Source organism: Sander vitreus, chromosome 15 (assembly GCF_031162955.1).
Source record: "Sander vitreus isolate 19-12246 chromosome 15, sanVit1, whole genome shotgun sequence".
Lineage (NCBI taxonomy): Eukaryota > Metazoa > Chordata > Actinopteri > Perciformes > Percidae > Sander > Sander vitreus.
This window is the reverse complement of record NC_135869.1, coordinates 27,891,285-27,943,784: the sequence shown is the minus strand read 5'-3', so window position 1 is coordinate 27,943,784 and position 52,500 is coordinate 27,891,285. Positions and strand designations below refer to the sequence as shown.

The 52,500-nt window shown below is 43.4% G+C and overlaps 2 protein-coding genes and 1 long non-coding RNA gene across 4 annotated transcripts; 2 read left to right on the top strand and 1 right to left on the bottom strand.

Annotated features, from left to right (window-relative positions):
* Positions 1–1,679: 1,679 nt before the first annotated feature.
* On the top strand, positions 1,680–8,284 carry LOC144530612 (uncharacterized). The gene is made up of 3 exons (XR_013503126.1): positions 1,680–1,806; positions 3,242–3,345; positions 7,985–8,284. It is a non-coding gene; the product is annotated as an uncharacterized LOC144530612 (long non-coding RNA).
* A 2,006-nt stretch (positions 8,285–10,290) lies between these two features.
* On the bottom strand, positions 10,291–19,427 carry LOC144530097 (uncharacterized). Of its 2 annotated transcripts, none has more exons than XM_078269512.1 (6): positions 19,028–19,427; positions 17,935–18,219; positions 17,124–17,293; positions 13,633–13,773; positions 11,784–11,949; positions 10,291–10,621 (listed from the first exon to the last, which is right to left on the bottom strand). In XM_078269512.1, the coding sequence occupies exons 1-6, from the start codon at positions 19,119–19,121 to the stop codon at positions 10,413–10,415; spliced, it is 1,065 nt and encodes a 354-aa protein (XP_078125638.1). In that variant the 5' UTR covers positions 19,122–19,427; the 3' UTR covers positions 10,291–10,412. The 2 variants fall into 2 exon arrangements, with proteins under 2 accessions (XP_078125638.1, XP_078125639.1); XM_078269513.1 differs by having other exon boundaries at positions 17,935–18,255; positions 19,028–19,111.
* Positions 19,428–42,206: 22,779 nt separating this feature from the next.
* Positions 42,207–49,854, top strand: LOC144530015 (volume-regulated anion channel subunit LRRC8D). Its single transcript, XM_078269416.1, has 5 exons — positions 42,207–42,539; positions 43,943–44,521; positions 44,817–45,067; positions 45,737–46,114; positions 47,358–49,854. Exons 1-5 carry the CDS (start codon positions 42,207–42,209, stop codon positions 48,478–48,480), a joined length of 2,664 nt encoding a protein of 887 aa, XP_078125542.1. The 3' UTR covers positions 48,481–49,854.
* The last annotated feature ends 2,646 nt before the right edge of the window (positions 49,855–52,500 follow it).

Below are 52,500 nucleotides of genomic sequence, written 5' to 3'. Positions count from 1 at the left end.
CCTTCCTTCCTTCCTTCCTACCTTCCTTCCTACCTTCCTTCCTACCATCCTTCTTTCCTTCCTTCCTACATTCATTGCTTTCCTACCTTCCTTCCTTCCTTCCTACCGTCCTTCCTTCCTACCGTCCTTCCTACCTTCCTTCCTTCATTCCTTCCTACCTTCCTTCCTTTCCTTTCCTTCCATCCTACCGTCCTTCTTTCCTTCCTTCCTACATTCATTCCTTTCCTACCTTCCTTCCTACCTTCCTTCCTTTCCTTCCTTCCTTCCTTCCTTCCTTCCTTCCTTCCTTCCTTCCTTCCTACATTCATTCTTTTCCTTCCTACCTTCCTTCCTACCGTCCTTCCTACCTAATGCTGTTCAGTTCTTTTTTGGTGCAAGAAATTATATCCTTCAAAGATCCATTTAAAAAAAATAAGAAAATACATTTCCCACACACACTTTTCACCTCTGCATTTGGTTTATTGGTCGGTCGACATTTCTATCCTAGGTCCCTGGGAATTTTCTTTTTTTTATTTCTTGTTTAAATGGATCTTAGGGTGATTTTGTTTTCTTTCTTTGTTCCCAGCTAACACCAGCAAACTTCAACGTGTGGTTTTAGTAGCTAAGACTGGCTACGATTTAGTGTTTTGACCATTTGTAAACTGTGTTCCCCTATCATCACTATTTATATCTAGGCCTATACAACCAATGTGTTTATGATTAAGTTGTTAACAAGATTTCAATGTTCTTCATATATCAGATTCATTTTTGCTCTCAAAATGCACCAGATTAATGCATTTAAAGTGCTCATATTATGCTAATTTTCAGGTTCATAATTGCTTTTCGAGGTTGTAACAGAATAGGGTTATGTGGTTTTTCAGAAAACACTATATCTGTCTTACTGCCCATTGCTGCAGCTCCTCTTTTCACCCTGTGTGTTGAGCTCTCTGTTTTGGCTACAGAGTGAGACCTCTCACTGCTGGAACATCTTTGTTGGGAGTCGCACATGCTCAGTAGCTAGGTAAGGACTACTAGCCAGTCAGAAGCAGAGTATGAGGGCCCTGACAGTAGCTAGGTAAGGACTACTAGCCAGTCAGAAGCAGAGTATGAGGGCGTGCCCTGACAGTAGCTAGGTAAGGACTACTAGCCAGTCAGAAGCAGAGTATGAGGGCGTGCCCTGACAGTACCTAGGTAAGGACTACTAGCCAGTCAGAAGCAGAGTATGAGGGCGTGCCATGCTAGCAGCTAGGCGAGCATTATAACGTGTGTTCCAAAGTGACCACGTTTGTCTCTGAAGTAAAGGCTGGACTACAATAGAGCTGTTTGGAGCAGTTGGTGAACAGTGTTTTCTGTTGGAGATGGTAAGTCCCTTTGGGGGGGACTTTGGACTTTTTCACTTTGTAAACCTATAACGTGCACAAAAAAGATATATAACACAATAAAAGAAAGGGAAAAGCCAAAAAGCATAATATGAGCACTTTAAAATGTACAAAATTCCCCCGGCCGAGCATGCCCCCTGATTTTAGGGTTCCCCGCCTGCCAAATCCCACTTTAACTCCTGATAACAACCACCAGTATCAAAGATGTAACCAACATTAAAAAAAATAAAAAATAACCGAGGATTTGCAGGATTACCACACTTGATGTTTTTTTCCATCCGTGGTCGTGTGGAGACATTTTAAATGATTCATAATTCTATCTTTTTGAAGGGCCACGTACAGCGACACTTGGAGGAGAAAGTCATTTAACAGACACGCACAACCATGATGGCGGGAACATCTGGAATCGACTGTCACCGTCGGATCAGTCGTCCAGCTCGGTGTAGAGGTAAGCTCAGATGAGGACAGCTCTTTAAAGGGAGACTCCACTCATTTTACACTCAAACAGAGTATGTTAATAGGTGTTGGAAACATTTGTATAAAGTATTTCATCCTGTAAATGTACTTCCGTTGATCCAGACTACATTTATATCATGCACACAGAGAATGGACCCACAAATGCACAACTCAGGTACGTAAAATACAATTAGTAAGCGAATAAAGCAAGGCAACAGTGTCCAGTAACGGCAGGCAAAAGGGAAATCCAGGAAAACAGGAAATGGTCAAAATCCAAAGGAATACAGGAACTCAGGAAAACAGGACACAGGGAAAAACGCTTGAAGGCTGAACACATAGAAGCAGACGATCTCGCTCTGGGGTAAGGGGAAGACAGGGGAGACAATGAGACACAGGTGCAACACATTAGGGCGGGGACAGGTAATCACAATAATAGAAAAATAAAAGACAGGAAGTAAAACAAGACAACACATGGGAGAACAGATAATCTACAAAGTAAAACAGGAAATGGAAAAACTAACAGAAGACATGAAAAATACTACAAACAAAAACTCGACACAGGGACGAGACATGACAATTTACCGTATTTTCCGGACTTGTGAGGACTATATGCTGCTCCTAAAGACAACTGAGAAAGAAAAGAAGCTGCAGGAGACTGCAGGTAGTAAAACACGCAGCCGGAAAACGGTCATCGAGCAGCAGAAGGAGAGTTTGGAGTGAGAGAGAAACTTGTGAGGGACTGGAGAAAAGGTTAGTCTTACTGCAATGAAGAAAACAAAGAAAGCTAGTCGCGCTGAAATCCAGATGGCCAGAGCTGGAGGAAGGAGTCCACAGATGGGTGCTTGAACAACGTGCTGCTGGGAGAGGCTCGTCAACAGAGCAGCTACGTTACGTTAACATAGAGGACACCTACCGTATTCAGCCCCTTGTTCTGGGGGCTGTTGGGTAGTTTAATAACTGTTACTGTGTTACGTTAACATAGAGGACACCTACCGTATTCAGCCCCTTGTTCTGGGGGCTGTTGGGTAGTTTAATAACTGTTAATGTGTTACGTTAACATAGAGGACACCTACCGTATTCAGCCCCTTGTTCTGGGGGCTGTTGGGTAGTTTAATAACTCTCCTTTCCAGATTAAATGTCTGTTCTTGGTCTTGGATTTGTGAAATAAATGTCTAAATAAATGCGACTTATACTCCGGAGCGACTTATAGTCCGGAAAATACGGTATACAAAATAACTGTACAAGTTACTCCAGCTGGGCGGCACAGAGTGAACCAAATGCCAAGGTGGTGTATAAAATAAACTGTAGTGGTTAGAAACACCAGCAGTTCCAGATAAAATACCAGCATTAGGCAAGCACCTGCAGATTTCAACTCTGATATGCTAGATCAGGTCTGAACAGTTTTTACTCTTTTATCTCTTTCTCAGGATTTCCTGCAAATCAGAGGAAGGAGAAGTGGGACAGCTTGTGTGTGTGCAGAGCCAATCATTGTGCACGTCTCCTCCATTGTTCATCGCTGTGTTGCAGAAATGTGAGGGGACTGAAACCATGTGAACACAGAACAGCACATTGCTGCATTGTGAAACATTGTTTGTTTGGTCCTGCGAGCAATTCTTCATCAAAGGCATCTCAAAAGTAGCAGCGATCGTTGTCACATGTATAGGGTGACCAGATTTCCCGGAACTAAAACCGGGACACTTTGCGCGTGACTGTAGTGCTCGTGCACGCACACGCTTTTTAACGTGAACATGTGCCAGCCCAGGTCAGACATAGACAGACAGCACACGTAGGCCTACTGCTTACAACATAATGGGGTATCTCAGTTAATATTCATGAATGTTCTTGGTATGTAGCCTACATATCTAAGAAATAATATTAAAAGACATTGAGTGAGTTTAGTGTGGCACCAAGTTTATTTTTCAGAATTAAAGCGTTATTTTGGAAAATGCACCAACTGAACTTGTGAAAAACGTTGTGAAAAGATATTGTTCATTGCATGGCACTAAATGAATTACTTGGAACCAGAGATGGGGACTCGAGTCTCACTTAAGTCGCACAAACAGCTGACTTCAGACTTGACTCGGACTCGAGCTTCGAGACTCGTCAACAACCTGTTTTCATGCAATTATTGCTTTTTAAATCAAAATGTATTCATGTATTTCTATTTTCTTTTATTGGCGCATATACGGGGAAACGTATGACGAGCTGCATGTCCCCTGCCCTTTGCCATAATATGCAACGTAACGCATGCGCCTATGTGCGCGCACTTACATAAAAAAATGCATTGCCGATGGCGACACCAAATCCTCCTGGAGTTGGGCCTTTTCTCATTAGTTTAGCTTTCAATAACTTGGTAAACAGTGGCAGTAAGAGAACAGCTACATGCAAGGTGAGTGGCACCAAGATAAATGATGCCGGATCAACAACGTCGGACTTCATCAGGCATCTCAAAACGCACCCAGATAGGTCAGTCACTCACGCACTAATGTGAAAGAGACGTTACATTTAGCATATATCGTCACAGGTAACAAGCTAACCATCGCTAAGTGTTGTGCTAATGCTGGGAACAGGCACATTGTATCTTATAGTTAGTGGTTGCTGAGGCTCAGACATCCATGGCCCACAGGAGGCGGGACGCACGGATCCATCTCCATAGGAACAAACGCTGTGTCGGGGGGGGGGCAAACTCATGTGATGCGTAATTGATCCCGTGGATGATTTATAGGCTATTAAGTGAACAAGGTGTACCCGGTCCACCAAACACTGGGCCGTCTTGACTGTCTTAATTCTGCACATATTTCTGTTACTGTAGTCCTGTTTACTATTTCATTATTTCATCCATGCGTGGCGCAGCAGATCCGTGCGCACTGTCACCTGCCGTGGAGACGCTGGCCTCACTAACCTCTCCTCCTCTGAGTCGGATCTCCCCTCGCGCTGGACTCAGTTTCACTGAGCCTACTAACACTTAGAAAATAAATAAATGGCATTACATCAGTGAGTTCATACTGCTTATTGTGCGTAATTTGGACTGACACTGAGATGCATGTTGTTCTGTAACTGGTGTGGCGCTGCCACTATTCTCTTGATTTCCACTTCGACATTAGACATTTCTTTGAGTGAAAGAGACGTTACATTTAGCATATATCACCACAGGTAACAAGCTAACCATCGCTAAGTGTTGTGTTAATGCTGGTAACAGGCAAATTGTATCTTTATAGTTATCCATATGATGTGACAGACTTAGGTTAATATTTCACCAGGTCCGAGGTCTAGAGGGATGTGTTCAGTAGACCCCATAAAGTTATCATACAGCTGATGTTGATACTGGACTGTCTGGATGGAGCTACAGGACATGCTATGATACTCCCCTAGCTAGTCCTAGCTACAGGACATGTTTTGAATTCATAAGATTTAACAATACAGTGTTAGGGACAGATCAGATGGACAGAGACTTGAGACTTGAGACTTGGACTTGCAACAAATGACTTGTGAACATCTCTGCTTGGAACTGCTGCCACAGGCTCGAACTACAGTTATGGTAACACTTAACTACGGTAAGGGTACATGAATTATGAACTCATGCATGAATTAATTCATGATTTGTACATTACTTCAGTCCTTTATATCTTATTAATCATCAGGATTTTTGTGTTCAAATCACAATTTGCGCAGTGAAGACCACATTTATTTGCAGAAAAATAAATAATCATGATCATGCTTAATAATTCATAATTCCTAAAGATGTGCCCACGTACCTAATGCTTTATAGTTGTGTTGTTCATGTATGAGGTCACGTCAATTCCTAATGATTCATGGGATATGAAGGACTGCAGTAACACACATCATTAATTACATAATGCATAATAATTAGGGCAGCAAAGGGTAAAAATAGTAGCCTGTTGGGCACCACGCGACGTCGAATGGAGTGTAAAATAAATGAATAAATGGCAGCATGCGAGTAAAAAAAATGAACGCGTTAATGCTGACAGCCCTAATAATAACACGTAGGCCTACATCAGTTAATTCATGCATGAAATCATGATAATTCCTGTACCCTTACCGTAAAGTGTTACCAGTGTTATTCTAACCAACAACACACACACACACACACACACACACACGCACAAACATGTAATCTCATTTGATAGAACAGATAGCTTCCCTATTGGATACATTCATTTCGTATACAGTATTTGTTAGAGGAATGAAAGCCTACTGTGAAATTAGGTAGGCGCAGGTTTCAGCAAAATTGGCCCGTGTGACGAGTAGCGCCTTAAAGGTGGGAATGGTCATGCAGTTCCTCTCGTCAGTCCGTGTGTTGTTCATGAGCGAAAAGATCCGCTCAATGGGAGCATTTGTGCCCGGTAGACACATGGCGAACTGACAAAGGAGACCTACATTTCTGAATGTAGGTCACATTTCCACCCAGCGTCGCTGTGTCCATTTCTGTCACTCTCTATGGTGTAAACGAGACAGATAAGAAGAGGCATTGCGACAATGTTTACGAATATACATCGTAACGCTGGCTGCACAGATTATGCAGACGCAGACCGCTAGGATTGACTGACACACACACGCATTGTTAAAATCATACGCTGGACACTTTATTAGTCTTTCTACATGGGTTTAGTTAATGATCGGGCTATAATAGACCACGTCAGCTATGTAAGCACTGACAACCGGGACAATTTCATAGTGGTTGGTGTAAACTGGGACATTTTAGCGGCCCGACAGGCTTTTGTCTGGGACGTCTGGTCTAGAGCCCTGCGCGGGACTGTTTTCTTCATCCCGCTCCCGCCGAATTTCTGACTATTACAGCCTGCTAGCAGAGGATGACGGAGAGAGGAGGAGAGGGAGAGAGGGGGAGGAAGGAGCATAGGATGAGGGAGCGAGGAGGAGAGGGAGAGAGGGGAGGAAGGAGCAGAGGATGAGGGAGCGAGGAGGAGAGGGAGAGAGGGGGAGGAAGGAGCAGAGGATGAGGGAGCGAGGAGGAGAGGGAGAGGAAGGAGCAGAGGATGAGGGAGCGAGGAGGAGAGGGGGAGGAAGGAGCAGAGGATGAGGGAGCGAGGAGGAGAGGGAGAGAGGGGGAGGAAGGAGCAGAGGATGAGGGAGCGAGGAGGAGAGGGAGAGAGGGGAGGAAGGAGCAGAGGATGAGGGAGCGAGGAGGAGAGGGAGAGAGGGGGAAGAAGGAGCAGAGGATGAGGGAGCGAGGAGGAGAGGGAGAGAGGGAGGAGGAAGGAGCAGAGGATGAGGGAGAGAGGAGGAGAGGGAGAGGGGGGGAGGAAGGAGCAGAGGATGAGGGAGCGAGGAGGCGAGGGAGAGAGGGGGAGGAAGGAGCAGAGGATGAGGGAGCGAGGAGGCGAGGGAGAGAGGGGGAGGAAGGAGCAGAGGATGAGGGAGAGAGGAGGAGAGGGAGAGAGGGGGGAGGAAGGAGCAGAGGATGAGGGAGAGAGGAGGAGAGGGAGAGAGGGGAGGAAGGAGCAGAGGATGAGGGAGAGAGGAGGAGAGGGAGAGGGGGGGAGGAAGGAGCAGAGGATGAGGGAGCGAGGAGGAGAGGGAGAGAGGGGGAGGAAGGAGCAGAGGATGAGGGAGCGAGGAGGAGAGGGAGAGAGGGGGAGGAAGGAGCAGAGGATGAGGGAGAGAGGAGGAGAGGGGGAGGAAGGAGCAGAGGATGAGGGAGCGAGGAGGAGAGGGAGAGAGGGAGAGGAAGGAGCAGAGGATGAGGGAGCGAGGAGGAGAGGGAGAGAGGGAGGAAGGAGCAGAGGATGAGGGAGCGAGGAGGAGAGGGGGAGGAAGGAGCAGAGGATGAGGGAGCGAGGAGGAGAGGGAGAGAGGGGGAGGAAGGAGCAGAGGATGAGGGAGCGAGGAGGAGAGGGAGAGAGGGAGAGGAAGGAGCAGAGGATGAGGGAGTGGGAGAACAGTGGACAGAGCCTTGGAGCTCCCCCTGTCCTGGGAGGCTCAGACATGCTGCTGGTGTCTGCTCATAGATATACAGTATATACTGTCAGTATATATATATATATATATATATATATATATATATATATATATATATATATATATATATATATATATATATAGCCTATCTATGGTGTCTGCTGGCGTGGGGGGATTCCAGGCTACATCTTGATCCCGCAGTGTTTTTTTTTGTCACCCTTTCCCGCCCACAGCAAAGTTCAAACTGCCCGCTCCCTACTCTACTCTGGTCACCCTACACGTGTAGAGACGTTTATCTGGATTCAACAGGATCTAAACTTGGTTGGAGTGACTCAAACAGAAACCACATCATCATCATCATCGCCTTTAGAGACAGAAACACCAGGTCAAAGATGAGTTGAGAGGTGACCGCGTGTTTTAGAGTCAATTTCACTTTGTGTTGTAACTGAATCAGCTGGAAACTGCATTTATCTGTATGTGACTTATGTTGTGTTTTTGTGGCAAATAAGATGTATTAAAGGAGCTGAGATCCATGTTGACTTGCTGTTTTCACTCTCAAATCACATGCAACCCCGATAAAACAGGAAGTGTTGTGAATACGTACACGGTACTAAATCTTTACAGTCATTCCCCGAAAGAACCAAGCACGCCTGCCTTGTTGCACGATCCAGATTTTCTTCAAAACCTGACATTTTTAGTGTGTAGCTCGCTAGCTCAAAGGTTGTTGTTGTTTATTGTAACTAAGGGATTTTGGGAACAGCAACACACAGAGAGCGGTGAGGTGATGTGCAGAGCCTGACATAGGTGCCAATAATCTGTGGTTTGGTCACTATAAGCAACCCAATTCACATTAACGTGAAAATATTGATTTAGTTCAGCTTTAAATCTGAGTATTTTAATGCAACATCTACCATAGGTGCTGTAGAAATAGTACTGAGAATTCACATGTATGTTGCTGTTGTTTTTCTTAACTATTAACCGTGTTAACCGTTAGTAGCCTCTAAAATGCTAACAAGAGACTTCTGTAATGTCTGAAGTAGCCTCCAAGATGCTAACGAGAGACTTCTGTAATGTGTGAAGTAGCTACAAGATGCTAACGAGAGATTTCTGTAATGTCTGAAGTAGCCTCCAAGATGCTAACGAGAGACTTCTGTAATGTCTGAAGTAGCCTACAAGATGCTAACGAGAGACTTCTGTAACGTCTGAAGTAGCCTCAAAGATGCTAACGAGAGACTTCTGTAACGTCTGAAGTAGCCTCCAAGATGCTAACGAGACTTCTGTAATGTCTGAAGTAGCCTCCAAGATGCTAACGAGAGACTTCTGTAATGTCTGAAGTAGCTACAAGATGCTAACGAGAGACTTCTGTAACGTCTGAAGTAGCCTCCAAGATGCTAATGAGAGACTTCTGTAACGTCTGAAGTAGCCTCCAAGATGCTAATGAGAGACTTCTGTAACGTCTGAAGTAGCCTCCAAGATGCTAACGAGAGACTTCTGTAATGTCTGAAGTAGCCTCCAAGATGCTAACGAGAGACTTCTGTAATGTCTGAAGTAGCTACAAGATGCTAACGAGAGACTTCTGTAATGTCTGAAGTAGCTACAAGATGCTAACGAGAGACTTCTGTAATGTCTGAAGTAGCTACAAGATGCTAACGAGAGACTTCCGTAATGTCTGAAGTAGCTACAAGATGCTAACGAGAGACACCTGTAATGTCTGAAGTAGCTACAAGATGCTAACGAGAGACTTCTGTAATGTCTGAAGTAGCCTACAAGATGCTAACGAGAGACTTCTGTAATGTCTGAAGTAGCCTCCAAGATGCTAACGAGAGACTTCTGTAATGTCTGAAGTAGCCTCCAAGATGCTAACGAGAGACTTCTGTAATGTCTGAAGTAGCCTCCAAGATGCTAACGAGAGACTTCTGTAATGTCTGAAGTAGCCTACAAAATGCTAACAAGAGACTTCCGTAATGTCAAGACAATAAAAATGGACCTACATAATGAAGATCGTTCACTGCTGGCTACAAGTTAGCAATCAGACACAACAAAGGCTGTCACTTGAATGGCGTTTTGAGCTAACGTTAGCAATCAAACAATCATTGATAGCTACAGCGTTTTTGAAATGATTTCCATCTTCTGTTATTGTTTGTAATGAGAAAAGTTTATTATTTTATGGATTTCACAATGCAGCCGGATCCGGATCCCTCGGCGTTAAGCTGTAAACCGTTTAAATCTGAGCATGCACAACTCACATCTGTACTCTACTCACATCAGGTAGTGACACCTTTAGCTAACCAACCATTAGCTAACTAGCTCAACTTTTTTTTTCATTTATTCCTTACATTTAGCTAAACTTCTGTGCCTGCTTGCAAGCTAGTTTTCACACACTTGCATCATTGCAACATGTAATGTTTAGGTGTTATATTTGACTGCTAATATGTATATTCTTTTAATCAAATCTGATTTTGTTAGTCAGGCTACTAGTATCCCTAATTGGCAATAAGTGATCTACAACACAAACCAAGGAGATAAAATAACATTCATACACAATCAATTAAGTTTTATTGATATTTACGTTGCACTTCTAAGTATCAGAGACGTCATTATATGCATATTCTTCTGACTTTTACAAGTATGAATGATTGAACATTATTTACAAAAATGCCATCACTTCATTGCTTCATGGACTGTGTACATGTCGTCATAGCTGCACTGCATCTGCTGGTGGCGCTGTAGGTCAACCCTGCGCTGGAAGCTGTGCTTGCAGTGAGGGCAGCTGAACGGCCGGTAGCTGCTGTGCTTTCGGCTGTGGGTGATGAGGTTGGAGCTTTGGCTGAATCCTTTACCGCACACCTTGCACACGTGTGGTTTCTCACCTGAGGGAGGAAGTAGACAATGTTTCACAGGTGGGTGTTAGAGCATTTCACAGTATGGTTTTACGTTGCATTCAGTTAGGGTTAGGGCCGGGACGATACGCGTTGTCCCATTTGTGTTGAGAGACATTTCTGAACACTAATTGTTTTCTAAGAAGAATGCACATCACATGTCAGTCAGTCAGTCTGACATTTATTTCATTTTTCATTTGTCTATATCCTTGACGTTCCACTTCCGGGATTGCTCCAGTGCTGCAGGAAATCCACCGGATGCATGTCTTTTCGCCGATGTCCTTTACCCTCCTGTTTCTCTGTGTTGGCGTTCTAACCTCCGGTGGATGTGTGAGGACTATGGTTAACTGCTCCTCAGATCTCTGCAGGGTAAATCCAGACAGCTAGCTAGACTATCTGTCCAATCTGAGTTTTCTGTTGCACGACTAAAACTACTATTAAACGTACACATGTTCCACCAAAATAAGTTCCTTCCTGAGACTATTTAGCAGAGGCACTGTGGCTCCGTCCGGAGCTTAGCCCCGCCCACGACGATTGTGATTGGTTTAAAGAAATGCCAATAAACCAGAGCATGTTTTACTCCCATCCAGGAATGCTGTGTGGACTAGCCAGACCTTCCTCCACAGAGCTGTGGAGGAAATTCTGGCAGGTTGGCTCAGTTTGTTTTTGTTGCTGTTTGTGGAGCCTGGGCTGTCTACAGAGACCGTGTTTTTTACAGTGTGTTCAGGGGACAGGCAGCTAGCAGATAGTGAGGAGATGTTTTTTACAGTGTGTTCAGGGGTCAGGCAGCTAGCAGATAGTGAGGAGATGTTTTTTACAGTGTGTTCAGGGGACAGGCAGCTAGCAGATAGTGAGGAGATGTTTTTTACAGTGTGTTCAGGGGACAGGCAGCTAGCAGATAGTGAGGAGATGTTTTTTACAGTGTGTTCAGGGGACAGGCAGCTAGCAGATAGTGAGGAGATGTTTTTTACAGTGTGTTCAGGGGACAGGCAGCTAGCAGATAGTGAGGAGATGTTTGCTGTATGTGACAAAAAATGTTGTAGCCTAAAAAATGCATGACATCGCTTAGAGCACCTTTAAACTGATTAATCGATTAATGATAGATTCATGTGAAGTTACCCAGTCTGACTCTCGTACCTTTGTGTTCACTCACCTGTGTGTATGAAGGTGTGTTTCTTCATGTCTGACTTCTGGTGGAACCTTTTCCCGCAGTACTGGCAGGGGTAAGGCCGCGTGTCTGAGTGGATGAGGAGGTGTGTGGACAGGGTGGACGAGCGCTTGAACACCTTTCCACACACCTTGCAGCCAAAGCTACGGTCCTGGACACACAAACACAGGTTCACTCGGACACAGACATGAGGACAAACCAATGTTTCCTTCACAAGTCATGACGATATATTTAAGAGACATTAAATAAAAAAGGACATGCAAAGGGAACCCAGAAAACGCTCTGGGGGCCTTGCATGTTGGGTTCCTTACAATTATTCAACAATACATAACATGAAGAGAAAAAAAACAAACATTTAGTCTATGAAATGAAAATGGGACAGAAGAAAGAAGTAAACAAACAAAGAGAAAAGTTAGGTGTAAAGAAACAGAGGAAAGAAAAACGCATTTAAAAAAAGAACAATATTCAATCACGGTGCAGGCTCGTAGCCAGCCTACTGGAAGGGGAGGTTCTTTCTTCAAAAAGTGGACCTTTTTTCAGTTTTTCCCTCATTTAGTATTCAATTATGAGGTTCAGATACTTCGTTTTGGTGATGTTATATGCACAAATTTGAACACACTTTTTGATGCACCGGAAATATTTACTACACAGTTGTCATATTGCTTACCAAGATCATGTACCACCTTTTTCAGACCACACACACACACACACACACACACACACACACACACACACACACACACACACACACACACACGATAGTTCACAAGTTTAAAGACCGCACAAAAAAAGGTCCCATGGCATGAAAATGTCACTTTATGGAGGTTTTTTAACATTAATATGAGTTCCCCCAGCCTGCCTATGGTCCCCCAGTGGCTAGAAATGGTGATAGGTGTAAACCGAGCCCTGGGTATCCTGCTCTGCCTTAACAAGCGAAGCATGGCAGTTGGTCAAGGCCACACCCCCACCCTCCACCTTGCCCCCCCCCTCTCTCCTCCTCAATAGCATTTAAAGCTACAGACACAGAAATGGCCCATCCTAAGGAAAGCTCATTGTGGGACTGGCTCTAGTGGCTGTAATTCAGTAGGGGACCACTAAGGTCTATATAAAAGAGACTTCAGATACAGTATTAGGGGACCACTAAGGCCTATATAAAAGAGACTTCAGATACAGTATTAGGGGACCACTAAGGTCTATATAAAAGAGACTTCAGATACAGTATTAGGGGACCACTAAGGCCTATATAAAAGAGACTTCAGATACAGTATTAGGGGACCACTAAGGTCTATATAAAAGAGACTTCAGATACAGCATTAGGGGACCACTAAGGTCTATGTAAAAGAGACTTCAGATACAGTATTAGGGGACCACTAAGGTCTATATAAAAGAGACTTCAGATACAGTATTAGGGGACCACTAAGGTCTATATAAAAGAGACTTCAGATACAGTATTAGGGGGACCACTAAGGTCTATATAAAAGAGACTTCAGATACAGTATTAGGGGACCACTAAGGTCTATATAAAGAGACTTCAGATACAGTATTAGGGGACCACTAAGGTCTATATAAAGAGACTTCAGATACAGTATTAGGGGACCACTAAGGTCTATATAAAGAGACTTCAGATACAGTATTAGGGGACCACTAAGGTCTATATAAAAGCATCCAAAAAGCAGCATGACATAGGACCTTTAAATTATGGACCTTTGGGGGGGTTGTTCGAGCCACCCAACCCCACCCCCCTGCCCCGTCTACGGGCCTGTGATGGGTCATGTTTATGTTCTGAAATTGATCAAACTTTTTCTCATGTAAAGATTCTCACTGTGTACTGTACCTTAGCTGTACCGTAGCTGCCTATCGCCCTGAAGCCAAACGGTACGTTGCTGGCAGTGGGGGATCTGGTCAACGGGACAGAGCGGGTGTTGTGAAGATAAGCCTGCAGGCCACCTCCTGATATTAACACTTCTGAAAGAGACTGAAGAGGTAGACAGAGAGATCAGGGAAAAAAATACGAGAAGAATGATACCACTGTCAAGTTGGTACTTCAAATGTGAAGCCAGCACCAACACTAAGGCTGGGTACCGAATTCAATACTTTTTAGGCACCGACCAATTTGCCTCTAAAGTATGGAGTATCTACTAATGCCTCGTCATTTAATACCCAATTTCAATACCTAAGGAGGTTCTTCAATACCTAAGGTAAATCTCATCAGGGTCAGTGAGCCAATAAGCATGCAGCACGCTTCTACCAAGATCTAATAATGCTGCTGATTGGCTGTCTAACGTTACACGTCGTAGAGACACACAGGAAAAACTACATTACACAGAGATGACTCACGCAGTAGGAGCTGGAAAATAAAAACAAAGATTTGTGCCGTAATGTCTTTCTCATTTAAAAAAATTGTTATTGAAAAAACTATCGTTTAGGAACCGGTATCGGTACCCCGCCCCAGCCAGCACTCCTGAAACCAGTAGCAGTTAGATTTTTAAGTGGCATGTGGCATCCGGAAGTGGCATGTCCTGGCATGTGCCACTTTCCTAAAGCCAAGTGGCATGTTATCACGAAGCTACGTGTTATCGCGAGGCTACGTGTTACGTCACACGTGGGTTGCGCTCAGGAAAAGAAGAACGGGGTTGGGTTGGGTTTAGGAAAAGAAGAACGGGGTTGGGTTGGGTTTAGGAAAAGAAGAACAGGGTTGGGTTGGGTTTAGGAAAAGAAGAACGGGGTTGGGTTGGGTTTAGGAAAAGAAGAACGGGGTTGGGTTGGGTTTAGGAAAAGAAGAACGGGGTTGGGTTGGGTTTAGGAAAAGAAGAACGGGGTTGGGTTTAGGAAAAGAAGAACTGGGTTGGGTTTAGGAAAAGAAGAACGGGGTTGGGTTGGGTTTAGGAAAAGAAGAACAGAGTTGGGTTGGGTTTAGGAAAAGAAGAACAAGGTTGGGTTGGGTTTAGGAAAAGAAGAACAGAGTTGGGTTGGGTTTAGGAAAAGAAGAACGGGGTTGGGTTTAGGAAAAGAAGAATGCTGTTGGGTTTAGGAAAAGAAGAACAGAGTTGGGTTGGGTTTAGGAAAAGAAGAACGGGGTTGGGTTGGGTTTAAGGAAAAGCTTCTGTAATTATGGGGAATGAAACCTCAAAGCCATGCGAAGCATCTGGACCCATAGTGGGTGAGATGGTTAGAAAATATGGACCGGATTGCATGACATGTCTGCCATATTGGTAGTGACATTCTCTTGCAGAAACGGACATATCTCTGATTGTTTCTCTGATGCAGGCATGGAAATAGAGTGCCAGAAGAGACAGACGTTGGGCTGGTCAAAAAGTTAGTCTAAGTAACTAACTAATTTAGGCAGAAGGCCTAAATAGAAAAAAATAAATAATAGTCTATCAACACTCTGAGCGAGTTCTTGACTATTTAGAGACAGACTGCAGAAGAAATAAAATAGTTTGAGAATACGTTCTTGGCTATTAAGAGATTTTTGTCTGCAGGGCTGTACCGGGTTTTACAAGGTTTGCTGAAGAAAAGAACTAAGCTTTGCGGTGACGACCACATTGAAAAAGATAAGAGTATACTCAAGAAAAGCTTCTGTAACTATGGGGAATGAAACCTCAAAGCCGTGCGACGCATCTGGATCCAAAGTGGGTGAGATGGTTAGAAAATATGGACCGGACTGCTGGAGATATCAGTCATATTGGTCAAAAAGAATTGGCTTTCCAAAAAATGGATCACTGAGTCCAGGAAAGGACTTTTGTTGTCTCTTATTTTATCTGTTTTAAATTTTTTAATCTGTTTTCATGTAAAGCACTTTGAATTGCCCTGTTGCTGAAATGTGCTCTACAAATAAAGCTGCCTTGCCTTAGGAAAAGAAGAATGGGGTTGGGTTTAGGAAAAGAAGAATGGGGTTGGGTTGGGTTGGGTTTAGGAAAAGAAGAACAGGGTTGGGTTTAGGAAAAGAAGAATGGGGTTGGGTTTAGGAAAAGAAGAACGGGGTTGGGTTGGGTTTAGGAAAAGAAGAACAAGGTTGGGTTGGGTTTAGGAAAAGAAGAATGAGGTTGGGTTGGGTTTGGGAAAAGAAGAATGGGGTTGGGTTGGGTTTGGGAAAAGAAGAATGGGGTTGGGTTGGGTTTAGGAAAAGAACAAACGTAGAAAGTAAACTTCACACACAAGGTCACACTCTCCTGGGTGAAAGTCCTGTGTTTTGACCCATCTTCCACTCCGACCAATCTCCCTATGTGGATTTTCGCCCTTTAATACTACTCACTACGGCGTCAATTCACACGCAATCACAATTTGCATACGGAAGTACCGGAAGTACATGCCACTGGCACGTGCCACATGCCACTTAAAAATCTAACGCCCTCTCCCTGAAACTCAGTGATTACTATGCTGGGATCAAGGATGAAGAGAACTGGATACAGGTTTGGAGGCAGGGCCCCGTTCAGTCCTATGAGAGTTGCTCATTGGTGCATGAAGCCAAAACAGTTCAACTGCTGCATGTAAAACTACCCGCATGATCGACACAACGATCACAAATGTTTCAATTTGGTTTAGAGACTTTTTTTTAACCCTCCTGTTGTCCTCGGGGGAAATATGACCCATTTTCAAAGTTTCTACGTCAGAAATTTGGGTTTCTTTAAACCAAGTTGCCCAAAAATGACACAGATGGTTCCATACAACGCTCTTTGCAGATAAAAATGTAGGATCAGTTCACTTCTTTCATTGACTTTTGGGTGTTTTATTTAATTTTGATAGCATTTGAAAAAACAAAGACATGGTTTCTAAACATTATCCTGACTAAACTGACAGTGTGTGATTATCCACTAAATCATAACTATTTGTTGAAGTAATTCATAATTTTAGATTGTTTTAACTCAAACATTAGGTATAATTTCATATAAATGAGGTTTATTTATAAATTCCAAAAATAAGGAACTAAAACTAGTGGTAATAAGTTGCATGGTTGACGGGAAGACAACAAAAGGGTTAAACAACTGTTCTTCAAGAGTGCAAATGTGAGTAAAAATAGGGCATTAATAATATTTGCTGTATTTCTGCTCCATAGTTTTCTCTGTGCATTCCTCTGGCAGAAGTGTGCAGACCAGTTATCTTTATAAAATGAGCTTTGTTTGCAACATCCTACTCCTATAAACCAGCACAGACTGCTCTTACACATTGTGTTTTACAGCCTGAACCACTCTGCTGTGTCACACTCTGACAGCCTCTGTGTCATGGCAGTTACTTTTAGCGTTATTCGCTCGGGTTTCCTCTTTTATTATAACAGAAGAGATAGAAAGGACTTTTGATAATTCTCACAATGCATAGGCTTCCTACCTTTTCACAGAGCGGGCACTCGCTGACAGGGGATTTGAGGTCGGTGTGCGACGTGTGGTTGACTAATATGAAGACCAGTCGCTCCAGCTGTCTCTCTCTTTCAGATGCCTGGTGTCTGTCTGCCGTCCAAGGCGAGAATGGAAGAGGAGCGTCTCTGTTCTCCACAGGGGCTTTTGTTAGATTATGAAAAAATAATGATGGGAATGTCTTTAGTTTACAGAGAATGGTTGAGCATTTTTAGGGTCTTTGGTTAGCATTTTCTGGCATTGAGTGTACAAAGATTAATCCTGTATGTTGAGGCTTTTTTCTAAACTAATGTCTCAATTACAGAGATGCTCAAGTCTCTGAGCTAGAGTCCAAATCAAGTCTCAAGTCTCTGAGCTAGAGTCCAAGTCTCAAGTCTCTAAAGCCAAAGCTTTTGAAGAATGACATAGCAACTGCTGGTGTGGTCGACATGTTTGTTGTCTTGTCTCACGTGTGGCCACGCGCAGCAAATACGTTACATAGCTAGGTTGTAACTTACGCAGTGAGTGGAATAACGTTCAGCTCATCAGACGTTTCCTAAAAATAGATTGTTCAGGAGTTCTGCATCCCGAGTCGAGTCTGAAGTCACAATGTGTGCCACTTAATTGTCAAACTTGAGTCAGAGTCTCAAACTCGAGTCCCAATCTCTGCTCAGTTATGACTGAGATCAACAACACTCTCACATGGCATTCAAAGAACACATACTGTATACAAACTGTAGTCTTATACTCATTTCAGAGTGACAACAATTTCGTAAAAAATCCCTGCTAAAGAAAGTGTTGGGTACCTGCAGGCCAAACCTCATCTGTGGGGGCAGAGTGAGACTGGACTGCCATCCCGTCCCACGGTGAGCAGGCTTCAGCAAGACTCTCTTTGACCCCTAACATGGGGTACAAAGGCTGCACAACATCTTCCGGACACCTCCTGTCCTGTCCCATCGCATGCTGCGCAGGCTGGTGGGCGTCTGTTTGGGGCTGGGAATGTCGTCCATAGAAGTCCTTAGATGAGGCGAGTACATGAGTCCTTTTACTCTTGACGAGGAACGATCGCGGCATGGCAGACTGAGGGCTGACTGAGGGAGTTGATGGGAGACGAGGTTAAAAAAATCCTGCAGAATAAACCCGCAGGAATCAGCTATTTCATGTCACTTTTAGAGCCTTTAGATGCCGCACACCTGCTGGTACATGTTCAGTTACAATGCCAAAGCTTGAGGTTTTCTTTGCAAATATAGCCCGCCACCTGCACAAAAGTTTCAGGGTTTTCACTGAAGGATAACCCGGCTGTGGTGTTGTCTGACGACTTCTAAACTGACACTATATGGTTCACTTTTTATACTTCCATTTTAGCGACATGTACCCTTTTATAGACATTTAGAACAGCAGAATGATTTTAAAATTGGGAATATTATCTTTCCACATTACCTAAATTAAACATATAAATAAAGTGTATTTGCAGTTTGCAAATGTATTAATTTATCATGAGATATGTGGCAAATAATATCTCAAAACTGCATTGGTTGATTTTTATATCACATCATATGGTAAACAAGAAAAAGGAAAGCCTGAAAGAAAAACTAAAAAAATACAACTCAAGAGAAGTACGCAGCAGACTAGTAATTTTCCCCAACTTTTTTTTTTTGCCAGTAAATATCCACCAAGATATTATATGAGCCTCTGTAATAAAGATAAAAAAATGTAGTAACCTGCTCATGTAAATCTATAAATAATATCCTTCACAAGTCACAGCCTTGAAGTTGCAAAGAAGTTGAAAGTGTGTCGGTAGATAGCATTTTCCATGTTGTAGGTGCATAAGAAAATGTCTAAAAAATGAATACATTCGTATAAATATATTGATATTATAACAATAAGATTCCAACTTACCTCTGATATTGCACAGCTGAATGTTGTGTGTTTCTTGTGTGTCCTCGTTTGCTGGCAGCGTCCTCTTTTTCTCTTCTTGCTTCCTCACACCCATCAACTGATGATATGACACAAAGAGATTTTATTTGATTTTGAAACACTGCTGAGGATTGTGGGTCTTTAGGCATTGGAGGGGCAGAAAAAAATGCCCCCAAATTAATTGAAATTACAAGATAATAATAAAAAAAAAACATTATTTAAAAACGAATATCTCAAAATATCCTTGTTTTAATCCATTTTGGGGGTGTTACCGCTTTTGCTACCCTTATTCTGACAAGCGAAGTCTATAAAAACAGATGTTGCTCTGTATTCGCTGAAGGTTTAGTCAGCTGTACACTTCAGGTTTGGGACCTATTGTGAATAAAATGGTGGTGAGACCAAAAGTCAAGATGAAACCTTATTTACTGTAAGACCAATACAGATTAAGAAAAGTGTTGTATTTACCACTTTAATGACTGTTCAAGTGGGTTGACTCATAAACACATCAAGCATCCTTTGGAAAGTTTGAATATCTCATCGTTCTCATGTGAACATGTGGACCTTTTACTAGTGAAGTGGCAATTACACATTACACTGTGGTGTGTGTGTGTGTGTGTGTGTGTGGTACCCAGTCATCCCACACAGTTCCTTATGTGATTGGATAGAGCTTAGATTTGGTCTTTCTTTACCAACTTTATCTCAAGAGTTGAACTATAGTCTGAGTAACCTTTGTGTTAGAAGTTGAGAAGATATTTTATTTAAAGTGACAGCTTGGAAAGAAGGAAGATCTGGAGTAAGATTTCAAGGTAAGACTTTACAATAATGACCATTTATAAGTAATTTATAAGCTCGTAATTAATGATAAACTAACCATTAACAAATCATTGTTATAAATGACTGATAATTACAAAGGTATTAGTAGTTATCTGGCAAATAATTTGCAAGCCATGATAAGTAATATATCATTTACATATTCATAATTATGTGCTAAAAACATAAGGAATTGAAATTAGAATATTTACTGTACATGAGTATTACAATATCTGTACTATTTAAGGAATACATGAAAAGGGCTGATTGCACATTGATCATTTAAGAACAGTGTGTAAAGTTTGACCACGGCAAACGTGTTAAAGAGACTGAGTCATCATGCTGCATGTGGTTTGTCAATACAATTCGCAAAGTTCCTCCTTATCCTTCCTAACAACATATGAGGCATCGCCCCCTGAACACATTTACCAAAACATAGCATTAGCAGCAGCTAATGAAGAGTGAAGCAAAAAAAAACAACACATATAAACAGGCATATTACAGTTTTTCTTGATTGCTTTGATGCAGCAGTCATTTCAAACTCCACATTTTTCAGAACAGTTAACACCCAGGCTGTAACAGTGGCCCTCATGGTCTAAATGACACATGGTGTTTGCTAAAGGCTCTAACTGCCTAAAATATGCAACAAAAGAACATGTTGCCTTCAAACAACACAACTTGCAAACAAGTGTCTGAGCTCTTCCAATCAACCGTTACACAGTGGACACCAACATACTAGATACAGCTCTCAGTGGGGATCAGTGCCCCACTGCTTGTCTCTGTCGTCTATTACTGACGTAGCTTTCATACCAGAGACATCTGTTGACATATTTACCTTCTTGCAAAGAAGGATCCAGAATCAGAAATGCTTTGATGCACATTTTATTCATTCCATTGATTATTATTTTCAAACTGTGGCTGAAAACTGAAATACTGTAAATATTACACAAAATATATGTACACCAAACCAAAATAAAATATATTACAGTAAAGTATAAACATCTATTACTGTAGAGTAATAAGAAATAGCTACTATTGATACTCAGTCTCTTCTGTCTTGGCGATGGGGCCACATGGCCTAACCCTGCAGACTGGGGGGGATGTGTCAGTCCAATGAGAAAGGGTTAACACATTTGCAAAAGGTGTCTTCTGCTCTGCTGAGACAGTGATGGTGAAAACTGAGTGGATCCCAGTTTCTTTAAGCAGGTCAAAGCAATCAAGAATTTCTTTCATTTTTTTACTCATGAAAACAGATTGAATAATTATAGTAGTATATAGTAATTGTTTGCATGCTATATATGGATGTATGCAATATACATTTTCTTGTAAGTACTCGCAATTTCGTGGTTTTCACTGTAATATAGTGACAATAAAGGCTTCCACAATGTTATATTAACTTGTTTCAGTTTTGCTCTGATCTATTTAAAAGCTAATTGTGCTTGATGAATATACCTGATGGACTGTAGCTTAAGGATGGTACATGAAGAAATCATTTAATTAAGAAAATTATGGAATTGGAACTTGATCGCTTAATTGATCTGCAAATGTTTCTTGAATTGTGATGATGTTTTTGGGTTATAGGGTTGTATGGTTGTTTATTGAAAAACAATAGATTGAAAAGACTTTGATAAGGGTATGGACATTTCAAAAAGGGTATAGCTTCTTCCTACTGTCACGTCTAGTCCCTGTGTCAAGTTTCTTTGTTTAGTTGGTTTCATGTTTTCTGTTGGTTTTCCCATTTCCTGTTTTAATTTGAAGTCTGTCTTTTCTCCTTTTCGCCAATTTACTTCCTGTCTTTTGGTTTTCCCGCCCTTGTGATTGTCTGATGTGTTTCACCTGTTCCCCAGCCCTAGTGTCACCTGTCCCTTGTTTCCTCATTACCCTGTGTATTTAGTCCTTGTGATTGTCTGATGTGTTTCACCTGTTCCCCAGCCCTAGTGTCACCTGTCCCTTGTTTCCTCATTACCCTGTGTATTTAGTCCTTGTGATTGTCTGATGTGTTTCACCTGTTCCCCAGCCCTAGTGTCACCTGTCCCTTGTTTCCTCATTACCCTGTGTATTTAGTCCTTGTGATTGTCTGATGTGTTTCACCTGTTCCCCAGCCCTAGTGTCACATGTCCCTTGTTTCCTCATTACCCTGTGTATTTAGTCCTTGTGATTGTCTGATGTGTTTCACCTGTTCCCCAGCCCTAGTGTCACATGTCCCTTGTTTCCTCATTATCCTGTGTATTTAGTCCTTGTGATTGTCTGATGTGTTTCACCTGTTCCCCAGCCCTAGTGTCACCTGTCCCTTGTTTCCTCATTATCCTGTGTATTTAGCCCTTGTGATTGTCTGATGTGTTTCACCTGTTCCCCAGCCCTAGTGTCACCTGTCCCTTGTTTCCTCATTACCTGTGTATTTAGCCCTTGTGATTGTCTGATGTGTTTCACCTGTTCCCCAGCCCTAGTGTCACCTGTCCCTTGTTTCTTCATTACCCTGTGTATTTAGTCCTTGTGCTTTCTGTGTCTGTTGTTGGTGGATTGTCATTTGGCTTTCGTTACTTGTCGTCAGTCCTTTGTGCTTTTTGTTCTCCTGGATTTTTCCTCGTTTCTTTCCGTGTTCCTGTGTTTTTGGTTCTGCTCACCTGCCCTGCTTACATTTGTAAGTCTCTTTGTGTTCTTATTAAATTACTATTATTTGAAACTGCTGCACTCTCCTCGTCTTCCTGCATTTGGGTCCAAGCCCACAACCCTGACACCTACTCCTTTTCCTTTCGTATTTTATTTAGCTTATTCTTGCTTTTTCTTAAAGTGAAATACTTTGTGTCTTGTATTTTACGTTTTGTACATTTATTTTTGAATAAAATGAATCATTCATTCATTCTTAAAATCTTAAATATTTTGCATATAACATATCTGTTAAGTAATGTGAATCTGACCACAGATTGAAATCAAATCATCAGAGGCCACATATGAACTGAAACCAAAGCATTTCTCAATCTGGCTGTATTTTTGCAAACATCTTATTTGACTCCAGGTCTCAGCAGCGTGAAAAAAATGGAGCTGAGATTGCCTTGATGTGCACGAAGAGAGGCACGTTAGAGCACTGTGGTTGATGTGGTGGGGGGCATGCAACCTTCTCCCAGGGTCTGTCAGGGAGAGCAGACGAGAGTAGTTCAGGGAGCTGAGACGGGCTGGTGGGTTCGGTGGGTTTCTGCCTCATTTGTTTTGGGGGGTTCAGGGGCTTCTTGTTCCCCTGATGGTGGTAGAAAACTGCCTTTCTAGGAAAGTGAAACTCGGGGAGGGGGAGGGGGAGAAGGGAGAACATCTTTAGTCGAAAGTTCATTTTCCTATTGCTTTGTTTCTGATGTTCACTTACCTTACCATGTACCACATTCCTCCCATGCATAGTCAAACTTGACTAACAGACTATGCATGGGAGGAATGTGGTGTGTGTGCGATATGACTTACCCGATGTGTTGAATAAATACATCAATAATGCTACTTTGGATTTACAATATTTCATTTTTGTTTTAAATTATAACATTTAGGAAATCCTCCTATAAAAATGTATAGTGTGTAAGTGTAGAGGAAAGCTGTCATCTGCCATCCAACCTTACACCAAACGTCATCTCTTTTCACAACTGTTTCCAACACTAACTATATTAACTAGGTATATGGTTAGGTGCAAGGTTTATTTTAAGTATGAACACAAATGAAACAAATACTAGCATGTTCATTTTTTTCACTTTTGCTTTTGATCAGTAATCCAAACAACAGTAAACTGGTGTCTTACATACGTATCTCTTTAAAGAGGCCCATTAAAGTAAAGACTAACTTTTGAAAGAAGAAACAAAACAGTATTTTTCTTAAGGGTTAAGTTAAGGGTTTGTCTTTATATATATAAACGCCCACTTAAATCAAATATCAACAACAGCATTTCTTTCACCTATGTAACATGGCCAAAATTAGGCACATCCTGTCTCAAAACGATGCAGAAAAACTAGTCCATGCATTTGTTACTTCAAGGCTGGAATACTGTAATTCCTTACAATCAGATTGCTCAAATAAGTCCCTTAAGACTCTCCAGCCGATCCAGAATACTGTAGAGAGAGTGCTGACAAGAACTAAGAAAAGAGATCATATTTCTCCTGTATTAGTTTCTTTGCATTGGCTTCCTGTAAATTCCTACCTGCAAAGCTCTAAATGGTCAAGCACAATCATATCTTGAAGAGCTCTTAGTACCTTATTGTCCCACTAGAGCACTGCGCTCCCAGAACTCAGAGCTACTAGTGGTTCCTAGAGTCTCTAAAAGTAGAATAGGAGCCAGAGCCTTCAGCTATCAGGCTCCTCTCCTGTGGAACCAGCTCCCAGTCTGGGTTTGGGGGGGGCAGACACTGTCCCCACATTTAAGAGTAAACTTAAAACTCTCCTCTTTGATAAAGCTTATAGTTAGGAAGCGAAGAGTTGCAGCGTTTGCCTAGACCAGTGGGGGAGGGTGTATTTTCTGCAGACACGGCACCCCTTCTCTTCTCTGCTTCTCTTCATAGTCGTCAGATTCACCTACCAGCCCTCATAGAGCTGGCTCAGGTTTGCCTTGGACCAGTTCTTAGTTATGCTGTTATAGTTTTAGACTGTCGGGGGACTTCCTTTGTCACACTGAGCTCCTCTCTCCTCTCTCTTTCTATCTGTGTGCACTCGTGCCCCAGAAATGCTTGTTACTAACCTAGCTCTGGGGAGATTATTCCCAGGAGTCCTTATGTTTTTTCGCCTCGCAGTTTTCCTTGGATTAGTGTGGCACCTAAAGCATGGTTGCAGCTGCCACCCTGGTCCTGCTCGGTGCCCTGCTACACCCTGTAACGCCCTGCTACGCCATGAAATACTACAACTACTATTTCTAGACATAGTTCCATTATCTTTATTGTGACTATTATTGCCGCTGTTCGTCACCCCCCCAACCGGCACCGTCAGACACCGCCTACCAAGAGCCTGGGTCTGTCCCAGGTTTCTCCCTAAGGGGAAGTTTTTCCTCACCACTGTCGCACCAAATGCTTGCTCTCGGGGGAATTATTGGAACTGTTGGGTCTTTGTAAATTATAGCATGGGCTAGACCTACTCTGTAGAATCTGTAAAGTCTTGAGTCTTGAGATAACTTGATGATGAGATACCATGAATACAATTGAACTGAATTTAAAGAGGCCAGTGTTACACATTAAAGTCAGACTCTCAGTCTGTGGTTTTGGGGGGGCCTGTCATGACTAATATCTTAGGGTGGCAAAAGGAAGCTAATGGTAGTGAACTTTAAATAGATATTAGGGTTTTCCTGCCATTGTACGGCTTAGGCAACAACAAAGCTCTTGCAGTATTGACACACACACACACACACACACACACAATCAGTGGAGATTGAAGAGAAAAATGAACAGATAATGATTTAGTTAGAAGTGATTTTTGTCAAATCAGATATATTGTCGATGCCAAGTTACCAACAAAGGCTGAAATTGTACCCATTCATGTACTTTTTTAATTTGCCACGCATTAAAAAAACAGTGTGGGTGTTTACGTGTTTACGTGAAGTACTTTACATAAATTACATCATTTAGATCAAATGAATTGTCGTTAATGATGACAGAAAGAGAAGCATCAGATTGTCAGGCAGCCTCATTTCAGGCCGCAGTCTCAGTCTTTGTGTTTTGCATATCTGTGTCTCTGCTGTGGTGATAGAGGTTTCACTCAGAGGACACGACTAAGGAAGTGCTGTGCCACTTTTCCACGGACAACAGCTTCTCATATCGCAGTAGTTTGCCCCCACCCACTCATTTCCTCACAACTTTTCAACTTTCTTTCACTTTGGTTGGCATAGAGGCTCTATGAAAAGGAAAAGAAAGTCCTGCACCGTGCATAACCTTCACACTAAGGTTACGCACAGTGCAGGACTTTCTTTTCCTTGTTAGGGGAGGGAAAGGAGACGAAAAAATGTCTGATAGCTTAGTGAGATTGTAATGCTAAATGTGCTAAATGTATTGAGTCAGAATTTACTCAAAATTAGACTTCACAAAAGGAAATAAAATATAGTTTTTGAGAGGCGGTAATAACAGAAAAAAGAGGAATTGCTTTGCAGTACATGATGTATAAACAACAACATTTATATTTATGGCCACCGTGGGAAATGTGGACTCTACCTACTCTCAATATCACACTATATCACAGGGTCATGTTCAAGAGTGAGCCACAACACTGTTAAGTGTTCCTCCCACTGAACAGGAAACAAGTATTATGCAGCTGAGGTATTTCTTCTTTCACAGCTTATCACATCATCCTACTCTTTTCAATCAATCGCTATCAGATTGAAAACTTCACAGATTCAGATTAAATCTTTGAATCTAAGAGGTTACTGAGAAAAAGCATTTTGTGTTCAGATGTAGCACTCCCCCAGCAGTGTCTGTGAAGATAAATCATTTGCATAAATATGTTCCATGCTTGCTAAACTAAACTATCAACACACATGATATTGATGACGACACCTTCTTAAATTCAGTCAACCGATGGGCATTCCCACTCCCACACACGCAGCCAACTCTCTGAGGTTTGCATCATGATTCAGGGTTATAGAGAGGTAAGAGGGTGTGAGAACCTCAAAGTGACATGGTACCCAAGACAGCCACTGCCTACGTCTGCAGAATTGGTGGTGGTAAGAGAGAGAGAGAGAGTGAGAGAGAAAGAGCCTACATGTATTACCACAAGCCTACTGTATATCCACGATGTTCCACTTCCGGGATTGCTCTGGCCCTCTTCTCGACCAGATGTCCGTCCCCTTCCTCTGTCTTTTGTTGGCGTTGTCTCCAATCAGACATGGACAACCTATCCAGACAGCTAGCTAGACTATCTGTCCAATCTGAGTTTTCTGTTGCACGACTAAAACTACTTTTGAACGTCCACATGTTCCACCAAAACAAGTGTCAATGGTCAATTGACAAAATACAAATGTTCCCTCTGTTTGGTTGCCGATGAAAGGATGCAACATCATCACGGCAGAGGATATATTGTCTTATTATCTCATTCATGTTCATGTTGTATGTTGGCTGTGGCTCGGGGGTAGAGCTGTTGGCAGATCAATCCCAGGCTTCTTCCGGCCACATGTCAAAGTGTCCTTGAGCAAGACACTGAACCCCGAGTTGCTCCCCGGATGCTGTATGTATAGCTGTCCACTGCTCCTAATACTTAGGATGGGTTAAATGCAGTAATATAATTTCACTACACTGTACTGTGTGTATGTGACGATTAAGAATAGTTTGACCCTTTGAGCCTATTGTTCTAAATATTAAAAAAAAGACATTTCTTAATTCAATAAACCTCACCTTTAAACCATTTTTTAACTAACTTCCCTGTCCAAAATCCTTACATATAGTAGCTGCAGATTGTTAAGCATAAACCAGTTATAGGAAACAACATAATGTGGTTGTAATGTTGCTCATGTTTAAAGATATCAGTTTTTCAAAGTGCAGAGGTCTGTGGCAAGCTTGTGATGTTTCTTTCATGATATGGACGTGTGAATCCTGCCACATAACACGACCCCACCCAAAACACCCGTGCATAGGGCATATGTCTGTGTGCATACATATTGCAAATGAAGAGGTGTGAAGCCGCAGGCCCTTTTCGTAGCAGAGCTCTGAAACCGAGGGTGTTTATAGGATACTGGCCGCTAATGTTCAGCCCGCCACACCACAGCCCTGCTTTCTAATTGTAATGCCATGTTTCCCTGAAAGAGATGCAAAAAGCTCACACAATCACTTACTTTTTCAGTGAGATCATTGACCCTCAATGCCCTTTTAGAAAACGAAAGACTTCTCAGTAAAGATATACAGTATAAAGAATATTTTTGGAAATGCATTTGTGCACTTTCTTGCAGAGAGTTTGAAAAGAATATTATACAACTGTCACGATTGTGAGTTTCTGTTGTAGTTTTTTCTGTTTATTGTGTTGATGTATCTCCCAGTTCCTTGTTGTTTGTCTCTTGGGTTCTCTGTTGTGTGTTACCTTGTTTTCATCCTTGTGTATGTTTATGCTTCAGTTTCCTGTTTTATTTCGTAGTCTGTTTTCTCCCCTGTCATGTCTTGTTTTACTCCTACCCTGATGTGTTTCACCTGTTCCTGAGCCCTTGTGTCACCTGTCCCTTGTTTTAACCTCGTTACCTTGTGTACAGTGCTTGAAGCGGAAAAAAAGGCATTGGCAAATCATTATGACATTTGAGATTTCTACAGTAAAAAACAAAATGTGGAGATATTGCTGGTACAACAACAATGTATGTATTTATTTAAACAAGTCATGTGTGTGTGTGTGTGTGTGTGTGTGTGTGTGTGTGTGTGTGTGTGTGTGTGATTCTCTTGACAGCTCTTTCAATCAATCAATCAACATGTATTTATATCACACTTTACAGTAACGAAAAGGTATCCAAAGTGCGTCACATCAGAAACCAAGACTAAAACACACACACATATATATATATATATATATATATATATATATATATATATATATATATATATATATAGTTGTCACACCACTACTACGTATTAAAAGCCTTTTTAAACTGATAAGTTTTGAGTTTAGACCTAAAAAGTGCTCCAGCTGTAGTCGTCTGATTATCAGGAGGTAACTTGTTCCAGAGTCTCGGGGCAGCGACTGCAAAAGTCTGATCACCCCCCCGTTTGTACATCTTTGACAGCATGGAGTGAAATACTCAAAGAGTATCAATTGAGGAGAGAAACTGAAAGGTTTAAATGGTTTGCATATGATTCAGATTTTGTACCAAATAACTATGACACAAGGTTCAAAACGTGGACAGAAAATGGTCTTACAGCATATTTCACAATCTTAGATCAGAGTTTCCAGGACCTGAAAGAAACAGTTGGGCTGCAGAACCAGGACCACTTTAGATATTTGCAAATCAGGGATTTTACGAGCAAGAAATTCAGGGAGGGATGACATTTTTAACATTTTTCAAAGAGCCTACGAGAATGCCCCCCTCCAAAAGACAATATCCAAACTATACTTAGCTCTTCAAAACCTTAAAGTGCCCATATTATGAAAAAAATCGCTTTTTCTGGGATTTGGGGAGTTATTTTGTGTCTCTGGTGCTTCCACACGCATACACACTTTGAAAACAACCCTCCATGCTGTTCTGAGTGAGATACGGTTTCTGAATGTGTCCTGTCTTCAGTCTCCTGGTCAGCTGGTCAACATCTGCACGGCTTGTGACGTCACAAGTAGTGCATGTAGTAGGTAGGTAGTTTAATAACTGTTAATGTGTTACGTTAACATAGAGGACACCTACCGTATTCAGCCCCTTGTTCTGGGGGCTGTTGGGTAGTTTAATAACTGTTAATGTGTTACGTTAACATAGAGGACACCTACCGTATTCAGCCCCTTGTTCTGGGGGCTGTTGGGTAGTTTAATAACTGTTAATGTGTTACGTTAACGTAGAGGACACCTACCGTATTCAGCCCCTTGTTCTGGGGGCTGTTGGGTAGTTTAATAACTGTTATGTGTTACGTTAACATAGAGACACTCTACCGTATTCAGCCCCTTGTTCTGGGGGGCTGTTGGGTAGTTTAATAACTGTTAATGTGTTACGTTAACATAGAGGACACTCTACCGTATTCAGCCCCTTGTTCTGGGGGGCTGTTGGAGTAGTTTAATAACTGTTAATGTGTTACGTTAACGTAGAGGACACCTACCGTATTCAGCCCCTTGTTCTGGGGGCTGTTGGGTAGTTTAATAACTGTTAATGTGTTACGTTAACGTAGAGGACACCTACCGTATTCAGCCCCTTGTTCTGGGGGCTGTTGGGGAGTTTAATAACTTGCCTTTCCAGATTAAATGTCTGTTCTTGGTCTTGGATTTTGTGAAATAAATTTCTAAATAAATGCGACTTATAGTCCGGAAAATACGGTACTATCCAAATCAGACTGCCTGTTGGAGGTCCTGTGGGAATACTTTAGCAAATCATTTTCATATTTTTTGGAGCTGCCCCTCAGTGGCTCCATTTTGGAGAGAGGCTCTTGGGGCTCTGGAGGCTGTTTTTAAAAGGAAAATGTTTCTAGATTTCATGTCATGTACCTGTGTGATCTGGATGGTCTTGAATATGCAAAGCAGGACAAATACCTTTTGAGTGTGTTGTTAATTGGGTGTAAAAAGGCTTTGTCCAGAAAATGGCTCAAGAAAGACAAACCAACAATAAATGAGTGGATTGATATCATTTATAATATCTATACGGTGGCCCTGAAGTGCAAATCACGACAGCAAATAGGAAAACACGACAGCAAACAGGAAAACACGACAGCAAATAGGAAAACACGACAGCAAATAGGAAGACACAACAACAAATAGGAAAACACGACAGCAAATAGGAAAACACGACAGCAAACATGAAAACACGACAGCAAATAGGAAAACACGACAGCAAACAGGAAAACACGACAGCAAATAGGAAAACACGACAGCAAATAGGAAAACACGACAGCAAACATGAAAACACGACAACAAATATGAAAACACGACAGCAAACATGAAAACACGACAGCAAATAGGAAAACACGACAGCAAATATGAAAACAAGACAGCAAACATGAAAACACGAAAACACGACAACAAATAGGAAAACACGACAGCAAATAGGAAAACACGACAGCAAACATGAAAACACGACAGCAAATAGGAAAACACGACAACAAATATGAAAACAAGACAGCAAATATGAAAACACGACAACAAATAGGAAAACACGACAGCAAATATGAAAACAAGACAGCAAACATGAAAACAAGACAGCAAATATGAAAACACGAAAACACGACAGCAAATAGGAAAACACGACAGCAAATATGAAAACACGACAGCAAATATGAAAACAAGACAGCAAACATGAAAACACGAAAACACGACAGCAAATAGGAAAACACGACAACAAATAGGAAAACACGACAACAAATAGGAAAACACGACAGCAAACATGAAAACACGAAAACACGACAACAAATAGGAAAACACGACAGCAAATAGGAAAACACGACAACAAATAGGAAAAACACGACAACAAATAGGAAAACACGAAAACAAATAGGAAAACACGACAGCAAATAGGAAAACACGACAACAAATAGGAAAACACGACAGCAAATAGGAAAACACGACAACAAATAGGAAAACACGACAACAAATATGAAAACACGACAGCAAATAGGAAAACACGACAACAAATAGGAAAACACGACAGCAAATAGGAAAACACGACAACAAATATGAAAACAAGACAGCAAACACGAAAACACGACAACAAATAGGAAAACACGACAGCAAATAGGAAAACACGACAACAAACAGGAAAACACGACAACAAACAGGAAAACACAACGGCATAACTTCTACCGTAAAGGTAGGGCCTATCTAGCAGAGGACGGAGCCTCCTGATTGATAAAAGACAGACAGTCCGTCTGTCCAATCAGGAGGCTCCGTCCTCTGCTAGATAGGCCCTACCTTTACGGTAGAAGTTAATGCTGTCGTGTTTTCCTATTTTCTGTCGTGTTTTCCTATTTGCCGTTATGTTTTATGATTTGCTGTTGCGTTTTTTTTTGCTGTTGTGATTTGCACTTCAGGGCCACCGTATTTATATGTTATGGAGAGAATTACATTCAAACTACATATTTTTGAAGAGAACTGGTCAAAATTGCTTAGCTATGTGTCAACTGTAAGACCTGACTTCATATAGATCGCAAAAATAAGGTCAAATCCTCTTAATAAGAAATGTTTTTTCCCTATTTTCGAGCAGCATCTTTGTGCTTATGTTAAATGCCGTTTTATTTAATGCACAAACCCCCCCCCCCTTGTCATGTTATGTTACGTTACGTTGTATGTTTGGTGCCTAGATTAAAGAATTTGGCACTTTAAAGAAAACTAATAAAAAGTAAATAAAAATGTATTTACGTTATTGTTGACGTCGGTGTCATTGACTAAGGTGACATTAAGGTTGGTAGCTGCAGACTCCTCATTAACGCTAGCTGTTCTGCTCACATCGTTAACGTTAGTTTGTCATGAATCGTACCTGATGTTTCTTGGACTTGGACCTCTGTTGACGTGTCTGGCTCTGCACACGCGTTCTTATAGTACCTTTCTGAAGCCAGGCTAACATAACGACTTACAAACTCGACACACTTCTTTTTAGTTTCTAGGTTTTCAGCAGATTTGTTACGGTCAGGCCGCAGGCATCAGACAGCTTTTCCGAACTGAGGTAAGTCACGTAGTGCCCTCTGGGTAGTGTAGTTCAGTGTTTTTCAACCTTTTTTGAGCCACAGCACATTTTTTACATTACAAAAATCCTGCGGCACACCACCAACCAAAAATGTTACAAAATGACACATTATAGCCTCTAATAAGATCATTTTTCCTTTTTTAAAAATGTATCCATCACTGTTGCAGGCTTACGTCGATGATCTCGGCCCTGCTGCTTACATCCCACGATACGTGCGAAAGGTGGCAGTATTTCTATTGTCTTAAAACAACAAGGTCATTATTGCACTATACTGCCACCTACTGACACAGAACAGTATTTCATTTCTCTGCCAGTCATCATATTTCAGGCACAGATGAGCAACAACGCAATGAAAATGAAAATGTTACTGGATCAATTACACACAGGACGATCTCTCACGACACAGTGGTTGAAAATCACTGGTGTAGTTTATGTAACGTTAGGGTCAATCTCTCTGACACTGACGCTTTCTCTGTCAGTGGTAGAGTACCGCCAGCTACATGCGAGAAGTAGCGATACGCAAGAAAAAGTGCAGGTACGCTTAAGAGTAAAATGTAGAAGTGCTGGTACTGCGTACCGGTGAGTACCGGCCCACTTCAAGCACTGCTTGTGTATTAAGGCTGTGTTCCAGGCGTCCCGTAACTCAGTGGTTCCCAACCTGGGGGACCCCTCAGGGGGGCGGCAAAGATCACAGGGCGGGCGCAAGTCTTTATCTGGTTTGAGGTTGAGGTGAAAAAAAAATATTTGCACATGTTAAACAAATTATGATAATACACTAGAATATATAATGTATACAAAAGTCTGTATAAAAACTACATATTTTTGTACTCGCTTAAAATTGTAGGCAGGCTACTTAGTAGGCCAAACCTCCGGGACCTCTTAACCTGGGACCCTTGCTGTCATCAGGTCAGCTGCTAGCTGCTAGCTGCTAGCTGCTGTTATCAGGTCAGCTGCTAGCTGCTAGCTGCTAGCTGCTGTCATCAGGTCAGCTGCTAGCTGCTAGCTGCTAGCTTCTGTCATCAGGTCAGCTGCTAGCTGCTAGCTGCTAGCTGCTGTTATCAGGTCAGCTGCTAGCTGCTAGCTGCTAGCTGCTAGCTGCTAGCTTCTGTCATCAGGTCAGCTGCTAGCTGCTAGCTGCTAGCTGCTGTTATCAGGTCAGCTGCTAGCTGCTAGCTGCTGTCATCAGGTCAGCTGCTAGCTGCTAGCTGCTGTCATCAGGTCAGCTGCTAGCTGCTAGCTGCTGTCATCAGGTCAGCTGCTAGCCCTATTTTAACGATCTAAGCGCATGGCGTGAAGCGCCTGGGGCAGGTGCGTTTAGGGCGTGTCCAAATCCACTTTTGCTAGTTTGACGGCGGAAAAAAGGGTCCGTGCGCTGGCCGCATGCTACAAAGCCAATTCAAGCAACTAGCGACTGCGTGGAGGAGGGGTGGGGAAGTATTTTTTAATGTATTTTAGGGCGTTTTTAAAACAGTTGGAAACTAAGACGCAGTCATATTTTCAAATGTCCTGTTAGCTTTTAGCTCTGACTTAATCTAGGGCCCTTTGGAATCTGTCTTATAGCTTATCACAGAAACTATTGGGCTCTACATTAATACTGCCATCAGTCTGTGACTGGCCCCAGACATGCCTTCGTGAAAAAAAGACACTTGCCACTGGCTTAATACTTTTCTAGGGGAAACCGTGCATATTCAGAGCCTTGCATGTAATATAAAGGCTTCAAAAACAGAATTAAATGTACTGAGGCTGTCAGTGAGACATTGCACTGTGATTGTTTACGCTGTTCAACAGATACTGAGGAGTACGCCCAGTTGCAGCAGGTGTCCTCTGTTGCTGATTTTCTCTTTAATAAGTCTCAAAAAAACACAGTAATCCTTGTACAGTAAAAAGTGGGCTTGACTTTGTACCAGGAGATGGCGATAATACATTATTTAAAGAACTGTCCCTGTCCCTCAAAGTTACATCTTCACACTTTAACAGTTAATGTCAATCTCACTCACTCATATACCACTACTGCTGCAACTACCACACTCCACACACCAACACACATATTGCACATACAGTACGCACACACAGAAAATACACACACCAGCTGTGTAGAGTAGATCCCGTTGTGGTTTGTTGTCAGTTTGAGTCTTTGCTCCAGATTCTTCTTGGCCCAAATACAAAGGAAACAGCACTTGGAGTTACACATGGCCCTCCCGTGAGTTTACACACACACACTCACACTCCTGCAAGAAAATCAATTCACAGTAATGACTTTCTGGGTCATCAGACCTCTGTAACCTTTGGCCTCTTTGGATACAGAAGAGCACATCCATCCATAAAGAGACCGCTCTGCATCGGCCAATCGACTTGCTGCTCCTTCACTGCTAGGGACACCTAGTCACTCAACGAAATCCCGACTGTTTGCTGTCCTGGCTCCTAAATGGTGAAACCAGCTCCCCACTGACATCAGCTGGAAGCAATGGTGTAGGTTTTGTTTCAACATTGGGGGGTGACACATTATAACGTACGCATGTTATATAACATGAGCATCAAATACTTAATTTCCTGCATTCTGGTGAATGTTTATGCAACAGTTTTTGCTTTTTCTGCACAAAACACATCTTTTTTTTTTCTTCTTTTCTCTCGACACCCCTGTTGTGTTCTTTAAAGCTTTAGTGCGTAACTTTTTGATATTAATGAAGGTCTGTTACATTCAAGGTCTGCTCAGTTATCCGTGAGGAGCTCGGAGTAGAGCCGCTGCTCCTTTGCATCGAAAGGAGCCAGTTGAGGTGGTTCGGGCATCTGGTAAGGATGCCCCCTGGGCGCCTCCCTAGGGAGGTGTTCCAGGCACGTCCAGCTGGGAGGAGGCCCCGGGGGAGACCCAGGACTAGGTGGAGGGACGTCCAGCTGGGAGGAGGCCCCGGGGAAGACCCAGAACTAGGTGGAGGGACGTCCAGCTCGGAGGAGGCCTCGGGGAAGACCCAGGACTAGGTGGAGGGACGTCCAGCTGGGAGGAGGCCTCGGGGGAGACCCAGGACTAGGTGGAGGGACGTCCAGCTGGGAGGAGGCCCCGGGGAAGACCCAGGACTAGGTGGAGGGACGTCCAGCTGGGAGGAGGCCTCGGGGAAGACCCAGGACTAGGTGGACGGACGTCCAGCTGGGAGGAGGCCTCGGGGAAAACCCAGGACTAGATGGAGGGACATCCAGCTGGGAGGAGGCCTCGGGGAAGACCCAGGACTAGGTGGAGGGACGTCCAGCTGGGAGGAGGCCTCGGGGAAAACCCAGGACTAGATGGAGGGACATCCAGCTGGGAGGAGGTCTCGGGGAAGACCCAGGACTAGGTGGAGGGATTATATCTCCAACCTGGCTTGGGAACGCCTCGGAATCCCACAGTCGGAGCTGGTTAATGTGGCTCGGGAAAGGGAAGTTTGGGGTCCCCTGCTGGAGCTGCTCCCCCCGCGACCCGACCCCAGATAAGTGGATATACCTGTCAGCTGGGTTGTATTAACAGGGAGAGTCTAACCTGTCAGCTGTGTTGTATTAACAGGGAGAGTCTAACCTGTCAGCTGTGTTGTATTAACAGGGAGAGTCTAACCTGTCAGCTGTGTTGTATTAACAGGGAGAGTCTAACCTGTCAGCTGTGTTGTATTAACAGGGAGTCTAACCTGTCAGCTGTGTTGTATTAACAGGGAGAGACTAACCTGTCAGCTGGGTTGTATTAACAGGGAGAGTCTAACCTGTCAGCTGTGTTGTCGATGCCTCGAGAGAACAAAGGAAGTGACTCAGAGCTTGCCGTAAAGCAGTATCTCTGGCCGTATATGTGTATGACGTCATTGACATTTTAAAAGGCTTTTTAGAACAAAAAAGCCACTTTAAAATAATCTAACACCCAGCAGAGTGTATTTTCTTAGCCTCCCCTTTCAAATGCAACATTCAGATTACTAGACAAAAAATGATATCCTGAGAAAAGTGGATGTTGAGGGGTATAGCTCCATAGAGGCCCATTCATTCTGCACTGGCCTGTGAGCGCCCCCTATATGGAACTCTGGTGGAACTGCAACCAGGTCAGAAGCAGGAAGTAACGAGAGAGGGGACCTTCTTCCCTTATTAGAAATTCTTTGTCTAACCCTAGTGCCTTCCATGCAGCGCTGCCTGGAAGACGACGTTGGGGGCTTTAAACACCAAACACCCAAATCTACCTCTTCTAAATATTGGGGGGTGGGCACACATCCCCTGCATCCCCACCGAAATCTACACCTATGTCTAGAAGTCTACACGTCTTGTGTGGCAGTAGCTCAGTCTGTAGAGAGTTGAGTTCAAGTCCCCATTCGGACCAAAGATTCAAGATTCAAAATCCTTTATTAATCCCACAATGGGGACATTCACACAAAGTATGGTGGTGGACTGGCTTGAGAGGTGCCAGTTCACCTCCTGGGCACTGCCAAGGTGCTCTTGAGCAAGGCACGAACCCCCAACTGCTCGGGGCGCCTATCCATCGATAGCTGCAGCCCCCTCACTCTGACGTGTCTGAGCATGTTAGGTTGAAAACATTGTAGTTTCCCTTGCAGGATTTATAAAGTATAAGTTATTGTTATTATTATCTTCCGCCGCAGGCTAAAATCACATCTCTTTCGACTGCACCTTGGCTAAGAGGATGATTGTTCTAAAAAATAAAATAAAAAATTGAACTTACATGTGGCACTTTGTGGTTTGTAGGCTTACCAGGAGCTGAAACATCAACTGGATTACAGCTGTGGATTCAAATGCTGCTGTTGTGTGTAACTCACACACTTCAGCAGCCCCTGCTGGATGATGCTGGGTGCAATGCTGCAAAACATTTTCTGTAGGGTGCCATGAATATATGTTGAATGAGTTTATGAAATAGGATAAAATGTCAGAGATTAAACTACCCAATAGTCAGCAACAAAAAGTTGGCTCCATCTCAACCTGCTGCAATCCTGAAACTCTGAAAGGAGCTACTCTGCATCCAAAGTATTTTTTTTACTTTACATACTGTATATACACTCACCGACCACTTTATCAGGTACACCTGTTCAACTAGGGCTGCTCAGTTATGGAAAAAGTCATAATCACAATTAATGTTGTTCAATATTTAAAATCACGATTATTTAACACGATTACTTATTGACTTTTGGAAAGATGTTGCATTTATTGAACTTAAAAAACAGTGAAACATTACATTACATTAAATAATTACATTACATGTCATTTAGCTGACGCTTTTATCCAAAGAGACTTCCAATTAAGTGCTTTCAACCCTGGAGGTTCAAACTCCAGACAACAAGTAGTAAGTGCAAGTACATTAGCTTTAAATAAGCAAAGCTACAAAGAGCCATATATATATATATAATATATATATATCTATATATACATTTTTTATATCTCCAACCTGGCCTGGGAACGCCTCGGGATCCCCCAGTCGGAGCTGGTTAATGTGGCTCGGGAAAGGGAAGTTTGGGGTCCCCTGCTGGAGCTGCTCCCCCCGCGACCCGATACCGGATAAGCGGACGAAGATGGATGGATGGATGGATGGATATATATACATTTTATTTTTGAAAAAAATATATATTTCCCCTTAATACTTTTCCCTTTGGACTTTTTTTGTCATTTAGAACCCAAGACAAAGTAAGAGTTTACTTGCAAAACGTAATGTGCATAATAATAGTATTTGTGGATTACATTGTTTTTGTGATCGTTAGGAGCCAAAATTCAAATTGCTCGTTAACGCAACATCTAATCAGCCAATCATAGAGCAGCAACTCAATGCTTTTCAGCATGCAGACGTGGTCAAGATGATCTTCTGAAGTTTAAAGCCAGCATCTGAATGGGAAATAAAGGTGATTTAAGTAGCTATGTGCCAGATGGTCTGGTTTAAGTATTTCAAAAACTGCTGATCTCCTGAGATTTTCATTTACAACCATATCTATGTTGTAAAGTAAAATATCCAGTAAGTGGCAGTTTCTCTGGACAAAAAGGACTTGTTGATGGCAGAGGTCAGAGGAGAATGGCCAGGCTTCTTCGAGCTGAAAGAAACAGCCTTGCATCGCCAGACTTTCGTCCACAGCACTGCAAAGGAAGGTCTGACTAGTCCACACAACAGAAAAAGGTGCTCTGGTTTATTGGCATTTCTTTTAACCAATCACAATCATCGTGGGCGGGGCTAAGCTCCGGACGGAGCCACGGTGACTCTGCTAAATAGTCACAGGAAGGAGCTGGTTTTGGTGGAACGTGTGGACGTTCAAAAGTAGTTTTAGTCGTGCAACAGAAAACTCAGATTGGACAGATAGTCTAGCTAGCTGTCTGGATTTACCCTGCAGAGATCTGAGGAGCAGTTAACCATAGTCCTCACTAATCCACCAGAGGTTAGACAACAACACAGAGACAGAGGAAGGGGACGGACATCCGGCCGAAAAGGGGGACATCTGGCGTAATTTCTCGTTATAACTGAGGTTTTCAGAAGAGCATCTTTGAACACACAAGATGTTAAACTAAAAAGCTGATGGGCTACAGCCGCAAAAGATGCCACCCATGCTACTCCTGTCTAAGAACAGGAAACTGAGGCTACAATTGGCACAAGCTCTCCAAATTAGACAACAGAAGATTGGAAAAGAAGTTGCTTAGTCTCATTACGATGGTCAGGTCAGAATGCAACATGAAAGCATGGATCCACGTTTGTATAAACGCTTCAGGCTCTTGGGAGTGATAATGTGTTAGGACCCCTTAATAACTATTGAGCATTGTTTAAACGCCACAGCCTGCCTGAGTATTGTTGCTGACTGTGTCCATCTCTTTATGACCATGTACCCATCTTCCAATGGCTACTTCCTGCAGGATAACGCACCACGTCATAAAGCTCAAATCACCTCAAACTGGTTTCTTCAACAATAAGTTCACTGTTCTCAAATAGCCTCCAAAGTCACCAGATCTTAATCCAACAGGGTCAGCCCAATGGTCCCACAGCTAAATGGTCCCACAGCCCTATGTTCCCACAGCCCTATGTTCCCACAGCCCTATGTTCCCACAGCCCTATGTTCCCACAGCCCAATGTTCCCACAGCCCTATGTTCCCACAGCCCTGTGTTCCCACAGCCCAATGGTCCCACAGCCCTATGTTCCCACAGCCCTATGTTCCAACAGCCCAATGGTCCCACAGCCCAATGGTCCCACAGCCCTATGTTCCCACAGCCCAATGTTCCCACAGCCCTATGTTCCCACAGCCCTATGTTCCCAGCCCAATGGTCCCTGATCATGTTCCCACAGCCCTATGTTCCCACAGCCCTATGTTCCCACAGCCCTGTGTTCCCACAGCCCTATGTTCCCACAGCCCTATGTTCCCACAGCCCTGTGTTCCCACCTCAAAATTAGGTCTTGTGTTCCTACATTTCCCTTCAAGGGTTAGGGTTAGGGTTAGGGTGGGTTAGGGGTTAGGAACATAGAGCCTAATTTTGGAAAGAAATCTTGGAAATGTGGGAACATAGGCACGCTTCCAATCCAGTCTAACAGAGCACCTTTAGGGTTTCGGTGGAAACGGGAAAACTTGCATTGTAGATGTGAAGCCGAAAATCTGCAGCTGTCATGTCAACAAGAACCCAAATCTTGGAGGAATGTTTCCAGCACCTTGTTGAATCGATGCCGCGAAGAATAAAAGCAGTTCTGAAATGTAAATGGACTGTTCTTATACAACGCTTTCCTAGTCTTAACGACTACTCAAAGTGCTTTAACATAGTACAGGAACCATTCACCAGTCACACATTCATACGCTGTGGCCGAGGCTGCCGTACAAGGTGCTCATCAGATAAACACTCACACACATTTACACTCCGATGGAGCAGCATCGGGGGCAACTTGGGGTTCAGTGTCCTGCCCAAGGATACTTCAACATGGGACTGCAGGGCCAGGGATTGAACCACCGATTGCCGATTGGCAGGCGACCACTCTACCACTGAGCCACAGCCGCCCGAAGGCGAAAGGGGGTCCAACTAGCAGAATGCACTTAATAAAGTGGCCGGTGAGTAATACATTCTTCTAATAATCAGTATATATTTTCTTGTGACTGTGATTTTTGTCTAATATTCCTCTGATGTTTTCCTCAGAGTCAGGGCTGAATGAGTTAAAGGGTAAAGGCATCCCCCCCCCCCCCTCGGTGGGTCTTGAACAGGCTTCTATAGCTGAATTAAATGTTTCAGCCACTCATCCACTGCCATGGCAACTGTTGAAAAGCTGCTTGTCGGCCAGCTAAGGAGGAGTTTGTTGTAAGTTTTTTTTCACAGCAGAACCAGACAGCGCCGGAATAAAGTTTGTGTGAGCTGCTGAGAGCTGATCAGAGGACAGAGAGAGAGAAACAACAAGGTATTTACCGAGGTAGGTGAAAGTTCAATTCTGAGCTGTAAAAATAACATTAATTGTTTGGTTGTGATTTGTGTTTTTGCCAAAAAAGCATACTCTAGAGATTTTGCCTACAATAGAAATGTTGGCAGATGTGTGTAGGCCTTATTTTGATGTGATATGAAAGCTAAAACATGTTTATTTAAATATCTATTGTGTGGAATTTCCATTAAACACTGAAACATTTCCCCTGAAACATGTCTACTTGAAACTCTTGAAGCTCAAAGCCCCTGAAAACATGGTTCATACTCATAACTGAATATCGAAAAACCAAGAGGAAGTTTGGAAAATAAACTGTATTGCTATTATTTATTAAGAGTTGCAGAGGAAAGCGTGACATTACTTTTTTCAAAAGCAAGGAAAGAACACACAAATACAGACATATCTTGTGAAATAAACAACAACAACTCAGACTCTGACAGAAAATATAGTTTTCATGTCGGTCTACATGGTTTACATTAAGAAGCTTATTTAAAAAATGGGTTTTCGGGGGGGGGAAAAGGATCCTCTTATTCTCTAACATGATCAAGATGTTCCTGGATCAGGCCGTGGTCAGATACTGTAGTACAGTATTTAGATAGTTCACACATTTTGGTAAGTGTCATCACATGTGTCGACCCTCTAGTGTCACAGATTTTGACCAGTCACAGATTTTGTAGTTCTGCATTGTCAGCTCTATGTCCACAGCGCTGTGGAGGAAGGTCTGGCTACACCACAGATGCATTGTGGGTTGTTTGCATTTCTATAAACCAATCACAATCATCTTGGGGCGGCTCTAAGCTCTGAACGCAGCGACGGTGCCTCTGCTAAATAGTCTCAGGAAGGAACTGGCTTTGGTGGAACATGTGGACGTTCAACAGAAAACGCCTCATGAAGTTAACTGTTCCCACAATTCAGTGACGTGACGCAGGGGCGTAGCACCAAATGCTGGTCCCTGGTCTATGGGCCCCTCCCCGCATCCACAGCTATTCATTCTAGCATCTTTTTGGGCCCTTCTCACATCAGGGCCCTGGTACTCAGTCCAACTCCCCTCTTTGTGTTTGAACATTGAATAATGAATCATTAGATTGTTTCCAGAAACAAAATGTTGATTCTTAAAAGTACGTTCAGATCGTTTGTTTTTTCGTCTAAATGGGACTACATTTAAAAAACAGTTCAAATGAGTTTTTAATGATATTTAAGAGAGTTTGATTAAGGGTCTGACATCTTCCTATTAGTAGATGTATATGTTTTATATTAATGGAATGAATTATGACGATTAAAGTGTTTGAGATGTTGATCCATTCAGATGGTTGTTGAAGGGACTGAGTGTCTAGAACCAGTCAAGGGTTTGTTGATTGGTTCTGAAATCTTCCTGTTTGAAGTAATAAATAAATCAGTTAGCCTCAAATAGTCCCAGGGAGGAACTGGTTCTGGTGGAACATTTGCATCCTGCAAAAGAAAACACCACATACAATATTAAATGAAGTGAACTGTTGACACAATACAGTAACGTGAGCTATTTAAATGAGCTGATACATGGTTAAACCTCATTGGCTCTTGCCAGTGTATCTCCGTGTGTACAGCCAGACTCATTTTTGTACATCACTACATCAGTTTATGTGCGTAGCTCAGACCTTTCTTCACCTTTTAATCATTTCTTTTACAGTCATCCTTGTCCGAGCCAGAGGTTGCCATGTTTTCCCTGTCGGAGCTGGCGCCTCTGAACCAGCATCAGAGTAGGAGTAAACTGTTAAAGCCTTGGTGGGAGGTCTTCATGGACTACCTGGTGGTCCTGATGCTGATGGCATCTGTCCTGGCATGTACCGAGCAGCTGTCCAGGGACCGAGTGGTGTGCATGCCTTTGGATCCACTTGTTACTGCAAATACCTCAACTAGCGGAGCTGCATTGAATCCATCTTTAAAGCACCCAACCCATGTTCAACGCAACATCGGCCCAAATCTTCATTCCACAGCCCGGGGTCGACGCACACATCTGGTCTACCAGCAGTACGTTTACATAAGCCAGGTACTGTCGTACTAGTTTCAGTTGTCATTGAAAATGCAACAGAACAGTTGAACCAAATAAAAATATTGACTGTTAAAGACATGGTAATGTTGAAAAGATTTCAAAGTTTTTGAAAGCAGCTCTTTGGGGCTTCGTAAGATAGACAAAGGGTCCTATTTTAACAATTTAAGGTCACGGCGTGAAGCGCCTGGTGCAGGTGTGTTTAGGGCGTGTCCAAATCCACTTTTGCTAGTTTGACGGCAGAAAAAAGGGTCCGTGTGCCGGGCGCATGGTTCAAAAGGGTTGACCTTAGTGTCTTCATTAATCAGAGGTGTGTTTTGGGCGTAACATGCAATAAACCAATCAGAGATCATCTCCCATTCCCTTTAAAAGCCAGGCGCGTTTGGACCTTGGAGCATTGCTGTTATGATGGAGGATTTGCACCGTAATATTTGTATTTGTAATCTTCTGCATGTGTGTGTGCTGCTGTGCGTCCCTGTGTGTGTAACAAGCATAGTGTGCACGTGCTGTGCACGAGTCTAGGAGCATTTTACTAATGCTCTGTTAAAATAACAATGAAATGCTGCGTTATTGACTTTAGACCAGGTTTTTGTTGGTTCCCACTGCCTCAAGATAGCAATACACCCAGAATGCACCTGAACACACCTCCCTGGAAGACCAGCACGCCCAGAATGCACCTGAACACACCTCCCTGTAAGACCAGCACGCCCAGAATGCACCTGAACACACCTCCCTGTAAGACCAGCACGCCCAGAATGCACCTGAACACACCTCCCTGTAAGACCAGCATGCCCAGAATGCACCTGAACACACCTCCCTGTAAGACCAGCATGCCCAGAATGCACCTGAACACACCTCCCTGTAAGACCAGCACGCCCAGAATGCACCTGAACACACCTCCCTGTAAGACCAGCATGCCCAGAATGCACCTGAACACACCTCCCTGTAAGACCAGCATGCCCATGAGCCACAGATGGCTGCAGGTGCATTTGCTATTTAAACGATGTGGGCGCTGGACGGGAAACTGACAACTGGGTCGGTCTTAAACTAGCGAAGACACTTGGGTCGGGCTTTGCTCTGTGCCGGGTGCAAGATAGGGCCTTTTAAGTTACATACACATCTTGAAAATATGACGTTTACTTTTGCTTTCACGTGGGACACAAACAGCGGCCATATGTGACAAGTTGGGAGTGAGACGGGTTGCAGAGACACGACTTCAAATAAATTATGACTTTGCTGTGTAAGATGATGTGTAAATAGGAAACTGTTTGCTAACAAATTTGCTTAAAGGGTGATAATATAATATATAATGTTGTGTTCACAACTTGTTCTCACTGCCCCAGAATGAACAAAACATGTAATTATCGTGGTTTTAGTGTCTATCTATCTATCTGTGTGTCTAGGTGTGCTACCATGAGGCTTTGCCTTTGTGCTCCCGGTTCTTCCCCTACATGGCCATGCTGCAGTCTCTAGTGCTGGTAGCCAGCGGCTCCTTCTGGCTCCACTTCCCCCACACCTCCGCCCGCATAGAGCACTTCCTGGCCATCTTGGCAAAGTGCTCCGAGTCCCCGTGGACATCTCAGGTCCTGTCTCATGCCGCCCGCCAGGAGAGCATCCAGGAGATGGAGGTGGTGGAGAAAAGACCACCACCCCAACCTCCGCTCTCTTCAACTTCATCTTCACCCTCTGTAACACGCACAAGACGAACAAGCATTGACTCGGGCACAGACAGCCCGCTCTTGAAGAGGTCCTTTGCCACCCCTCCCTCCCCGTGCCCTTCCACGCTCTCCTGTAACTCCACCCTGTCGTCTACGTCCGTCGGGTCCCAGGTACACTTTCCTCCTACCAAGCCCTCAGCCGTGGTTGACAGTCCCAGGCAGGTAATCAGTCTGGATAAAAGTGATGGGGAACAGACCAGGGCGCTGTTCGAAAGGGTCAGGAAATTTCGGTCACACAGCGAAAGCTCAGATGTCATTTATAAGGTGAGAGATCCTCTAATCTAGAGGACATCTATCTATCTATCTATCTATCTATCTCTCTATCTATCTATCTATCTATCTATCTATCTATCTATCTATCTATCTATCTATCTATCTATCTATCTATCTACTCTGTCTTCTATCTATCTTCTAACCCTAACCCTAAACGAAAGTTTGACTCGGGTACATTCACAAAAAGACCCTAGGTTGCATTTTGGTGAGAGTTACGCTTTAATGCTTGATCAGGCTTGATCAAACAATGGCAGTGTATTCATGATACCCCCCTTTATCTATTCAGGTCTACTTGGCTCAGACAATATTCAAACTGCTGATGGTGATGCTGATCTTGAGCTACAGCATCCCTCTTCTCAGCTCCCTGTCCTTCACCCACACCTGTCACCCTGAGGAGCAGGCCTTGGTGGGCTACACGACCTTTGAGTGTATCCACGTGCTCTCCTCCCTCCTACGCAAACTGCTGGTGGCTTACCTGACCCTACTGGGGCTGTACGGCCTGCTGAACCTTTACACCCTCAGTTGGATTTCACACAGGTTAGTGCATTTGTGTACAGTATACAGAGTGTGTTGGTGCTGTAATAATACCTAAAAACTTGCCTCCCTTAGGGATGCACCAATGCGTCAGCAATGCGTCAGCAGACATTGATATCGGCTGACATTCCAGTTGCGGTTGGACTGGACCAACAGTATGCTAAAAAAGGGCTTTTGAATGTGAAAGAAGGATATAATGAAGGTTGCTTTGTAATGTTTTTCACTTTCTATAGTTGTGCCTCGAAATCTTGATGCTCACTGTTAATGTTATATGCCTTATATACATTAACAAACGATAAAATGACTACATGTAATGTGGAAGGGGTTGCTTGTAATGATGAACCCACAGACTTACATAAGTCTGCCTGTCTGTGCTTGTTTTACTGTTGGTTTGCTTTAATAGTCAGCTTTTAACCATCTAGGTTGCTGCCTCACTCTACTCTATCGTTTGTCTTTGTGCATGTACTGTATGTGGCTGCTGGTCCATGTTTGCTTTACTGTTTTTTGTTTTTTTTTATGCATCTGTGACTGCCTGTTTGTCTGCTTCAGTTGTTAGTTTGTATGTCTATTTTATAGTCTTTGACCATGTGTCATTTCTGTCACTTCTTGAGTGTAATTGTGTGTTTTGGGTGGCTTTAATCTTTCTTTCTTTTTTGTCTGTGCCCTACTTAGCTCTCTACGGCAGTATTCTTTCCACTCACTGAAGGAGTTGTGCTCCCTGCGAGATGTTCCTGACCTGAGAAACGACCTGGCATTTCTTTTACATATGTTAGACCAGTATGACCCTTTGCTGGCCCAGCGTCTGTCCGTTTTTCTGTCCCCCGTGAGTGAGAGCAGGCTGCTGGAGGAAAGCTTGGAGAGGCGCTGGGGGGAGGAGAAGCTGCGTGCCATGACGAGTGTGGATGCAGAGGGCTGCTGCAGACTGCAGCTGGTGGCCCTGCCTCGCCTCCCTCCGGCCCTCTTCACCCTCAGCCAGCTTCAGGTCCTCAAACTGGAGCTCATCACAGATGCCAGGTTTACTGCGCAGGTGGCCAACATGACATCACTCAGGTGAGTTTTAAATCAATACCATTTCAATTCTAATCTATTTATAGTGTCAAATCATAACAGATGTTATCTCAGGACACTTCTAGGTCTAGAAAACACTCACATAAATTACACAGACCCAACCATTCCCCCCATGAGCAAGCATTTGGTGTGACAGCGGTGATAATTACTAGTCTGGCTAGTCCACACAGCATTCCCAGATGTTCTTTGGCATTTCTTTAAAGTGCCCATATTATGCTCACTTTCAGGTTCATAATTGTATTTTGAGGTTGTATCAGAATAGGTTTACATGGTTTAATATTCAAAAAACACCATATATTTGTTGTACTGCACATTGCTGCAGCTCCTCTTTTCACCCTGTGTGTTGAGCTCTCTGTTTTAGCTACAGAGTGAGACCTCTCACTTCTATCCCATCTCTGTTGGAAGTTGCACCGCTGCTAGCAGCTTAGCCACCTCATTCTCAATGGCAAAACACTGCTACAACACACACAAGTTCATTCTGATCTACAAAAGATATTTTATAGATCTACTTACATGTCTCCCAGCTAATCCTGCCTTGTACTGACTGAAGCTGGAGAAACAGCTAGCTGATGTGGTATTAGCTAAAGTGGTTAGCACAAAGCCATGCAGATGTTGACCAGCTGACCCGGAGACTGAAGTCAGGACACATTCAGAAACCGGATCTCACTCAGAACAGCATGGAGGGTTGTTTTCAAAGTCTGTATGCGTGTGGAAGCACCAGAGACACAAAAAAACACCCCAAATCCCAGAAAAAGTGTTTTTTTTTTCTCAATATGGGCACTTTAAACCAATCACAATTGTCTTGGGCGGTGCTGAGCGCCGGTAGCCTGGGAAAACCCTGACGAACTTCAGGCAAGATTGAGATTTGGACAGATAGTCTAGCTAGCTGTCTGGTTAACCATAGTCCTCACAAATCCACCAGAGGTTAGAACGCCAATACAGAGACAGAGGAAAGGGACGGACATCCGGACATCCGTCCGAAAAGAGGGACATCTGGCACTGGAGCAACGAAGTGGAACATCATAGATATAGACTAGATAATTACATAATTAAGTAACAAAAACGTAGTAGGGCAGTTGTGCAGTCATGGTTAACATTAAATCAAATGTTATAGCTGACACCTAGATATTTTGGTGTTAGTCTATGGATTACTCTGTACATACACGTTTTTCTACACATGTAGGCCTACTTATTGTGTCTTTTTATTGTTTATTCCTCCAAACAGGGAGCTCCACCTCTATCACTGCGCAGCAGCAGTGGATCCCAGTGCACTTGGAGTCCTCCAGGATCGTCTTGAGATCCTCCACCTCAACTTCACCCAAGCGTCAGAGATCCCCAGCTGGGTCCTCTCCCTCCGCAGCCTGCATGAGCTCCACCTCTCTGGCCGTCTAAACAGCGAAGGCGGGGTGGGCCGCAGCTGGGCGTTGGGCAGCCTCCGCCAACTACGTCACCTCCGCGTGCTGGTGATCAGAGGCATGTTACAGCGTATCCCAGGGGAGCTGTGTGAGGTGACGGGCAGCTTGGTGAGGCTGGACGTCTACAACGAGGGCACCAGGCTGCTTGTGCTGACAGGCTTGAAGCGGATGGTCGACCTGACCGAGCTGCTGCTGCAGGACTGCCGCCTGGAGCGTTTGCCCTCCGCCCTGCTGGCTCTCACCAACCTGCGGACACTTGACCTGCAGCATAACAACCTGAGAACTCTGGAGGAACTGCTCAGCCTGGCTCATCTGCGACGTCTGTCTTGCCTCAGACTCGCCTATAACCGTGTTCTGGCTTTGCCGGCCAGTGTCGGTGTGCTGCGAGGCCTGGAGCTCCTAGATCTATCCAACAACCAGCTCCAGAGCCTTCCCCCAGCACTCTTCACTCTCCGCCGTCTACGAAGGCTCCTGCTGGCTGGTAACCTGTTGGAGGTGCTGCCTGCGGAGGTGAAAGCTCTGCAGCTGCTCACAGAGCTGGACCTCAGCGGGAACAGGGTGGAGAGCCTTCCCCCGCAGCTCTTCAGCAGCTGTTTGGAGCTACACATCCTTAATGTGGCAAACAACTCTCTTGGCTCATTACCCAGGGGGATTGCAGCTTTAAGTCAGCTGTGCAGGTTGGACTTGCGCAGCAACAGTCTGGAGGAACTGCCCGCTGAGTTGGGCTGCTGCACAGGGCTGCATGGAGGCGGTCTCCTAGTGGAGGACTGGCTGTTTCTTTCTTTGCCTCCCCAGGTCAGGGATGTCCTGAGCCGTTCTTGCCCCGCCTCTGGTACATACCCAGAGAGTCGTTCCCGACCAGAGTCTGACAGTTTCCCATACTTCTCTCCTACACAGTGGAGTTTCTCTTCTGCTCTGGAATCACAGATATAACAACCCATTCTCACTCCCAACTCGTCAAATACGGACGCTTGGGCAATGGCTCTCAGCATCAGAGACGACGCAAAAAGCACCCTTCTGCCGTCTGTATGGAAGACACCGGGCAGAGCAGCAGCTCCACGGCGCTCTAAGATGACGTAATATTAAGAACGACAATGGTAGCGAGTAGTAGTAGTAGCAGGACTTTCACCCAGGAGACTGGAGTTTGTGTCAGATTCCTGTCCTGTCCGCGTGTCACTGCAACGTACATTTTATAACCCCACCCACGACCTTTTCCTAAACCTAACTGTCCCGTTCTTGTGCCGCATGTCAGTTAAACCTACGTCCTGACCCAGAGCGTCAAAAGTGACGCCAAGAGTCCCGACCAAGCGCGTTTAGATATGACGCTAAAGGAGACTTTTAAGCGCCAATAACGAACGCCAAAGGCACATGCCCAAGAGTCTGTATTTGACGCGATGGGAGTGAGAATGTGTTGGATTTAAGTATCCTAAGGCTACATTTACACTACTACGTTTTGGTCTTTTGCTACGTTCACGCCTCGCGTCCACACTACTGCTGTAGCGTTTCTGAGCCCCTAAAACGGAGACATTTGGAAACACTGCTGCTCCCGTTTTGGTTTGAAAACTCAGATGTTGCTTTGTAGTCTGGACGGACACAAACGGAGACATTTGTAAACGAGAACACACGTCAGTCAGTCTTAACGGTTAGGTAGCTTACATACCTTCAGTCTTGCATACGTACTTGAAAGCAATACTTGAGTAAAGGTACAAGTATCTTACCGGAAATTGACTTTGGTCGACGTTAAAGTCACCTTTTAGAATATTTCTTGAGTAAAAGTCTTAAAGAATCAGATATTTACTGAACGATCGTAGCGAAAGTAATTATAATATTTAATGTGCTTAATTATAAGACTTAAAAGAGAAAGTTAATACAAATCTTTGCACCCCGTTCACCACTTTTTTTTGCCGCTTGGCAACAAACAGGCATCAGGTCACCAACTGGGATGGAGCGTGCATTATCTCGGCAGTCTAGGAGCAATGAGTCTCCAAACCTGCTTTGTTCCAGTGTAACATTTCTTCTGATTTCATTTTGTAGTAACGAGTAACTAAGATGCTTATAGAGGGGAATGTAGTGGAGTAAAAGTATACACACAATGAAGTAAAGTACAGTACAGTATACCTGAAAATTCTACTTAAGTACAGTAATACAGTAATTGTAACATCACAACACTACATACCTTTCAGTAACAGGATTCAGCTGACTATTGGGCTGTTTGACGGGGTTGGGTTTCTGCTGAACCCTACGCTGTCACTCCGCGCTACGCTGGTCGCCGTAATGACGGCGCCGTTGATTACAGGAAGGTGTTTACGTAGGTGGAGCTTCAATGCAGCAGGCTGAGAGGAAGTGGAAATGGAACTGGTGAGCAGAAAAAGTGTTGTTTGGCAGTACTTTCAGTCAAAAGAAGGCCATTAAAGTCCAGCTACATGTTCAATCTGCAATGCTGATTAGTCTGGTGGTGGCGAGGACCCTAAACAATACACAACATCACCGCTGTTACAACATCTGGTATGAAACATCTGGAAGAATACGAGCTGAGCATGAAGGAATCTACAGACAGCAGCCAGAATGCAGCAACTTCAGGTACAGCAAAGGAAGGACAGTCACTGTTTACTTCATTAATGTGTTGACTGTGTTCATGGACTGAGGACGGGACGAGGACTCAGCAGAACCTCAACCAGGGGGTTCAGGACTCAGCAGAACCTCAACCAGGGGATTCAGGACTCAGCAGAACCTCAACCAGGGGATTCAGGATTCAGCAGAATCTCAACCAGGGGATTCAGGACTCAGCAGAACCTCAACCAGGGGGTTCAGGATTCAGCAGAATCTCAACCAGGGGGTTCAGGATTCAGCAGAACCTCAACCAGGGGATTCAGGATTCAGCAGAACCCCAAAAATCATCTACTGCATGTGTCAAACTCAAGGCCCATGGGCCAAACATGGCCCCCATATCAGTTTAGGTTGCCAAAAAAATGTCAATGTTTTGTCTCTTTTTCTGAAGTTTTTGACACTTTTCCGGCGCTTTTTTAGTTTTTGACACTTTTTCTGAAGTTCTTTGTGCTTTTTTGGACGTTTTTTTCGATCTTTTTGTCACTTTTTTTGGCTCCTTTTTTCTATGATGGCTGAGGCTTTTTTAGGGCTTTATGTCGACCAAACTGTAAGTGAAAAGACTTTATAAGACATGCAACAATACAGTCAAAGATATTTGACTTTTCTCTTAAATAAAAGCATGTCAATGAACTACACGTCTGATGTGACTCTTTTTTTCCAGTTTTTCGAAGTTACGTTTGACACCGCAGATCTACTGGCGCTGTCGGCACCCGATCTGTGCTGCCTGCACGATCCGTCATGCACAAGATTTTCGCACATGTGCAGATGATAATCCTTTTTATTTAAAGAGAATTAAGTTATACATGTTGCTCTTAAGTCTGTATACATGCCATTGATCAAGAAAGAAAAATGTACATCATTACAAAAGCACCCACACTCTCTCACATCACAGTACCTCTATATATATATATATATATATATATAATAAAATAAGAAGTGGTAGTGACAACTACAAGAATAAAAATAGAATAAATAAAATAGGTAAATATACAGCAGTGAGTAAGATAGACAGTAACATTTGTCTGCTCCATATGTACCTTTCCTCATTCATAAACCTGCAAATAATATCCTATAGTGGGGTGACAATAACTGCGATGGGAAATCAACAACACAAATGATAATAATTGTAGATTAAGTAAGATAGTTTGCTGTATACATGTATAACTCTCTATTTGCTGAAGTACATAGTACAGGAACCATTCACCATTCACACACATGCATTCGCTGTGGCCGAGGCTGCCGTACAAGCTGCCACCTGCTCATCAGATAAACACACACATTTACGCATGTTTATGCAACTCAGGGTTCAGTGTCTTGCCCAAGGACACCTGGACATGCAGGGCCAGGGATCGAACCCCCAACCTTCCGATTGGCAGGCTCTACCACTGAGCCACAGCCGCCCCAGAAGCTGTTTTTCCAGGTTTTCCAGTAGCTCTCAACCTTCTCTTGTTCAAGCCTGAGAGTGAATGTTAGCTTATCCATTATAAAAATATCCTGAACCACTTTGATCCAGTCCTCGATTGTAGGAGAATCTTTTACCAACCATTTCTTACTTGCTAGTAATAGGATATTATACATATAGTGAAGGATATTAGAAGCTCTTTCCCGGTGATGGCTGAGCGTTACTGAGCAGCCTCCAACTGAGCTTGAAGACGTAGATGTGACGTGAGCAACCTGTCTGAAAGTTGGAAGTCTTCTGGTAGCTGTGCCAAGAGAAATCTCAATCATTCCCAATCTAGCAGAGACGGAGAGCGTAGGTATATGTAAGGAGATAACATAGACACAGGCTCATTATTGATCACTAAAATGATAGTTAACATTAGTCATTACACTTAAACAGCTGATGGAAGTCCAAACTGCCTGAGAGCTTCTCCTGTACTATACGGTAACTCCTCTACTATGAGACAGGAAGTCTCGTGGTTATGACCCAATCGTTAGCCTATTGTTATAAAAACGTCTGCTACGGAGCCATAACGTGAGCTACAAGGTAATGGAGCCTTTTATACATTGTCGTGTTTCTTTAGAAATAAACAACGGACAAATAGAGTCTTTAAACGCTTCAGATGTAAAGGTATTCTCTGTCAAAGTGACGTCAGAATGAATGGGAGTCAATGGGATGCTAACGGGATGCTAACGGGAGGTGATGGCTTGGTAGCATCAACATGGCGTTGCATTCAGACCCTAACATTAAGTCTTTTACTGTTATATGTCAACACGATTCAACAAGACATTTTCACCTGGCTATACCCAATGTTTAGATCTGTTGTGGTATTTATGCAAATTAGCACATACGTAATTAGATTATGCACCGTTTGCTCATGTTAACAAACTATTGCAAAAAACTTG

What these genes read in the sequence shown, in the direction of transcription:
- LOC144530097 (XM_078269512.1), bottom strand. Translation starts at nt 19,121, where the DNA reads ATGGGTGTGAGGAAGCAAGAAGAGAAAAAGAGGACGCTGCCAGCAAAC. An exon ending in TCAGCTGTGCAATATCAGAG is followed by an intron (nt 18,220 to 19,027) that starts GTAAGTTGGAAT and finishes CAACTCCCTCAG; the next exon opens with TCAGCCCTCAGTCTGCCATG. An exon ending in ACACACCTTCATACACACAG is followed by an intron (nt 10,622 to 11,783) that starts GTGAGTGAACAC and finishes TTCCTCCCTCAG; the next exon opens with GTGAGAAACCACACGTGTGC.
- LOC144530015 (XM_078269416.1), top strand. Translation starts at nt 42,207, where the DNA reads ATGTTTTCCCTGTCGGAGCTGGCGCCTCTGAACCAGCATCAGAGTAGG. An exon ending in GCTCAGATGTCATTTATAAG is followed by an intron (nt 44,522 to 44,816) that starts GTGAGAGATCCT and finishes TTATCTATTCAG; the next exon opens with GTCTACTTGGCTCAGACAAT. An exon ending in CTCAGTTGGATTTCACACAG is followed by an intron (nt 45,068 to 45,736) that starts GTTAGTGCATTT and finishes TGCCCTACTTAG; the next exon opens with CTCTCTACGGCAGTATTCTT.